The sequence below is a fragment of the Mastigoproctus giganteus genome, chromosome 5 (genome assembly GCF_048544385.1).
Source record: "Mastigoproctus giganteus isolate SK-2022 chromosome 5, ASM4854438v1, whole genome shotgun sequence".
In the NCBI taxonomy this organism is placed as follows: domain Eukaryota; kingdom Metazoa; phylum Arthropoda; class Arachnida; order Uropygi; family Thelyphonidae; genus Mastigoproctus; species Mastigoproctus giganteus.
This window is the reverse complement of record NC_143579.1, coordinates 196,582,449-196,654,537: the sequence shown is the minus strand read 5'-3', so window position 1 is coordinate 196,654,537 and position 72,089 is coordinate 196,582,449. Positions and strand designations below refer to the sequence as shown.

The window sequence follows — 72,089 nt, the reverse complement described above, 5'->3', positions numbered from 1 at the left end:
GAATGTGGCAGAAATTCGGTACTACAGGAACTGCAGGAATATAAAGCGAATTGTGCGTCAGAATACAAGGTGCAGTATGCAGCAACAGCAAATGCCTGAAAAATTCAATTTAGGCAAAGAAAACTCCATTTCCAACTGAATTAAGAAACGGAAGTTGAAGAATCTGGGATTCGGTAGTTGTGTGCCCATATAAAAGCTAATTCTTTCTGTAAAAAATCGAAAGATTTTTCTGACCTGTTCTCGCCAACGCCATGATATGATATTTTTCCAGTACAGAACAATTAGAAAAAGATCATGTGGTCTGACGAGTTTCGATTTACCCTTATTGGAACTAATGGTAAGGTGAAAGTGAGCGTGAATCTCATAAAACCATGCATCCAGACTACGTCATATCTACCACTCAAGGGATTGGAGATGACATTATGGTATGGGGTATGTTTTGTTGGTAATGGCTGGGTTTGTTCATACCGTTAGTTAGGTCGCGTTACCTGCAATGAATATTTTTCTGTCGTATCGGACCAACTTTACCTGCTGTGCTTCATTTTTAGATTGCGACGGATTCTTTCAAGATGATAGCAAAAATTGTATCTGAATGGTTTGAGAAACATCCCCAAGATTTCCAATGTCAATAGCCACCTAATTCTCCAGATCTGAATTCAATTGAGAATGTCTGGGATATGTTGGAAAGGGCAATTCGGCTTCTCAGTTCTCAACAATGCTGCAGCTGACAAATATCATGATGGAAGAATAGTCAAATCTTGAGCAAGGTTCTCTCACATGCTTTTAGAAAAATTCATGCCACGACGTGTATGGAGTTTAATTCGCGCAAGCTTGAAATAAAATTTAAAATTATGGAATAAAACTGATAAAAATTATTGTGGAATAAAATGACAAAATAAAATTGATGAAATGGTGAAAAGAATGAAATAAATTGAAATAAAACAGCACGCAAGCCCCCCTCCCCATTTTGGGAACCCCTTTGGTATAGTGCAAACGTACTGAAAATATTTTCCAGTTATATTCAAATGGGAAAGGAATTGCTAAAAGACTCCTACGGAGATTTTGAAAATGTTTAGAGGCGATGGAAAGAGAAAACAAACAAGAAATAACTTTTGATTGATCTGTGTCCACGAAAAATGTTTATTTTACAGGAAATGTGCATTTTGTTTAACGATTAAACGCTAAAATAAAAATAAAAATAAATAAAATAAAATAATACTATTTAATTCATACTATTCTAACTAAATAAAATGTTAGATAATATGAACTGTCTCAATGAAGGAAGTGAAAATCATGAAATTTAATTAATGTGCTCGCATCTGGGTTAAACACACTTGAATAGTTTAGTTTGTTGCAATTTGTAGGAAAATTTTACGTTGAATGAAATTTGTTTTAAAGAAAATTAGTGCAGTTCAATTCGTACAGGAGAGAATTATGAACAATGATAGAAAATACTCTCAAATCTTGCAATGTTTAGTGTCACAGTCAACGCACTAAAAAAAAAAAAAAAAAAGATTTCAGCAAAATAACTGTAAGTCTATAGCAGCCAAGTAACGTAAAGTTATATATTAAAATATGCCTTTAAGTTTCTTTAAATGGCAATTATAAACGACCATACCGGCAACCTTCCTTCCCACCCACCACCCCAAAATTTTGCGAAACAAAATTTCTTCCTCGCATTTTGTGCAATTCAGCAGACAAAATTTCAACATCAAGATGAAATTTTTAAAAAAATCAAAAAAAAAAAAACATGCTTCTTGAAATTTGAAAATAGGAGGTTTCGTCTGTTCGTGAAAAGATTTCGAATGATGCGTACATCATCTTAATTGATATTCGGTTCTCGGTACTCTAACCGTCTTTAACTCTAACCCACGAATTCGCGAGTAGTTATATAAAATATTTTTCCCCCCCAAATAGTGTGTATCAAGTGTCAAGGCCATGAGGTGACAGTATATTGTATTTTTCAGTAGGTTTGCTTCTTTGCTGGAAAAAAAAAAAAAAAAAAAATGTTGCGTTTCTGGGAAGTAAAACCGGGCCAATCGTTAGGTGTACGATGGAGGAGCAACATATCCCAGCCTCTGATGACCGAAATCAAAATAGCGGGCCCTTCCTCAGTCCCTGGGAACCTTTATATTTTTAAATTAATTCTTGCATCAGGATCCCCAGAACTCTAGGACTGGCCCTGGATGAAACCAAGCAACTCTTACCCAACAGTTCAAAATATTGTGAAAACGTCTCATAAAATTCTCCTGTTGAGACTGAATTCGAATGAAGGATGGCGATTTTTTGCTAAAACATTTTTTTTTTTAAATAAATTGTTTATATATTGTTTTGACAAATTTTACCCAGGGGCTCACATCTGCTATGGGCTTGGCACACCCAAGGGCCTGAGCTGGATATCGTCATTCTTCTCTTTCTTGGTGATTCCCTTCTATTTCTGACTGACTCTCTCTCTCTCTCTCTTCTCACATGCACACAGGGTAACTCAGAATTTTTTTTTTTTTTTTGGCTTGTGCAGCAAAAGCCTCGGCTTCCTTGCACCATATGGCTAATAATAATAATAATAATAATATTTGTTATTTTATGTTAACATTAAAATACTAAAACTTAAATGCTTAATTTCCAGGTATTTAACTGACTTTACCATTTGGTTTCGGCCCTAAACATGTTTGCGTAGTGCCCACGAGTCTCTTAATCCGATCCTGGGTGTGGAGAGTGTTTTAGCGGTGCACTTTGGGCAATATTGATACCAGTGAACAAGCATTTGGATGCTACAGGTAATCTGGAAATCATTTCCGACCAGACGCATCCCTTGATGGAGAAGTGTATCAGTCTGCATATGGGCTCTTCCAACAGAATAAAGCCCATTGGCATAAGGCCAGAATTCTACAGAACTGGCTACAGGGAGATGAGTGAACTCAGTCAGAAGATCTCAATCTATTTGAGCATTTATAGGTGAAGTTGGAACGAGCTCTTCGCAGTAGAGATCCGCTCTCAAATTTATAAAAACTGTGGGAAATAATTGAGTCGACGTGGATCATCATCGCCATGGCACGTTTTCGATACCTCGTTGATTCCATGCCACGACGAATCTAAGCTTGTCTGAGGGCTAAAGGAGTGGTCTATTCGCTATCAGATAGGTGTTCCTAATGAAGTGACCACTCAGATGTATCTAACTTAGCTCGTACGATAGCGTAAAAACAAACAAAAATCTCTTGTCAACAAAATAATAAAGATCAACCAGTTTAAATACGTACTGAAACCCGATAAATATGCATCATAGGAAAGCTATTTACAGTATTCGTCATGGCCGTGCAATAGAACATAATCCATAAACACAAAAAATAATGAAATAAAATAAAATAATATTGAGAATAAATGTATGACGTACATTTATTATCCAGCTCTCATGATGGTGTAAAAGCCCACTGTAAAACTTGTATTTTATGTTTCTCTTCAGCTTTTTTTTTTTTTCTTTCTTTACTTACACGAACACGAGAAGTTATTGAAATATTACGTAAGGGATTTCCTTTCTCACAAGTTATTTGTAAGTAAAGGTTCCAGAATCGCTACTGAAGCTATCGTTTTCACAAGCTGTTTTTCAGCATTAGTTTATAAATGTATGACGTACATTTATTATCCAGCTCTCATGATGATGTAAAAGCCCACTGTAAAACTTGTATTTTATGTTTCTCTTCAGCTTTTTTTTTTTTTTTTTCTTTCTTTACTTACACGAACGCGAGAAGTTATTGAAATATTACGTAAGGATTTTCCTTTCTCACAAGTTATTTGTACGTAAAGGTTCCAGAATCGCTACTGAAGCTATCGTTTTCACAAGCGGTTTTTCAGCATTAGTTTATAAATTTATGAATACTCAGGAAATAAACTTACTTTTCAAGAAACTGCAACTACTTTCAAAAACGTTTCTTTACCATTTGCCACATACAACTAGATGCAGTAATTACGATGCTTTACCTTTTCATTTATTTCCGAATTTATTCAATTAGCATCCGATCTTACGTCATCAAATGTCATACGGGCAACTCTGTTTCGTCTGACTCTTATTTGTCCTCTTTGACATAGAGTGGGAAACCTAACAAGCGTTTGGTCTTATGCAGCATTTCTACTGGCGCAAATGTGACAAGCGTTTTGGAAATATAAGTTAGGCTTCTAGAATAAAATATTACATATTAATTTAAATATTATTTAAATTAATATGGAAAATATTCCATATTAACTTAAATAATAAATGTTAAAATTAATACAAAATTAATAAATTTTATTAGTATAATAAATTTCATACTTGAAATAATCTGACTTCATTCCACCCCCACTCTGATGAAAGATGTGTTACAAGGGCAGCTGTCCTTAAATGTTACTAGAAAAAAACCAAATACCACATATTATTCACATATGGTAACAGCATGCCAATCAATCACATTTATTATTATTATTATTATTATTATTATTATTGTTGTTGTTGTTATTAGCTATATGGTGCAAGGAAGTCTGAGGCTTATGCTGCACCAGCCAGCATAAGCCCCAGAAGAAGCCGTTGTTGGGTCTACAAAGGCTTCTTCTTGGGCCGATAGATATGCAGACCACATTCTGAAAGTAGTCTTTGGATAGTTCGTGAACTTGTTTCAACACCAGAGGCCATCTCCAGTTTTAGATCAGGAGCACTAGCATGGTGATTATGAAGGCATAGATATTTCAAATATCGATCTTGGGAAGGCATACTCACTCTCTTAAAGCCTGATCCAGGTATTCTCTTCACATCACCGGTTTCACGCTTTAATTTGAGCACCCGGGGTACGGCTGGCAGCTTTTTTTATCAGTGATAGCATGCGTAGAAAGCCCTTCCAGGGACAGAGCAGCAGCTACACTTTTTTTTTCTTGGTGTCAATTGAACATGTGGAGCCACGCTTACAACTCCGCAAAACAGGATACTAATGAGCGTGTATACCCTTCAAACGCCGTATTTACAGTCATTTTGTTTGTCGCAATATCTTTGCTTTGCAACAAACAAAATAACTGTAATCAAATAATATCTTATACCTTTCGCTACAAATGTTTTTTTTTTTTTAAGGTGATGCAGTTTTTTGGTCCGCCACTGTACATGAAAATTCAAAACAACTTTGGGAGCAATTCTGCAGTCAGACAATTAAGCTCTCTGATCAGTGTAGACGGGTGTCTAGAACAGACCATGAGGTTTTTTCATTAATGATATACAGGAATTTTGCTAGCAGGGATAAGGAAGTGATTGTCCCATTGTATAAGGCACTTGTCATTTTCAGTACTGCTTAGGGAGCCTTATTTCAAGAAGGATGTCAATCTGTTCGAACAGGTACAGAGAAGAGCAACGAGATTAGCGAGGGGAATAAAAGGGTACTCTTACCAAGGAAGGCTACAGTTCTGCAAATTGAGGTGTCTGGAGACTAGGTGCTTTCAAGAAGATCTGATCGACTATACATTAATTACCAAACTACACACATGAGAGAGCATAAAGTTAAATAGAATGGTTGCAGGATATTCAGTACTGTATGTGCTAAAATTTGCCTTCAGTCAGTAGGTAATTGATTGTTGGAACAAACTTCCAGGAGTAAGTTTGTTCCAACAATTAATGCTATATAAGCTTACTTCCTTGCATCATTTGCCACTACTGATACTAATACTAAATCAAACAAGTAATTAATGAGAATATTTATGGCATTGGTGTTCTCCAGAATATTTGTTTTTATTTCTAGACATCACGATTGATGATAATATCGGTAGCTTTATCAGATTGAACTTTTTCGGGCCTCAGTGTTCTAAGGTAACTGGTTATGCAATGGTGAGGTTGTGTTAAGTGCCAAAGCAGCTAAGGCTATGAGGCATCGGTAGTTTTATCGAGCAAGAAACCCAAGTTTGCAGGAGAAAAGCCACACCAATGATCGCCTAAGAGACTTACTCAACCATGCTGAGAAAAAAAGCCATAAAAATTCTTCAGATCATGGATGGGATTCGAACTCTTATATTTTTAACTTGGTTTGAGAGGATGTTGATTATAATTATTGTGGTGCCCACAAGAATACCACAGTAGTTATAATCAAACATTGGGGAATGAATTCGGATCACCACGGAGTGATGTCTGAAATTTTTTAATAATCAGTTTGCTTTGCTGTTCTTTTAGAGACAGTCAAGTTAATGGACATTAAGCTATTTTTAATGAACGGTTCAAGCGAAATGGTGCAAACCAGCTTGGTGACACTGTTGGGTAAACGTTATACATCCCCGTTTATTATAAGTGGTGTTTTATATGTTATAATGGGATCTTGAACTGTTATGTGAATGATCACTCAGCTTTATCTGATTGCCACTTTACTGTTAACCATCACTGTGATTGATGGCTTACAGAAAATCCAGCATCACGATCAGGGTCGGACGCTAATAATTTGCAGATATTGGACAAAATATCCATATATAGGGTCCCTACAAAAGAACTACAAATAAATTTTAATATAATGATGCTCAAAATACCGATGTTAACTTTTTTTTTTAGTATTATTTGAAATATTGTTTAATGCAGGGGCAGGCAACCTTTGTTCAACTACAGATTTGATAAATATTATGAATTATTTCGGGCGGGTGCCCTAGTTATGAGAACAAGTTCAAAAGGTCTGGCCAAAGTTGGAGAATGAACTCGACTCACCAGAATGATGAAAACAGTTAATATGAACGTAAGTCCATGAATGCTTCCTCTCTGCCTTCTTGTTTTGGTGTGTATATTACACACCAAAACAAGGAGGTGTGTATATTACACACCAAAACAAGAAGGCAGAGAGACCTTCCCTGGTTTGGGTACCCACAATATGGGTTGCATCCTTAATGTTGCGGTTTTTGCAAGTCGAATGGGGTGTACCAGTTTTTGAATTGTGAATGATTTGAAACAATAATATCAAAAAATCAGCATCTCATAAATTGTTTTTATTAGTTTATTTCTAACATTATTGATAAATTATCAGGTATGTACTGCATTTTTATGTAATTTTGAATTACATGCCACTGCTACCTTTATAAGTGTACATTTACGGGACGGTTAATTTTCTAGGTTTAAAACTATTTTTAACCCTTTCGCCACCTTCCTTTTGCTCTTTCAGATTTGTGCTTTTGCCATCCTTACCAAAAACAAAGCAAAAGCATGCAAGTTTTTTGTCTCTGGATTTCTAATTCAAGAAATTAAAAACACAGCCGAACGTAGAAACTGTTGATGTTTTGTTTGCAACACTTACCAAAAAATGTTTAGAATTAATTATGTTTCATTCTTTTTTTTTAAATTTTTTATGCATTACGTATAATAAAATATTAAGAAGGGCCAAATAGCCCTGAAACGGTGCCGTCTGGGTGGTGGTATCCATCTGAGAATAAGTAACATTAGTCTTCTCCTTAGGTGAAGCGTTACTTATTCGAAGTAGTGCAATATCATGGCAATTCGTTGTGAAGATATTCACAATATGAGATATAACTTAAAACGATGCTGTTTTACTCATATTCTGATATAGCTATGTATTTCTGATGCACTTGCCCTATATTTATGCATAGTCTGACTCTCCCATAGCTTGAGGCTTATGTCCTAAACGCTTTAGAGTCTAAATACATGATAGTATAACACCATCTGTGGAGTTATACTTCATAACTGTTTTACCATCATTTCATCACTCTGGTACCTACCCACTCATCGAAGAAGGGCCAAATAGCCCTGAAACGGCACCAGGGGGAGCCAGATGATGTCCGGAGTTTCCAAGAATAGGTAACAAGTCTTCCCCACTGGGGAAGCGTTGCCTATTCAAGGAGTTTGAGTGGTGTGAGTTGAAGGAGTTACTGTCCCTTTCATTCTTCTACACCGTTTCTTTTCCTCTTCCACTCCTACTATTACTTTCCCTCTACCTTTTTGCTTTTCTAAGTCTAATAGGGACAACTGGATAGTCGAGTTGTTATTATCCCACACAAATACAAAATAGCCCTGAAACGGCACCAGGGGATCCTGATGATGTCCAGTTTCCTCAAATAGGTAACAACAGTCTTCTCCACTGGGGAAGCGTTGCCTACTCGAGGAATATATGAGCTTTGTATGTGAGTTGAAGGAGCTGAGTTTCCTCGAATAGGCAACAACAGTCTTCTCTACTGGGGAAGCATTGCCTATTCGAGGAATATATGAGCTTTGAGTGTGAGTTGAAGGAGTAACTGTCCCTTTCTTCCTTCTACCACATTTCCTTCCTCTACCTCTCCTACTATCACCTTCCTACATCTTTATCTCTTTTCTAAGTCTAATAGGGATAGTATGAGGATAACCGAGAACTTTATCCCATACCATATTTCAAAACGGCACCAGGGGAGCCTGATGATGTCCGGAGTTTCCAAGAATAGGTAACACCAGTCCTTCTCCACTGGGGAAGTGTTGCCTATTCGAGGAGTTTTTGAGTGGTGTGAGTTGAAGGAGTTACTGTCCCTTTCATTCTTCTACACTGTTTCTTTTCCTCTTCACTCCTACTATTACTTCCCCCTCTATCTTTTTGCTTTTCTAAGTCTAATAGGGGCAACTGGATAGTCGAGTTATCCCACACAATACAAAATAGCCCTGAAACGGCACCAGGGGGAGCCTGATGATGTCCAGAGTTTCCAAGAATAGGTAACAACAGCCTTCTCCACTGGGGAAGCATTACCTATTCGAGGAGTTCATGAGCTTTTGAGTGGCGTGAGTTGGGGTTACTGTCCCTTTCATTCTTCTACACCGTTTCTTTTCCTCTTCCACTCCTACTATTACTTTCCCTCTACCTTTTTTGCTTTTCTAAGTCTAATAGAGACAAGTGGATAGTCTAGTTATTATTCCACACATACAAAATAGCCCTGAAACGGCACCGGGGAGCCTGATAATGTCCGGAGTTTCCAAGAATAGATAATAACAGCCTTCTCCACTGGGGAAGCGTTGCCTATTCGAGTTTTTGAGTGGTGTGAGTTGAAGGAGTTACTGTCCTTTTCATTCTTCTACACCGTTTCTTTTCCTTTTCCACTCCTAGTATTACTTTCCCTCTACCTCTCTGCTTTTCTAAGTCTAATAGGGACAACTGGATAGTCGAGTTATTATCCCACACAAATACAAAACAGCCCTGAAATGGTGCTATCTGGGTAGTGGTATCCATCTGAGAATAAGTAACATTAGTCTTCTCCTTAGGTGAAGCGTTACTTATTTGAAGTAGTGTAATATCATGGCAACTCGTGAGGGTATTCACAATATGAGATATAACTTAAAACGATGCCATTTTACTAATATTCTGATTTATTAAGATATAGCTATGTATTTCTGATGCACTTGCACTATATTTATACATAGTCTGACTCTCCCATAGCTTGAGGCTTATGCCCTAACCGTTTTGGAATACAATAAAATATTAATATTGATTGATATTTTCATTTAAAGCCAACTATTGCATTGTAATAGAATGAAAAAAATTGAATACAAATTTTCTTTCCAGAGTTTCTGTGATATTGCACTTTCAAACAGGTGAAATTGGCAAAAGGTTAGTTGGCTATTTGTTTAAAAGATTGACCAGTCCCTCATTAGATAGCAAGTTTCTCTAGTGACAATACACAATCAAAACAGTTGTAAAGAAGTTGCTTGATGTGAGTTGCCATATGGTATACAAAATCAATTTTCAAAGTTATATTATTATTATTTTTTTTTTATTATTATTATTATTAGCTATATGGTGCAAGGAAGCCTGAGGCTTATGCTGCACCAGACAAAAAAAAAAATTCCCCAGTTACCCTAAGAGAGAGAGAGAAGTAAAAGGGAATCACCAAGAAAGAGAAGAATGATGATATCCAGCTCAGGACCCTGGGTGTGCCAAACCCATACTCACCAGATGTGAGCCCTTGGGGTTAAATATAGCAGGTTATCTCTAATTGTTGTCTTGTCATTAGAGATCACCTACTATGATGGACCAGTTAGTCCTGAAACAAGCTCTCATACGAGGGGCATTTGAAAAGCTTGTGGCTTGAAAGGGTAGTGATACAGTGTTAAAAATTTCTGCACTTAAAATGCATCAACACTTCAACTGACCAAGTTCCATGCAGTTTCATGTCTTTTTTTTAAATTACAGGTACTAAAGTTAACAAAACTATGTGAATGAAGAAAGATTGAAAAAAAAAAAAAACATTCACTGCACGGTCATTCAATATTTAGGAAAATAAGAGACTAACACCAAAAGCAATTCATGTGGATGCAGTTATAATATTGGGGAAGGATGCTCCCTTCTTATTCCATGATTAACAAATGGACAGCAGAATTTAAATTAGGGAGAACCTGGAAGATGATGCGTACTGTGGAAGACCTGCAATATCCATCAGTCTAGAAGTTGAGTGTACATGATCTCATGATGAATTATCCACAAGTGACAGTTTGGTACATTGCCAGCATTTTGGGCATCTCGCCTGAACATGTATATACCACATAACAAAGATTTCCACTATAAAAAAGGTGTCAGCATGATGGGTTCCAAAGGTGTTTTTGATATACTTTGTCAAATCAAGTGAATATTTGCATCATTTTCAAGATCCAACAAAAATCCTTGTAAGACTACAGAAATGGGTCCATCAATTCCAGCTTCTCCCCATTCAAAGAAAGCCAAGTCAGTTCCTTCTGCTGGCATTGGTTCCTTGGGATGCTGATGGAGTGTTGCTAGTGGATTACCTTCAGAAATGCCAAACAGTCATAAGGGCAGACCACGTGAGGCATTTTTTGTGAAAACATCAAAGACAAATGATAAGGAAACTTCAAAGGTCTTGTTCCACCAGGACAAGATGATGCTGGCTCACAAGTCTATCATGGCAGCACTGCATCAACAGCTTTGAAATCTTGCACCATCCCTCATATTCATCAGACCTAGCACCATTGAACTTTTGCTATTTCCTAATTTGAAAAACTACCTGGATGGCATCCATTTTCCTAATGACAGTCACGTTATTGCTGTAGTAGTTGCATTCCTGGAGGCCCAAGAGAAAGCTACTTTTTCAGCTGGAATGGAATCAATGCATTGCAGCATCAGTGGCAAAAGTGTATTGACTACAAAGGGGAAAATGAATGAGTATTTTGCATCTACATTCACATATGAGTTATTCAAGGAGGGGAATGCCAGAAGTTTATCAAACTCTAACAGGGAGCTAAGTGATTTTGTAATGACTGGGAGCAAAGTAGAGGAGAAATTGTTGAAGTTAAACATAAAAAAGGCACCAAGGTGGATGGAATCTATCCAGTTATATTGAAGGAGGCAGCGAAAGAAGTTAGCAAACTCCTAGCCATAATTATGAGAGCATCCTTAGATTCAGGGGAAGTCCCCATGGACCGGAGATGTGAAAATGTGTCCCCAATTCACAAAGGAGGTTCAAAGGGTGACACAAATAATTACAGACCTGTTAGTTTAACTTCTGTTCCGGGGAAAATAATGGAGTCACTGGTTAAAGAGGTGATACAAGATCACTTAGACAAGACTGCAGTAATAGTTCAGACACAGCATGGGTTTGTCAAGGGGAAGTCTTGTCTGACCAATTTGATTGGATACTATGATGTGGTCACAAAGGAACTGGATGCAAAAAATAATTTTGATATCATATACTTGGATTTCAGGAAAGCTTTTGATACTGTTGCACATGGAAGACTGCTGTACAAATTGGAGCGGTATGGCATTAAGGGAAAGTTGCTGCATGGATAAAGGGATGGTTGAGTGGGAGACGGTAGAGAGTGATAATAAATGGACACTGCTCAACGTGGACTAATGTTATTAGTGGAGTCCCCCAGGGTTCGGTGGTGAGTCTATTATTGTGTTGTGTATTTATCAATGATATCGATGAAGGTGTATCAGGCTAAGTGTCCAAGTTTGCAGCAGATACAAAGTTTGGCAGGGTTGTTAATGACAGTATGCTACTGCAACAGGATCTAGAAAAGTTAGGCAGATGGGCTGAGAGGTGGCAACTGAAGCTTAACATTGAAAAATGCATATGGGTAGCAGTAACTCAAAGAAACGTACCAACTGTGTGGTATTACAATCAGGGAGATGGAAAATGAAAAAGACCTGGGGGTAATTGTGCAGTCAGATATGAAGTTCTCTGAGCAGTGTAGACAGGGAGCTAGAGCAGGTCATGGAGTTTTGTCAATAATATATAGGAATTTTGCTAGCAGAGAAAAGTAGGTGATTATCCCTTTGTATAAGGCAATGGTCAGGCCACACCTTGAGTGCTGTGTACAGGTTTAGACGCCTAGTAACTCCTCATCCTTCCTAAACCTGTGTACAGGTTTAGGAAGGATGAGGAGTTACTAGAACGAGTACAGAGAAGGGCAACAAGACTGGTAAGAAGAACAAAGGGGTGCGCTTACGAAGAAAGGCTTAAGTTCTGCAAGTTGCAGCATCTGGAGACTACGCACCTGAGAGGTGTATAAGGCCTTGAATGGTTTGAGCAGGTTCAATGCTGACGGGATACTTCAGCTTGCTCAGACTAAGAACCTGAGAGAGCATAGATTCAAATTGAGGAAAGACAGTTGTAGAATAGATGGGCGAAAGTTTACCTTTAGCCAGTGGGTAGTTGATTGCTGGAACAGACTTCCATCTGTTGTCGTAGAAGTTGATAGCTTAAATAAGTTTAAGGCTGAACTAGATAAACATTTGAAGTGACCAGATGGGAAAAATGGGAAGTTTTTTTCCCCCCTTTGGCTGATGCTGTGCAAGTTTATCTTGCTTTCTTGCATCATATGCCTCAACTAATGCTAACGTTGAAAGGTAACATGTTACCAATCTCCTCAAATAAACCCTTCATACTCAGACTACAAACTTTTCATATGCCCCTCATACCAGTGTCTCATCTTTTAAGGAAATGGTCAATTAATCTTTCTGTGAGGCCATTATTTTAAAGTAGTGCAATAGCAGAGCAACTCGCTATGGACTTGATAAATATTATGACTTATTGCAGGTTGGTGCCATAGTTAGGAGAACAAGTTCTCCAGGATGAGTTGAATTCATGTTTTTGTTTTTTTTTGCTAGTTCTGCTTTGAGAATCAGGACAATTGAATTTTAATGCAATTTAAATTCTGCTTAACACTAATCTCTAAACAAATTAATGGATAAATTCAGTAAACTACACAAGTTAGCACAAACAGCTCCTACAAATTAGAGCTGTGGCTAACCATACAGTGCTTGCACGAGCTGGTGACTAACAGTTATGTCGCTTTGGACTAAACCAATTCCAAGGTTTTTTTGCCTCCAACATAATTATAACACAGAGCAAAACAATAGATAACCAAGACCATTCACTAGGCCTCTTCCATAGTATCAGTATGGAGTGGGAATACGAACAAGTGATCTTGAGCTGTGTGTTGTTTTTCTCTCTACCTTATTCATTCTGCTGATGAGCTGTATGACTAAAATAGGGAGAGAAACGACAGGTGGCTCAAGGTCACTTTCCACTCTGTATTAATGCTATGGGAGAGAGGGTCAAGTTCTAGTGTGCTATTTGCGCCACTTGCTTTTTTCACTCTACTATAGATAGAACGATGGAAAAAAAAAGACCATGAAATTTCAAAATGAAATTTGAAAATCTTTGTTACTGTGTGTGAGAGAGAGAGAGAGAGAGAGAGAGAGAGAAAGAAAAAAAAACTGACTGAATTTCTCCACAGTACAATAATAAAATCAAAACGTCATGTAATTGATAGTCTTACAAGTCTTACTCTTTACAAGGAATAGTTAATGAAGCACATTCATTGATATTCTGCCTGATACTAGTAGGCATGCATTTAACATTGACATTAAAGTACATGACAACATTTGCTGTAACTCTGTTTGCCATTTATTCAAATATAAATATTTACAGATGTAAATGAAAGTTTAATTGCTAATGCTTAATATTCATTGAAATGTGCTTTTCCAAATTTTCTCACCACTAAAGCATACCTCTCTAAATCTGGTACCTCTCAATCCCTGAAGGTGCCAGATTTTTAAAGAGTTTACTTTAGATATATATATACACACACTGGTGTTAAAAGAAAGTGCGCCACCTAGGAATTTCACATTCCTAACCCTTTTTTGAAATGGTATGTTACCTTAACGACTAGCATCACAAATAGAAATATAAAAAGATTTATTAATAGTTAAGGCAAAGCTAAGTAATATTTGACAGGTGCTTTCAAAATATTCCAAAATGAGCATTTGCAACCTTTATACAACAGTTTTGGTAAACACAACAATTATGGCTGAAATGTTATCAGAAGCTCTCAATTTGCTTCAGTTTATCATTTTAAATGATAAACAAAATGAAAAGTTAACCAGGTGCAAACTAATATTTAGTTGACCTGCCTCTGGCCCTGATGATAGCAGCACACCGTCGAGGCATTGACAAGATCAATTTCTGAAGATAATCAACTGATAGTTCGTGGTTCCAAACACAAATTTTGGCTTCCTGAAGGGCCATTGGTTTCTTTCTGGCAACTGCAGATTCCACATGATGCCAACAGTTCTCTATAGGATTCAGGTCTGGGCTGTTTCCTGGCCAGATAACAGTTGTAATGGACCGTTCTTCCAACCATTTTTCCACCTGCAACAAATGTAAACACATTACTGTTGAACTTCTAATGCATAAATGAAGCTAAAGTACCTACAGAAGTGCCTACTTACACTTTTTTCCCAACGACAAGGAGCAGGGTCATCCTGAAAGATGCAGTTACTTGGCAGGTTGAAATGGTCTCTAATGGTTGGCAGCAATTTGCCTTCCAATATAGCCAGGTATCCATTGGCATTTACAGAACCTTTTATAAACTACAGGTGACCTACTCCATGATACAAAATGCACCCCCATATCATTTGGCTGGTAGAGAATTTCATTGTAGACACCATACAGTGTGGATAGTATTCTTCACCACGCTATGGCAAATTGTTTGTCTTCCATCAGAGCCATGCAGGTTGAATTTCTTATCATCCGAGAAAATAACTGACTTCCACTGCTCAGGGATCCATTTGACATGCTCCTTACACCAAATTAAGTGGGCCTTTTTCATTTTTTGTGTGAGGAGAGGCTTCTTCTTAGGACGACGGGCTACAAGTCCATTTTTGAAGAGGTGTCTTTGACTGTTACTGCACTTGCTACTATTCCTGTATGTTCTTCCCATTGTCTTTTCAGCTCAGACGAAGAAGCTTTATGGTTTTGAAGTGTATAAGCACTTCAAAACACAGTCCTGTATTGGCGTAGAGACTCATTTGCACCCGGTTCCTTTTTCCCTAATCAGCAGAACCAGTATTCTTTAGTTTGGAAAGAAATCTACTCACTGTCGACTGATTACAGGACACTCTATAAGCAATATGATGGGAAGAACATCCTTCCTCACATAAAGCAACAATAGCACTCTTTATTCGTGGCATCAACTGCATGTAACTCGCCATCCTGACGCAAGCAAGGAATGAAACTCTTGCAGAGAGTGCTTATATAGCTGAAAGTAACAGCTAATGCAATATTACATCACCTAAGCATGTCAATCTTATCTGGTGCAGTCTGTAAGAAATATTGCCATATACTTATGTTATTCGGACGAAAATTACAATTTTAAGATGCACTTTCTTTGAACCCCAGTGTGTATTAATATAAAGGCAGATGGGGCCCCTAGAATACTGGTTTACCTAGGTGGACAGAAAAAAAAAAAATCTTAATCCGGCACTGCACATTATTGACAGGATTCAAACACAGACTTTTCCAACAATATGGGAGAACAGTGATAATAATTACTGTGTTACCCACAAAGACTGGTCAAGTTACAGCTATATTGCTACTCTTGGCTTCCAAAATTCTATTGATACGGGTGTCAATAGAAATATCCATAGAAAGTCAAGCACACTTGGAATTGTTATTTTGTTATTATTATTTTTTTTTTATTTTTTTATTTTTTTAGGAGCATTAGCAACTAAGGCCATATTGCTCCGGTTATATGCGGTGGTCATTCCCTGACCTTTCCACATCCTCCGTATTTGGTGGTGACGGGCTCGAACCCCGGTCTAATCAAGAAGCATGTGCTACGTACTGCTGCTCCTTCCCACCTGGCTACGGAGGCACCTTCACACACACTTGGAATTACTAGGAGTGTTGCAAACTATTGAAAGAGCCACAATGTGCTTGAAAAAAAATGTTCTTTATTGTTGAGTGGAATTGAATAGACTAGAGCTTTTAGGTGTTGCCAACACATAAAAGTCTGGGATTGAAATCTGATAAACATGAAAGCCATGCAGTTGACCCACCTCAATTCATCCAACAGCACAGATAACAGGTGATGTTGTTGTTGTTATTTTGGTTTTTTTGGAGCATTAGCAACTAAGGCCATATTGCTCCGGGATATGCGGTGGTCATTCCCTGACCTTTCCGCATCCTCCGTATTTGGTGGTGACAGGCTCGAACCCCGGTCTAATCAAGAAGCGTGTGCTACGCACTGCTGCTCCTTGCAGCAGTGTGTAGCACACGCTTGATGAGCAACTTGCAAAGAAGTAACCCCCCCACGCATAAACAACACATGCTCTTGTCTGTAATGGTGCACCTTTCAGTAATGCATGCACATATTTTTGGAAAACAATCTGTAAATGTCTACAAAGCAGTACACGAAGTCCATCTCACATATTGATGGCAAACTATTGCTGAGACTAAACAATTCCCAAAGAATATGTTCTGCAAAAGGCAATATTCTCACAACTAAATAAAGTTGCAACTGATGTCAAAGTTTCTGATCTGCTCTGGAATTCCATTCTCAACATTGTTATACAGGTGACCCCTGCTTAATGCTGATAATTCGTTCCGAAAAAACAGAGTGCTAAGTGGATCCGCACTAAGCAAGTGCAGCATTCCCATAAGGTAACATATGTATTTGTGGTCGGTGCCATAGGATATTTCCTAATCAATAATAAACGGTAGTGAAAAGATGCACAAATGTCGGTCAAAATATTTAATATTCAAATATTTTTACATATAAAATATTCTACATTACATACATATATAATTATGTGGTAACTACTTATGTATCAAAATTAATCTTAAAATTCCAATTAAAATCATGAATTTAATTGATCTAAATTGATTTTAATTTAATTTAATTTATGAATTTAATCACGAAAAATGTGTCGATTTTGGGTTGTACTTTGGCCCTCTTCCTGGTAAACTAAAAGGGGTTTTAATTTTAAATCCCCTGCAGTGTTACCTTCCAACAATAAAATCAACCGATCCTTCACAGCTTTGAAACCTGGTATGTTTTTTTCTTCTTTCAATTTGAAACTTCTGCTTCATCTATGTTAAAAACTTGTTGAAGTATAACCCATAATACCCCTCTTCAATAACTTTAAAAGTTCTTTTTTGAAAGTTTCAGCTCCTTGATCTGCACTTGCAGCTTCTTCCTGGATTTTAAATCTATTCAACCAGCTCTTACTAGTTTTAAATGGTTCCAATTTTTTTTTTTTTTTTTTTTTTTTGAGTTTTCTTCAGATCATCATATAGGCTAATCCCTCTCTCTGTTTTTTTTTTTTTTTTTATATATTATTTAACTTAACTGAATTCTGCATTGGATATTATCTTAAATAAAATTAGTTAAAGTCTCTCCATTTCAATCCTAATAGCCGGCCTAGCCCTAGTTGCTTGCATGGAACAGTTGTCTTTCCTGCTGCTAAAATTAATTCTTTATTTTTTATAATTGTTCTTACAGTTAAACTTGCCAGTCCTAAATTATGGCACACATCCACTTGTCGTTGATCGGAATCGATTTGTTTCCAAACGTCTAATTTAATTTTCAAATTCAGTCTTTGTCTTACATTTGTAGTCTTCGTACTGCATCCAGACGTTGCCTTTTCATTCTTATCTGCCATTATTAACTCCACGAAAATGTAACTGCGTTGGTTGCCTTAAATTATGATACAATGTTCGAGTAGACTGTCCATTATGCATGACGTCTGTCTAATACTGTACTGTGATTACTAGACTTCTGATAAATGCATATAACACAAATATTACAAGCAACATACTTGATCATTTTTTAAAATGTTGATCTTGGAACTACATAACAAGTCACTGTACTGCAATTAAATTAGCATGTGAGAAAACTTCTGAGTGTGGGAAAATTTCTGAAGTCTGCATGGGAAACGTTTTAATGCTGTTTTGCTATTCATTTTCAAACTACTGACTCCATCAAATGAAACGATTTCATTAAATATGCCAAAATGCAATCTGTAGAAGGGCATTATAGTGATTTGTGACAGATATGGGTTATAATATAAGAACGGCATTATAGCGAATCAGCGTAAAGCGAACCGTGTTATAACAAGGGCCTGCTGTATTGTATATGCAACTGAATTCTTCTGAAACATGTTGTTAATGAGGGCTTCAGTTTAGAACCTATTTCAAAATAAGGAAATGTAACAAACAAAATGTAAATTTGAACATCATCCCAGCCAACTGATAAGTATAAAAGAAATGCAAATAAACTTGGGAGAGTTGCTTTGGTTTTATTATTTTTATGATTTTATTTTAAAAATTGGGTTATCTTGGTACTGAGGTAACAGAATTGCATCTTTCCACGTACAATCTTAACTGTAACAATTTGTTGCATCTATTTTGCAGTAATAGTGTTCCCTATTCTATCATAGTCTTTGACCTCTCCAAGACTATGATAGAAGGAACATGGTTATTAATTATGGATAGAATAATTAATTAAATTTAATTAAAAGCATTTCTAACGGTAATAAAATCTGAAGCTTTTTTAATTTATAAATAAAAAATTTTTGTTAGATATACATATATCACAAATCAAAGAAATTTCACTCATTCAAACATCTGAGATTATTAAGATACTTGGTTAGCACTACAGCAATCCGAACAAACTCCAACTTTTACCCTTAATCATAAAATCTATATACTATCATTCCCAAGATGCTAGTACAGTCAAACTTTGTTAGTGCTGAGGGGATCGGTGATATTCTTGACATTATAACCATTAACTCCCCAACAGTATGTTTCTATCAGTGAGGTTTTAGTTCAGGAGTTAGTGTAATGGCATTATGTTCTTAATGAAGAAAAACTGCAATAAAGCCAATTGAAGAAAGTTGCAATGAATTTCTATGGCAAATAAAATAAATAAATTATTTTTACTGTAAGGTACCAATATATGCATAATTATGGTATATACAAGTTGATTAAAGAGCTGTAATAATATAAACAGAAAAGAATAATAAAAGAGAATGGTTTCTTTTTAGGTAAATCTATCCTGAGAAGTCAGTTCATGAAATATTTGAATTTAGAGGCATCTCGAGGGCATCAGTGTATAGCAAGGAAAGGGCTCAAGAGCAAAGCAAACCAGCAAAAGAGCTGCCCAAACAACTGGCATTATTGATTGACTAACACGATACTGCATTATGATTTTGCAAAACCAGCAAAACATACAAGTCCATGCCTACTCTTTATCCCTCATAATGAGTGTCCTATGTCCCACCATAAATGACAAGTTGTTACTGTGAGAAACAGTGCATCACTTACTGAGTGATGTCAGCTCTGTATACTATAATACTATACAATGAATGAATGTTTTCCACATTCTAAAATGTATATTGCTGGTGAGTTCACTGGAAAGTTTGACATTATAGCAGAGATTGCATTATAAAATGATGATATAATCAAGGTAAAATGGAACAATTTAGATGAAAATTTCTTATTTGATTTCATTGCGATGTTATAGAAGTGTTCTTGTTATTTCCAAAGTTTTTACCGAGTTGGACTGTATTTAAAATCTCTAGAACTGGAGTTAAACCTTTATCCAGTAATAAACACTATAATGAGTCAGCCTTTCATCATCAAGCACTACTCAATTCCAATGGAGACAGGATATACACAGTAAGTGATCAATTCTGTGTTTGCAAGCACCATTTTAAAACTAGTTGGAGAATTCTTTATAACTCCAAGGGATAACTATGGTACTTTTGCAAAAAAAGGTTCAAGAATGCCCTTGCCTAGAGTTATATGATCTGTTGATATTATCGGGAAGAGGGGTACTAAACTACAGTTGACTAATGAGCACTGTAATGAACCTTCTTATGAATCAAATGCATTTTTTGGACTCGGGGAGGTACCCATGGACTGGAGATGTGCAAATGTGACCCCAATTCACAAAGGAGGATCAAAGGCTGACACAAGTAATTATAGACCTGTGAGTTTAACTTCTGTTCCCGGAAAATTAATGGAGGCACTGGTTAAAGAAGCACTGCAGGATCATCTAGACAAGACTTCAGTTATAGCTCAGACACAGCATAGTTTTGTTAAGGGGAAGTCTTGCCTGACCAATTTGATTGGATACTATGATGCAGTCACAAAAGAACTGGATGCAGGGAATAACTTTGATATTATATACTTGGATCTTAGAAAGGCTTTTGATACTGTTGCATATGGAAGACTGCTGCACAAATTGGAGCAGTGTGGCATTGGAGGCAAATTGCTGCTATGGATAAAGGGGTGGTTGAGGGGGAGAAGACAGAGAGTGGTAATCAATGGACACTGCTCATCGTGGACTAATGTTATTAGTGGAGTCCCTCAGGGTTCAGTATTGGGTCCTTTATTGTTTTCTGTATTTATAAATGATATTGATGATGGTATATCAAGCTTAATGTCCAAGTTTGCAGACGATACAAAGGTTGGCAGGGTTGTCAAGGACAATACTGACACTATGCTGCTGCAATAGGATCTGGAAAGATTGAGCAGATGGGCTGAGAGGTGGCAAATGAAGTTTAACATTGACAAATGTAAAGTACTACACATGGGAAACAGCAACCCCAGAGCAACGTATCAACTCTGTGGTACTACACTGACAGTGGTAGAAAATGAAAGGGACCTGGGGGTGGTTGTGTAGGCAGATATGAAGTTCTCTGAGCAGTGCAGACGGGCGCAAGAGTAGCTCATGGTGTATTGTCAATGATATATAGGAATTTTTCTAGCAGGGATAAGGAGGTGATTATTCCCTTGTATAAGGCAATGGTCAGGCCACACCTAGAGTACTGTATACAGGCCTGGAGACCTCATTTCAAGAAGGATGTAGAGCTGCTGGAACGAGTACAGAGAAGGGCAACAAGATTAGTGAATGGAACAAAGGGGTACTCTTACGAAGAAAGGCTAAAGTTTTGCGAATTACAGTGTCTGGAGACTAGGCACCAGCGAGGTCATCTGATAGAGGTGTACAAAGCCTTGAATGGTTTGAGCATGCTCAATGCTGATGGGATTCTTCCTCTTGCTCAGAATAATCACCTGAGAGGGCATAAATTCAAATCGAGGAAAGACAGATGTAGGATAGATGTGTGGAAATTTGCCTTTAGCCAGCGGGTGGTTGGTAGGTGGAACAGACTTCCATCTCTTGTCGTGGAAGTTGATAGCCTAAATAAGTTTAAGGCTCGGCTGGACAGGTATTTCAAACGAACAGAGGGGTGAAGTGGAAGTAGTTATTTTTTATTTATTTATTTATTTTACTTTAATTTTTTTGGCTGATGCTGCATAAGCTTGCTTTTTTGCATCAAATGCCTCCACTAATGCTAATGCTAAAGTAAACTGTTATCAAACTAAATTTGGAAACTAAGTATTTAACCCACACAGTATGTAGTTTCTTTTCTTTATCAGCAAATTTTAATGAAAATACACTGAGTGGACAGAAATCATGGGATACCTACCTAGTAATGGGTGGATAGGCTCACCTTTTGATCAGATAAGGGTAGTCACACGGCGAGGCATTGAGTCCACTAGTTCACGAAAGCATTCCACAGGTATTTCCATCCATGATTGCTGCACTGCTGTCCATAATTCTGTTGCATTCCTGGGTGGAGGATCCAAAGCTTGAACAGACCTTCCCACAACATACCAAAGATGCTCCATAAGTGTCATGTCCATTGAACGGGGAGGCCATTCCATGGGGCAAAATCTGCAGAATGCCCTTCGAACCATGTTCTAGGGCTCTGAGCTGGATATCACATCATTCTTCTCTTTCTTGGTGATTCCCTCCTACTTCTGACTCTCTCTCTCTCTCTCTCTCTCTCTCTCTCTCTCTCTCTCTCTCTCTCTCTCTCTCTCTCAGGGTAACTTGAGAATTTTTTTTTTGGGCTAATGCAGCACATGCCTCAGGCTTCCTTGCCCCATGTAGCTAATAATAATAATAATAGTTACTACGTCTCTGTGGGGAGGCACATTGTCCTGCTGGAAGAGTCCATTGGTTTGTGGGTGCACAATGACCATGATGAGATGCACATGGTTTGCAAAGATGGACACGTAACCCGGACCATTCAGAGACGTGTTGATGTACCAGAGGTCCCAACGTGTGCCAGTTAAACACGTCCCAGACCACTACCAACTGTCCACCTGCCTGAACAGTTCCTTGTTGATATGACGGGTACATAGCTTCGTGCAGTTTCTGTCAGATATGCACCCTTCCATCTGCTCAAAATAACTGGAAATGGGACTCATTGGACCAGGAGATCCTGTCTCCAGAGCCCTGCATCGTGGTGTTAGCAATGGGACTCTGGTGGGTCAGCAGCTCCCATAACCTATTGCGGCTAATGATTACCTGATGGTTTTGGTGGAGAGACGTTTCTGGCACCTTCCTCGTTGAAGTCGGCAGTGATTTGTGCCATTGTCACTCTCTAGTTGGCTGAAACAATGTGAGACAGTCAACGGCCACGTTCATCCATCAACTTTCTCTGCCCACAGTGCTGTCCACGATGAGACATTATTTCAGAAATGGCATATTTCCGACTCTTCATACTGTTGAATGGGGGTAGTGCAATTTCTGTACCGCCTCCGCGATAATGACCCATGCGTCAGGCACCCCCAATCATCCCTCTTTCAAAGTCTGTTAACTCATGATGTTTATTCATACTGACATTGAATTATCGTCTACATGAATGCCGTGTACCTATATACCTGCCAAGCTGTGGGTTTGTCACCCCTCTCACTATGTATTAGCGAGAGGGGTGACAGTGTTGCATTGTCCAGAAACCAGGTATCCCATGAATTCTGTCCTTTCAGTGTACATGATAATGTCCATTGATAGGTATAATCTGATTTGGTATATCTAAAAGTTGGAATAGAAAGAATATTAATCAGCCGATGGTGGAAAATTATGGATCCAGCCCCCCCCCCTCTCTCTCTCTCTCTGATTTGTATAATGTTCATCTAGAATAGGAAAAATATTGAAATGTTTAGGAAAGTACCTGGATGCATGTTTTTTTTTTTTAAATTAAAATCAGAGTGCTTAATATGGCATTCATACCGATAAAACACTACTGTTAGATTCAGTGATAACAACACAATTTACCATAACTCTACGAGTAAATTGACAATTTACTCATAACCATCATGATAACAATGTGTGTGTGATCTGCTTAGGTTCTTATGTTATTACACAACTAAGTCTACAGAGACTATCGCATGATTCAGTGATAACAACACAATTTACCATAACTCTACCTGAGAAAACTAAAAAGTAAATTTGCATGTTCTTTGATTTTACAATCCCTAGTCAAAAAAGGCTAATTCTTACAAGTTTCTACCATCATGATAACAATGTGTGTGTGTGTGTGTGTGGGTGATCTGCTTAGGTTCTTATGTTATTACACAACTAAGTCTACAGAGACTATCGCAATGCCTATTTGTTAACATTTTTTTTACTGATCATTATTTACTCTAGTTTATTTATTTATCATAAATCGATCAGTAAAAGGGGGGGGTTCACAAATGTATAATGCAATTTTATAACTGTTGATCCCCCCCTATGACACCCATCATTATTTTTATCTGATCATAACTGGCCCCATAGATAAAGATATATGTGCCTAATACATTTGACTATAATAAGTAGTTGGAAGTATGTACTGCATTGAAAGGTGCTCCACAATGTAATAAAAAACTATCAAATAATTTTAACAATTTAATAACAAAATATTACTTTGCATCTTTCAGTATATCGTCTTCACATTGCTTTTCAATATTTTCTATAATATAAACATTTATCATTTAATTATAAAATCTGCATTCAGTTATTCTTCACTAGAAACATAGTACTTTCATTTATAGTTTTCCCTGAACAAATTTTTCCTTAAGTCTACCACATATTGAATGAACTTCATCATAATCCGGTTGAAGAGTATCTCTTACTCTTTCCAACCATGCTTTAATATTTGGTTTTTTATTGATATCATAACCAATCATTTGTGGTTGTTCAATTTCACATGCAGCTACAATATCTGCAACACTAATAACTTCTCCACATAAGAATGTCTGATTTTTTAAAAATCCTTTTCCAATATCATCTAAAGCTTTGTCAAATTGTTTTAAGTAGTAACTGACTTGCTTTTCATCAACTGGAGTACCTTTCAATATTGGCTCGACAAGCTGAAATAAAAAAAAATAATAAAAAAAATATAATAAAAAAGTATATTTTACATGTAAAAAAAAAGTTACAAAATTAGTATATTACTTCATTTTTAATATTCTCATTAATAACTCTTATATAATAGACAAAATGAATCCTAAATTTATGGATTCATTTAATTAAATTTATATCACTCACAGCTAGCATAATTCTTGCAACTTAAATTTTTCTAATTAAAGAAATAAAGTACCATTTGTATCATTCATATAATTCAAAAAAATAATGTGATCCTTACTTAATGACAATACATTTATGACTTAACTGTTTTATGGATAACCTTAAGTTCAGAGAATGAACTGAAAAGAATTGGAATATCTTATTTAAGGGAACTTACTTCCTTACTGCTTACATTTTGTTAGAATGAAACTGAGTTGGAAAGAATTGTGAGTGTTAAAAACTTATTAAAATGAGATCCCATAAAGAAAAGTGCACTTTCCTCTAGTTCATCATAAAGACTTGCTTGGTATTAAAAATCATACAGCAGAACCAAGAGTTCAAACAGAGAACTTTTGGGTATCAGCTTCAGTTGGTTCTAAGTGATAAGAGGAAGGAGCATTATGGATATAAGAATCATAATTCCAATAGTGCAACTAGGATATGCCCATTGGAAATTTTATATTGTTCAAATTTCATATCAGTGAAAAGGTTGTAGCTAGTTATGTATTAAGGACTGAAAGCTGTGTATTATGTCTGAACCATTCTATTGCTACAGCTTTGCAAGTGGTTAATTTATAACTAGAAGATATGACTAATGTTATAGCAGAATCAATCTGCCGGCTGATGGGAAGTTGGTTGGGTGTGTTGACTAAGTTCATTTGTTTGGTATTATGTAACTGTCTTGGTGTAATAAGGCTTATTATCACCTTAATTCCAGTGGTGCAACCCAGTTTCACCATGGGAATTAAGACTCATATCTATATGCTCCTTCCTCTTATCACTTAGAAACCAACTGAAGATGAGACTCAAAAGTTCTCTGTTTCAACTCTTGGTTCCACCATATGATTTTAATATCGAGCAAATCTTTATGATGAACCCTAGAGAAAAGTGCACTTTTCTCTATAGCAGCATTTCTCAAACTGTGTTCCGTGAGATGCGAACAAGTGTCCCGCGATAAATCGTAATTAATAATTAAAAAAATAAAATAAATAAATTTTGCATATTTGTAGTGTACACCACTTTTATATCATTATAATATTTAACATAATTTTTTTGGTTATTAATATACTGGCATAGACTAATAATCAAATAGACCACGGAACACTTTATTTTGGTCGGTTTTGCATAGAAATGCATGCGTAGAGGTAATGAGACCTACGAAAAAGTAGCAATGTGGTGATCTATTATGCCATTCATATGCCCGTAGTGCATGGGTTGAAGGAGAGGAGGAAGCAAACCGATATCATAACTAAACTCACTTCCTTGTATAAATTTATTTTGATAATTAGTATTTCAAAATATTATTACTAAAATATGTGACCATGATTTGTGGTTGAAAAAAGGAACTTTAAAACGAGAAGCAAAGTACTTCTAGCAGTGCAACTGTGATCGATGGAAACGAACACAATATTGTTACACTTCAAAGTGAGGATGAACAATCGCAGCCTTTTGTTCCCCAAAAATCCGAAGTGAAAAAACAGGAACCAAATAATAAAAGACCAAAACGAAAGTATAATGACAGTTATTTGAATTTCAGCTTTACATGTGTTGGAAATAAAGATGATCCTGATGCATAGTGCATCACATGTAATAAAATATTAGCAAACAGTTCTTTGGCTCCCGCTAAACTTGTGTTTCGTAAGTGTTCCATGAATATGTTGTGAGATGAAGAGTGTTCCGTGAATAAAAAAAGTTTGGGAAATGCTGCTCTATAGGATCTCACTTTAATAAGTTTTTAATGCTCATAATTCTTTCCAACTACCAAATGTAAGCATAAAGGAGGTAAATTCCATTAAATAAGAATTCCAATTCTTCTTGTTACTAACAATACAGTAAAAACCCTCGCTCTAATGGACAACATTTAAATAGACTTCAGAAACAACAACCGACATTCACTGAATCAGCTTAACATCCATATGGGACCCAGTGATATTAAATGCCTTACTCTGATGGTATTTACCATCAGCTAAAATATTTTCACAATAAAGCAGAGTGCCAGAGATCCATGGTTTTCCTCACCATTACTTTCTATTGGCATGCCCAGAATTGTCAGACATCAGTATAAGTCATCTGAACCTTCTGAGAGGACAATCGAGAGCTGCTGAGACTCTCAATATGCTTTAATTGGAGTTTTCACTGCCATTATATGACACAGCAAAATTTCAAGGTCTTCTCTGCTTCGCAGAACAAGTACAGTAAAATACAATATTAAAACATTTAATGTTTTTATTTCATAGTAATGCACTTTTCCATAACATTCTAGAAACTTTGGTGACATGTATTTCTTTCTAGTTTAATTAATAAGTATAAGAGCAACAAGACTTTCTAGCTTAATAGACAACTGGATTTAACAGACTGATCTTGCCTTCATGTAGTCCATTAAAGCAAGATTTTACTGTAATTTAATAAGTACCCTTGTTATTGTGATCAAATTAGAGATAAAGAAGAATGTAGCACAAATTCTAAAATGAGTGGTTCTCTTAAACTTGATCAAATTAAATAAATTTGCACTTACTTCCTGCTTTCCTTTTTTAAAAGAAAGACAACTTACTCTAGTCATGACAGCCATTGCTCCAAACAAGCGAGTATTTAGGTGCTGCCATTCTAAATATTCATCAACTTTGGCTTGATGTTTGCTTTCACGTGGGTACCAATGATCAGCTATTTGGAATTCCCTTGTCAGATATCGAATAATAGCAATACTGCAAAAAATAAACATACTGATTAGATACTTAAAAAAAATTATATGCTTGGATGAGATGCTACTGTTCTGTACTTGGAAGTAATAATGGAAATTAGAGGGGGAAAGTTTGAGGGCAAACAATTCATCCTTGTTTTTTTCAAGAAACAAGATATTAACCTGGTGATGATAGCAGGATATCTCACAAGTGCCCCTTGAAAATAACATTCCCACTTTAATCAATGATTAAAAATCTGAAAATTTTTCTACCTTCCAAAATTACATTAAAATTTTTGCTGCAATAGTTTCTGAAGTAATTTTCTTAACAGTTTTCATATAGAAACTGTGTACAAGAACCAGCCAAGGTGTCTTGCTACCATTTTTTTGCAACTATTTGGATTCTGCTTGAAGAATGGCATAGTATTGGAGAAGCACTGATGCTGTTTGTCTCAAGTTTCTGGTTACTTGCTTATCCTCTCTCTCACTAGTTCAATAAACATCTACTGTCTTATCTAGTTGTTTTTGAAAGATTTATTGTTTTTGCAGCATAATTCCAGAATTTCAGATAAGTTGGGCAAATGGGCTGAGAAGTGGCAACTAAAGTTTAACTTTAACAAATGCAAATTACTACATATGAGTAGCAATAACCCAAGAGAAACATACCAACTGTGTGATACTCAGGGAAGTGGAAAGTGAAAAAGACCTGGGGTAATTGTGCAGTCAAATATGAAGTTCACTGAACAGTGCAGACAGGCGGCCAGGGCAGGTCATGGAGTTTTGTCAATAATATATAGGAATTTTGCTAGCAGGGACAGGGAGGTGATTATCCCATTGTACAAGACAATGGTCAGGCCACACCTAGAGTACTGTGTGCAGGTCTGGAGGCCTCATTTTAGGAAGGTTGTAGAGTTGCTAGAACGAGTACAAAGAAGGGCAACAAGATTGGTGAGGGGAACAACGGGGTGCTCTTACCAAGAAAGGCTTAAGCTCTGCAAATTGCAGCGACTGGAGAGAGTAGGCACCTGCAAGATGATCTGACTGAGGTGATAAGGCCTTGAATGGGTTGAGCAGCTGAATGCAGATGGGATTCTTCCACTTGCTCAGATAAAGAACCTGAGGGGGCACAGTTTCAAATCGAGGAAAGACAGTTGTAGAATAGATGTGTGGAAATTTGCCTTTTGCCAGCAGGTAGTTGATTGGTGGAACAGACTTCCAATCTTTTGTTGGGGAAGTTGACAGCCTAAATAAATTTAAGGCTGAGCTGGACCAGAATTTGGAACGAATGGAGGGGTAAAAATGGGAGGTTTTTTTTTTTTTTTTTTTGGCTGATGCTAATGCTAATAAAGAAACCCAGTATTCTCTCAAAATGGCCACTACTGTTTGGGAAGTAAGAAGTAGTTCCAAATTTTGTACATTGTGAAGGGCTCAAAATTTGAAATAAATTTTGAAATAAACCTCAAAATGGAAGTACCTAATAGTATTAAATATGAACTTTTTTTTTTTAATAATATTTATATGCATAATAAGTAGAAATAAGTACATGCACAGTTTGAAGTTTCACACAACTCAAAAATTGAAAAATGGAAGAAACTAAGAGACTGATGTTTATTTTACGTCTAACACTTTTTTGTAACTTTTAGTAAAAGTAATATATTTTTAAATAAAAGGTGTAAAATGCACTTCACATTTTAAAAATTAATATTTTTAAAAGTTAAGTTATAATAAGCATTGAAATCCATTAAGAAAAGACTAAATATTGCCATTATCCAAGCAGAATTTAAAAAAAAAAAAAATTAACCCCAAGGTGTTCTCCAAAAATTAAAAATAAAATGGGTACCTGTCAGGACTCCCATCACTGTTTGCTACAAATAGCCACTACCATGGGGTTAATGACGCCTCCAACATAAGCCTACTTAGCAACAGGTTAGTCTTCTTTTCCCTCCTCCAGTTGGCAAGTACAACTATCACTAATTATAGCATGAATCTATTACATATTGATCCACAGATACATATTAAACTATTCAGTTATCTTTGTGGATAAATTCTGAATACTACTACACTGTTTCAAGTTAATCTAGCAGCACTGGGTAACCCAGAAACCTAACACTATGGTCTACTTTCCAAATGAAACAATTTTGTCAAATGACCAATATCTTTCACACTTTTGATTTTACTAAAATAATAAAAATAATAAAAATAATTTTAATATAAACAGCCATGAGAAAATAATAAATAAAAAAGATTTGGATGATATTCAAAGAATTTTTTGGATTCTGTTAATAAGCAACCAACTTGCATCACTACTCATCATTACCTATTGCACTCTGCAATGATATAGTGGATTTGCCATTTCATTGGAGGTCTCTTTTTCAAATCCCAGTGGAGAAATTGTTAAAGGCCTCTTCAATTGGAACTGTAGTTTGCCAATCTGAGATTGAATTACCTGCAAGCCATATAGTATATGTTGTTTTTGTGTTTGCTGATTTCCTTTGCTAAATCTGTCTCTTTCACTTTTGAAAAACTAATTATCGTATTAAAAAAAAGTTTACAAATCTTGTTAGACAGTTTCCTTTAGAAAGCCATCTGACTTCTGTATGTAAATGAAGCCTCACATACTGTTCTTCATTATGAACACAATTTTCTGAAAAGGCGATCATATTTGCTATGTGGCTTTATTTTATTCATTGTTTTAATAAATATACTGAGAGATTAGAGATTGATAAAGAACTGGACTAATATTGTTTTCAATCAAATGAGATGTCAATGCACAATTTGGTCTATTACAAGAACTTCGGGACATACTTCCTTTAGGTGGGCTATAAAACCTTTGTCTTTCAACCATGGAGGTAGCACCATCAGTGGCACAGGATACCAAATTTTCCTGTGGTACTTGTTTTTCATCAAACCATGTTTTTACAGCAGCAAAAATGGATGCTTCAGCATAGCCAGTTTCTATAAATTTTACAAACATCTCTTCTTGAAATTTATAATCATCATTGAAATAATGAACGTATGCCATTTGAAGGGCCTTATTTTCAGAAACTGTGGATTCAAATCTGAACAGAAAATTTTCTCATTTTTAGTTTGTCAATTAGCTGCTCTTCAATGTTAATTGACATCTCATTGATTAGTCTTTGAATTGAATCATTGCTCAATGACAATGCTTTTAAAATACTGGAAGGATTTTTATGCATCACTGTTGAAATTAGTCTCTAATGTGGGTCATATGACAGTCTCAACAACTGTATGAGCCTACCAGTTTTTGTAATGATTTCTGCAATTTTATAAGATGCAATCATTCCATCGTCATTTGTTTGTGTGTTCTTCTTTCTGTTTTAAATTTTTAAAATATTTGATATGTTTACCAGTTTAACAGGATGTTTCTCTTTTAAGTGATCTAAAAGTCTTGATGGTTTTATAGCCTCATTTGAAAAGAACTATTACACATAAGACATATGGGCTGTCTTGAGTTGAATGGGATTTCAATAAAACCACAAGTGAGATATTCATCCAGATACTGTTGACACTTTTTCATTTCAGCACTTGACACGATTGATCATGGGTTGAATAACTTCAAAGAATTAAATAAACTGTTTTTATTTAACTCTCATAGCCCATGTCACTTACAAAAGCACTGTGGATCAAAAATAAACAACTTCCACAAGGAAACAATAAATCAATACTGATTGTTGCTTAGAAAGTAGAAACAATAGACAGAAACATCTCCTCATCCCATCCATGCAACAATTTCTGCATAAACTCGTATAAACAAATGAAACAAGAGAATGAATAATAAATAAACCATGCCTACTATGCTGCCACCAAGGTCGGAAAGGCACAAACAGCAAGGATTGCAGAGACATCAACCCTGAAAACACTTAGGCATTTAATGCCTATGAAAAGCAGAGGTGGTTGAATTAAGTCATGCCCACTATCTTTCTTTTATCAAAATTTCTCTATCACTCCTAATGTAATATACACCAATGAAGGAGAATGGGCCTATGGCACAGGTTTGCATAGTTTAAGTGAAGAATAATACAGCAGGGCCAGTGGAGGCAGTAACTAAGATAAATTTAATAAGTTAAGATTAATACAAGAAGTAAGAGTATGTACTTTTACTTGCTGAGGAAGGGGTTCGTCACCCTGAAAGCTTCTTGTATTAATCTTAACTTATTAAATTTATCTTAATTACTGCCTCCACTGGCCCTGCTGTATTATTCTTCACATAATATACCTATATGTTAAAAATCAGTTGTCTCAGGGTAAAAGAAAACCCAATGAGAGAAATTAAATATTAAGGAATAAGATGTCATCTGGTACGGTGGAACTTTGGAGGGTCACAAACTACGGTAATACCCATGATTTTTTCACCTCCCAAAAACCAATTTTCATCCCTGTTGAGAATCCCTGATTTAGATGCCGAAATGAGAAGGAGAGAGAGAGAGAGAGAGAGTTATTGAACTGTGTTACTTAATTGAAAACAGTAACATTAACAAATAGTTGGTGCTATAAGATTTAATTCATCAGAACAACAAACAGATTTTGCCTGTTAAAAGATAGGAATACTATCTCTTAACATTACCCTGTGGAGCTCTTACAACAATCTAATTGATATAAGATTCTGTCTGAATGTTCAGCAAGGCAACCCTCTAGAAAAGTAATAATTTTGGTAAGTTAAGTTTATACTTGTACCCAGGTGAGCGTATTTGTTGTAGAGATAGAGGAGGGCTAGGATGTTTATACTTTTAAATGTGGCTTGGACATTGAATAAATTTTAGAAGTTCAAGCTTTAGGTTTAAAGGCTCAAGGATGTTTGTTGCAGTCAGTGCATTTATGGTTACTGATCAGTTCTTGATTCCATAATGAATTTGGCAAGGATTGTTTAGCATCAGATGGATTGAGGATTAGCAGTAACGTTTTCTCCTATTGAACTTAATGGGTCATTTCTATGGGTTTGTACTGTCAGGTTAAAGCAGAGGGTTCAATTTTTAGGTTTAGTTTCAAGGTATACTTTTATTATCAGAAGAATATATTGCTTCTGGTAGGACTGTGTTAAAAATGCAGAACAAAAAAAACAAACAACTTTCTATGAGAAATTAATGTGGAGATCTCATAAGAAACCTGAATTCCATCAGGATTAATACCTGCAGTTCAAGGATTTAGAGCAGTGTTCTGCAACCGGTATATCATGGCACACTGGCATGCCATGAACTTTGCTGAACCTGTATACCTATAAATAATATTATACGTATTATGATTAGAAATTGACAACCGAGAACTTTTACCTATTGTAAGAAATTAACTGTACGTTATTTACTCCCGATTATAGTTTTTATATATGTTTGTAATGCTACTCATTGTTATATTCCACAACATGCTATTTTTACTGAAACACAATGTTGTATGTGCAGGACAGTAAATTAATTTTCAGTTAGTATCCCACACTTGCTTTCTAAAGTTATTTGTGTGTTTGCCCTTCCAATATTTCTCGTTTTGTCGCTGCACTGACTGAAATAAGATGCTGCTTGTTAAAGTTAGATACGTATGTGCTGTTCCTTAAAGTGAAAGGATTAGCAAAACATCCCCTGTTTTATTATTTTATTGGCTTGTTTTCATATTTGTCCCTGTTTGTCCATGCTACTTCAACTTTATTACTTTGTTCCTGTACTGATTCAATCGCCCTTTGTTATAACATTATATTTCAAAGCGATAGATGTTCCCCTTCCTCTGTTCGAATAGTATTGATCCGCATCTATTACTTTCAGTTTCCTCACAGCTGTGCTCTGAAATAGTCAGAAAACTGTGATCGCAAGCCATAACGTTGTTGATTTTCTTTTTTTAACAATGGACCAGTTCCTCGTAAGGAGTATTCCGTCCATGAATGCAAGCACTGAAAGTGATGAGCCTGAAAAAAGAAACAAAAATTAGGGTGCAGACAGTATAGTGATAATTCTTTGGAAAAGTCTTTTGGTTTTTTCTGGTGTAGTGATAAAACATGCCCAATCCGAGAATGTCTCATGTGGAGAAAAACTCAGCAATGCTGCTATGGTTCCCAGTAAATTGAAACGTCTTTTCTCAACAAAACATTCTTCTCTGGCATGGAAAGATATCAATTATTTTTGACGGTTGTTGCAACAAAACAAAAAACAGGCAATGTTTCTGACTTCGTCGGTACGCGTTTCAGAAAAAGTACAGGAAGTTAGCTATAAAGTAGCCGAACTTATTGTAAAGGCCAAAAAGCCATACACAATAGCTGAAACTTTGCCACCTTGTAAAGAGATAGTGAAAATAGTCCCGGACCCAGAAGCTGCTAATGAAATTTCAAAAGATATTTTTTGATAAGATATTAATGACTGTAGTAAACTGCAGCTTTGAAAATTGAGCTTCCCTGAGAAAAGTACCGGAATGCCTCTGGCATAAGAACTATGGGGCAGGGAGACGTTGCCACACCAAGGCACTTGCCCAAAAAGAGCCAATACAAGGAAACAGAATAGTTACACAAAGTAAACCCATACAAAGTAACAGAATAATTATACAAAGTAAATCCATATAAAGTAACAGAATAACTAGATAAAATGGAAATCAACTTTTAAGGCAGTCCTCTATTCAGTTTTTTCATCCAGGTCCATCTCCTTATGAAAATCCATTTGATATCTTATGTCTTAGCCATTCACCCGATTTATGGAAGTTCCATGGTGTTCTGTGAGCAGAATGGCATTCCAGGTAAAATTTTGGCATTCAAATAAGATTTTATGGTCAGCATTTTTTACAAATCTAAGGTATTATATAAAATATCCTAAGGTGAAAAAGAAATGAAGAGAAATTAGTAATAGTATTAGTAGTGGCATGTAATGCAAGAAAGCAAGTTTATAAAGCATCAGTAAAAAAATAAAAAATAAAATAAAATTCCCACATCACCTGTCTATCCCCTCCAATAATTTTTCTAGTTCCTCCTTGAATTTATTCAAACTACTCACTTCTACAACACAAATGGAAGTTTGTTCTAATGATCAACCACCCATTCTGGCTGAAGGCAAGCCTCCAACACATCTATCCTGAAACAATCCTACCTCAATTTGAATTTATGCCACCCTCATGTGTGTTGTCTGAGCAAAAGGAAGAATGCCATCAGAACTGAGCTTGCTCAATCCATTCAGAGCCTTAAACACCTTGCAGGTTATCTGATTGAGATGCAAAAATTTCCAGGACTGAAGCCTTTCTTGGTAAGACTAACCATTCATTTACTACACCAATCTCGTTGCCCTTCTCTGCACACATTTCAACAGATCTATATCCTTCCTAAAATGAGACCTCCAGACTTGTATGCAGTACTCAGGTTGTGACCTAACCATTGCCTGTATAATGGGATAATCACCTCCTTATCCCTGCTACCAAAGTTCCTATATAACACTGACAAAACCCCATGAGCTGTCCTGGCAGCCTGTCTGCATTGCACAGAGAACTTCATATCTGACTGCACAATTACCACCAGGTCTTTTTCATATTTCACTATCATGAGTGTAGCACCACACAGTTATTACATTAATTTGGGATTACATCTACCCATACACAGTCCTTGCATTTGTGACTGTTGAATTTCAACTGCCATTTTCTGAGCACATCAACCTAATTTTTTATAGATCTTGTTGAAGTAGCTTACCTTGATTACTGTCATTAACCGCCCTGCCAACCTTTTATCATCTCCAAACTTAGACATTAAGCCTGATATAAATTAATAACCACTGTTTTCTCACATTCAACAATCTCTTTATCCATGGCAGTAACTTGCCCATAATGCCACACTACTCCAATTTATACAGCAGTCTTTTCTGTGCAAGATATCAAAAGATTTTCTGAAATCCAAGTATATGATACTGAAATTATTTTTTGCATCCAGTTCCTTTTTTAACTGCATCACAGTATCCGATCAGATTGGTCAGACAAGATTTCCCTTTAACAAATCCATAACTGCATTATAATTGCATTCCTGTCTAGATGGTCCTGTATTCTTTCTTTAACCGGAGAGACTCCATTATTTTTCCTGGAACAGAAGTTAAGCTAACAGGTCTGTAATTACTCATGTCACCTTTTGATCCCCTTTGTCCCTTTGTGAACTGGAGATACATTCACAAATCTCCAATCCATAGGGACCTCCCCTGAATCCAAAGATGCTCGCATAATTATAGCTAAGGGTTTGCTTACCTCCTTTATTGCCTCTCTTAATATAACTGGATAGATCTCATCCACCCCACGTGCCTTTATTATGTTAAGCTTGCACTTTCCTTTCAGTTATAGTCTGATATACTTCTGGCATCTCCTTCCCTAAAGAATTCTTCATGTATGAATGTAGTGCAAAATACCTATTCAGTTTGTGAGCGACCCGAGCAGGATCATTAACAGTTAAACTATCAACATCAAGTGGACAACATGATTCAACCCCTTCCTTCTACTGTTAATCACCTGGTCACTGAGCAAATACAATCTTATCAGTTCATTGCAGTTTGGATTTCATACAGGTAGATCAAATTGCAAATCAGTTTCCATTTGAATCTCTTCGATTCAAATGGAAACTGATTTGAAATGATTTCTTAAGGAAGGAACACCTGACTACAGTTTATTTAGACATCGAGAAAGCTTTTGACACAGTTTAGAGATATGGAATTCTTCATGATCTATACACATTAGGCTTCAGGGGCAATATGCCAAAGTTCATACAGAACTTTCTGAAGCAGCAATCTTTCCAGGTCCACATTTAATCCACCTTCTCTCGTAACTTCATCCAAGATGGTGTTCTTTTGGGCTCAGTTTTAAGTGCCGTGCTATTCGTTATAAAAATCAACTCTGTAACTAGGTTCATTCCACCCACTGTTTTCACTACCTTATATGCAGATGATTTTAGTATATCTTGTCACTTCCAAAACATGAGAATGATTGAGAGACAACTTCAACGTGCTCTTAACAGGATTACATGGCTGCAGATAATGGTTTTCGCATATCACCTGAAAAATCTCTCAGCTCATTTGTGCAGAAGATAATCTCCATCCTGACTCAGTTCTAAAGCTGGGCAACTATGACATACCTGTTATGCCTACTATCCAATTCCTTAGCTTAATCTTATATAAATGACCTTCATTGACCATATCAAACAACTTAGAACCACTTGTTTCAAGAAATTAAACATATTGAGAGTATTATCAGCTACATCATGGAGTGCTGACTGTCGTACACTTCTTAATTTATATCATGCTATTGTGAGATCAAGATTGGACTATGGATCTCCAGTTTACAACTCAGACCCACCATCTTGAGGTTTTTGGACCCTATTCACCACAGTGGCCTGCGCATTTCTCTTGGAGCTTATCACACATCTCCAGTCCAGAGCCTTTATGCTGAAGCTCATGATCCTCCTCTCTCTCTCTCTCTCTCTCTCTCTCTCTCTCTCTCTCTCTCTCTCTCTCTACGAAGACAAATCTGACTGCTAAATTAAGCAGTCAAAATCAAAAGTCAACCCCTGCATCCAGTGTGGAAACATCTATTTACTCCAGATTGGGACTTGTATGCCATTTATCCATCAAAAAAATCGACCCGCTGGCATACATCTTCGCTCATTATTTGATAATTGGCAGATAGACCTTTCTAAAATAGTTACCACTAAAGTACAAGGATATGGTTACTCACATTGTAAGATCAATCTGTTAACTGCTGTAAAAAATTGCGGTGTAATACAGAGCACAATGCCTGCTAAAACAACTAAAATGTAGTATTAAACTCAACTCCTTGTGATGGCCATATCATGTATAAATTTATTTATTACCTAAGGCTAAGATACTTTTTTTCTTTTAAAAAAATAAAAATAACAAATATTAATTCTAATAAGAGAATAAATATTGTAGTACATGTAAATTTTAAAGCCAAAAAAATGATTGAATTTATTGAAACAAGCTGAAAAGAAAATTTTACAGAAAACATTCCAATAACCCAACCATTTAGAGGCTAATTTTTGACAATGTTTTAAAATCTTTGTGGATATCATTTTCAAGTCTAAAGGAAAGAACATTAAGGTGATTGTGAGAACTGGTTATATAACACTGCACAATTTTTACAACTGAAAAAATTACATGGATTATGTAGAAAAGTTGTAGATATAATGAGACAAGTTGTGAAGATACGCTGCACTATTTTCAATGAACTACAATAATTTTTTTACCTTTAAAACTTATGTAGACTGTAGCATTGATTAATCTTTTATTAGAATTAGTTAATTCCCATGTTTTATGTCTTTCTTCCAAGAAATTAAAACAAAGAAAAATCTGTGTGTGTGTGGTACGTTTATACAGTTTTTATTTATTTATTTTTTTTGGTAGTTGTTGGCGCAGCGGTTTCTGTGGCCATAATGCGCCTCCCAAAGGTTTTTTTTTGCAGTACTTTGATCCAAGCCCGAGGCGGGATTCGAACCCACGACCTCTGGGTTGCTAGGCTGTTTATACAGTAGAACTTTGATTGTCCGTCTGAGCTTGGGACCGAGACCATGATGGATAATCAAATAGATGGATAACAGAATATATACATTAAACATAGAATAGACCGGGTCATCTAATTTGTTTATTTTATTTCATAATACATAATCTAATGAAATTTAATTAAACATTAATTATTTATTTTTTACGGGGTCATCAAAAAAATCATAGTACAGATATCTACATACATACCTATTTTTAATATTTTGACTTAATATTTTGTCTAGTAATGTCATAAAAAAATTTAAAAGAAAACAATATTACATAATTAAATTTCTTTTCAAAAAAAGTCAGCCAATTTCTTTTCTTTCATCATCCCTCGAGCCTTTTGGGGGGCAATGTTACAAAGTTTATGCAAAATTAACATCTGCTTCTTGTACCTCGAACCACTGAATGCACTTTGACAATATAGTTTCAGCTTCACAGTGGCTAATTATGTTTGTTGTTCCATCAGCAGCAGCTTTTTCTTCTTCAGTTTCAGAATCATCCGAAATTGTCATCACTCTTTGCACAATTTCATTGTCATCTAAAATTTTGCATCCAACATCCATTTTGTCCATATCCAGCCAATCATTTACTTCCCCCATCGAAATATTTTTAAAACCAGGAACATCTGAACATAACTGCAAAATTTCAGTTTCTTTTGGAATGGTTTCTGTATCAGTTGAATATATTTCTGGCCGCAACTTACTCCAGCTTCCTTGTATTGTTTGAACTGGAACATCATTCCAGGCATTAGTGACATTGAAAATTGTCTTTTATAGTGTAGCTTTTCCAAAACTCTATCACATCTAATTTATTTTCTGCCAAAACAAGTTTTTGAATGAACATTTTGTGATAGCAACGTTTCATACACTCAATCATGCCTTGGTTCGTCGGTTGAATGAGAGATGGCGTGTTTGCTGGCAGAAAGTGGCATGATATTTTGCCATCATCGCTTTTTAAATCATATACGTGTATATGATGAGTAGGTGCACTGTCCATCAGTAGTATTGCATATTGTGGTAAACCTTTTGATGCCAAATGTGATCTTACAGATGGTACAAATATTTTATGAAACCAATCATGAATATTTAACTGGCAAAGCATTTAAAAATTAATATTTTTAAATGATCTAGGCTTTTTTGGTTTTCCTATAACAACCAAAGGCAATTTATGACTACTGCTGGCATTAACACATACCATTATAGTATTGCAATCTTTTTGCATCTTATATCCCGGTACCATGTGTTCAGTCATTGAGGCTATTCTCATTGCAGTTGTATATTTGGCCTTTAACCAAACTTCGATCAGCTATTTCCTTCTGTAGTTTTTCGCGATAAACAGAAATTGCTGCACTTTCTGCACTTAGCTTCTCACCCTGGATCGACAACTGTCAAATACCATGGCGAAACTTAAATTTGTCCAACCATCTGATGCTAGCCTTGAAGGATCTCTGCCTAGATTTTTATTGATTTCAATGGCTTTTTCAATTATTGTAGGTCCCACCAATGGAATTCCTTGGCTACATTTTTGAACAAACCATTGAAACATTGCAGTATCCAATTGTTCATTTTTAGCAAGCTTCATTGTTTTTCGACTTTTAACATTACCGTCAGCGGTTTCCATTTTTATCTGCATTGCGCTTTATATCATTTACTGTTGTTCTTCCTATTCCATAAACCAATGCTATATACAGTTAGTTCCCGACTTGCATAAGCCCGAGTTACATAAATTGGACTTACGTAAATTTTTTTGGTAAAATCGTAGATATTTTCTGTAAAATTTTTAAGAGTGAAGTCGAATGAAGGAGCAATAAGTGTAAGTTTTTATTTTCATTCCCATACATACAAACTATGTTAGATAATAACCTGCGGCATAACTAGAATCTAAGTAAATAAATTATTTTCTGCTTTAAAAATTCTGAAGTAATATTCGACAGCATGTGTTTGAGACAGGTGAACTATGATGAAGCACTTCAGAGAAACCCCCACGATGTGTAAGCCACGTAGACTGTGTCCCATTGGTTATTTCTTCTGAGAATTACACTCCAGACCTTTAACATCCTTGATGGAACACGCAATACTTCAAGAGCCTGTAATGATATGATAACAACTTGTATGAGTGGAGTTTGGAAAAATCTTCTAAAATTTTCCAAGCTTAATAACGAAGGCTTCAACAAAGATGAGCTGATGTCTTCTGTTACCAAAGAAATTGTAAACTTGGTCCAGAAGTTCCAGCTGGTCCTGGAGAACGAAGATGTAGACAAGCTTATGGATGAACGAGCTGAAGATTTAAAAACAGAAGACCTAGCCCAGTTAAACGCACAAATAGTTGAGGAGCAAGGAAGAGCCAAACCCATCGAGGAACTGGAGCAACCAAAGAAGCAGTTCAAATTAAAGGAAATGGCAGAAGAATTTCTTAAAATTCAGGAAGGTCTCTATGTTTGACGGAAAGAATGAATGAAAACACTGAATGTTTCTCGAAAATAGAAAGAAAAGTTCACAATTGATTATTGCGAAATTTATGAAGAGGAGAGAAAAAAAAAAAAAAAAGCATATGAAACAGATACTACTTCCCTGAAATCTACTCTGCCTACAACACCCTGTGATTAATGTGTCTTATTAATGCTTCAGGTTCATTTTAAGTTACCTTCGATTCATCACACCTGAAGTGTATAAACTTTGATTCATTGTGTGGTATAGACCAATTTTCTTAAATATGTACACTTTGGTTATGATTCCCTTAGTAGCCCTTATAAAGCCTACACAGCGTACAAAATACATATCAGTTTTTACAGTACAATAACATGCATTTTTCTTCCTTTTATGTTTTCTTTTCTTATGTGCCACTCCAGTTAATTCACCACTGTCCCCAGATAAAGTTTTTAATTGTTATGGTATATAACTATTTTTCTTCATTCTTCTGAGGATATTATGTGGTTTTTGTAATTTTGACATATCAGGGATATAGCAGCAATATTTTATTAGTCATTCCCAAGTTACATAAAAATCAACTTACGTAAGAGGTCCTGGAACGTATCTCTTATGTATGTCGGGGACAGACTGTACTTGTAGCACTTTCACCTTTTCTTAGACGATTGATTATTTAAATTTTTTGTGATAATCCCAACACTACTCTTTTACGTTTCTCCGTCATTTCAATGGGTTTACTAAATAAAAATGATTAAAATATGAAACAATGTTAAAGTGAGTTATAAACAAAGACTGAGTGACACGTATGTGGTATGGGTGTTTAATGGCGAACAAGCTGCTGTGGCTATATTGTGCCTATTCATAGGAATGTTGAAAAAATAAAAATAAATAATGTGAAGACAGTTCAATCTCATTTCATGTCAGAAACTAATCATAATCGTTCATACATTCCTATTTGTTTCAAATAACAGAAAAGTTCATTAATATTGGTATTTTCACCAATGATATCATTTAATGTTATCCATTCTCGGAGATTAGCCAGAGAATGAAATATTGAAGTTCGATGTTGTCGATAATGTGGACAATCAATCAAAATATGTTTGACTGTTAGATGCTCAGAGCACTGTGAACAATGAGGAGGATCATCGTCTGTGAGTAGATGGAGGTGAGTCAGATGAGTATGTCCTATTCTAATCCGTGCGAGTACCACTTCTTCTCGCCCAACCCAACTGTCTGAATGCATGAGTGCCAAAAATTTGGGTCCTGTTTCAACTGGAAAAGTTTGTTATTTGTTTGTTTATGCCATAGCTCTGCCCATTGTGCATGGTATGCTGTTTGAATTATAATATTATAATCAGAAACTGGAATAAAGACAGAGGTTAAGTCGAACATTGATGGATTTTTAGCAGAAATATCAGCCAACTCGTTCCCTTTAATGCCTGAATGTGCTGGAATCCAGCAAAAGTTCACTCGTTACTGACGATCTTCAATTTTCAACAGCAAATTCTTGATTTGATTAAAACAGGGTGATCCTTATGAGAGAGATTCTGCATTGCTCTAATTGAGCTGAGAGAGTCGGTGTAAACTAAATATTTTGCAGGTGGGTGAAGAGTCAAATTTTCTAGAGCTAATTGTATTGCATATAATTCCACTGAAAAGCTGCTGCTGCTCCAACGGTTGAATGAGATTTGGAACCATCAGTATATATATTGGTAAGAAGTCAAAATAGTTTTGAATATGGCCAGCATGGAGTTGTTGCACATTTAGAGTCGGTAGACGATTCTTTTCCCATTGGAGAAAATAATTATCGCAGGCTGGTTGAGGAAAGGGTGGGTGAGAATAATTCTTTCTCTGATGCCTACTCTGGAGAGGAGCATTCCAATTTTGTGCTATTTCAAGGAGCCGTAGGCCTGCTGGTCATATTTTATTTGGTTATTTCTATAGAGATTGTGAAATGGTGGATTAAAGAGATATGGTTGAATGGGGTGCAGAGAACAGTTTCGTATTCTGACTGCATATTTAAGTAGTAACATTTTTCTACAGAGGTACAGAGCGGGCTCATGGGCTTCAATATATAGACTATAGGTTGGAGATGTTCTATAAGCACCAAGAGCAATCCTCAGTGCATTGTGTTTGTACAGGATCGAGCCAGTGCAATACATTCTTTCGGCAGAATCATAAACTGAGGCACCGTAATCCACCGAGATCTAATCAGTGCTCTATATAAGAGCAGCAAAGTTGTACAATCTGCTCCCAAGACTGAGCAGATAGAGCTCTTAACATGTTCAGCTTTTTCAGACAGGTAGTACATATTACTTTAATGTGCTCAAAGAAGTTTAACTTGCTGTCCAGTATCAATCCCAAGAATCTAATATTGTCGGCAATCGGGATGGTGGAATTTGATATCCGAAGTTCAGGGTCTATATGTATTTTACGTTGATTGCAAAAGTGGATCGAAACTGTTTTCTGATGGGAAAGCCGATATCCATTGAACTCGGCCCATTTTTGAATTTTATTGAGGGACATTTGCAATTGCTATTCAATAGATCTCATGCTCTGAGAATGGCAAGAAATGGAGGGATCGTCAGCATAAAGATAGGCTTCTACAGTATTTGGAAGTTCTTTTGAAATGGAATCAATTCTAAGGGCAAATAGGGTTGCGCTCAATACCGACCCCTGTGGTACTCCTTCTTCCTGCAAGAATGTAGAAGAAAGGGAGTTTTGGTATCGAACCTGGAAAGAGCGGCTCTGGAGGAAGTTCCTAATAAATATAGGCAGGTTGCCTCGTAGACCAAGATTATGTAGGCCACCGAGAATGCCATACCGCCAGGTAGTATCAAATGCCTTTTCTATATCAATGGAGACCATGACAAAGTGTTCGTTTTTCACAAAGGCATTGCGAATTTCAGATTTGCCCTTGATCATCAGATCTAGAGAGGACTTATTTTTGCGAAAGCCATGTTGACAATTACTCAGTAGTTGTTGAGTTTCAATGATCCAGGTGAGTTGACTGTGGATCATTTTTTCGAGAATTTTATCAAAGCAACTTGACAGAGAGATTGGCCTGTAACTATTAGGACTGGAAGGATCTTTTCCAGGTTTCAAAAAGGCCAAAACTGTAGCATGGTGCCAAGAGGTTGGATAAATATTTTCCAGGAAGATCTGGTTAAAGTAGACTAGCAGCATTTGTAAGTTTTGCTCATTGAGATGCTGCAGCATGATACAATATATGCCATCTGGCCCAGCTGCACTGTTTCGTGTTGTTCTGATGGCTTGTAAAAGTTCACAATATTCAAGAGGATGATTATACGGAAGTGACGGTGAGGTTCTAAAGTTGATGGGCCTCTGTTCGGTGGTGGTCTTAATTTTTTTGAATTTCGGAGTGTAGTTTGATGCAGCTGAGACTTTGGCAAAGGCTTTACCCAAGGCAATCGCTATATCTAGAGGACCAGAGAGTTCTTGCCCATTGTATGAAAGAATTGGGGAAGGGATGATTGGAAACTTCCCAGAAAGCTGTCTACTTTTCTTCCATATTAATCTGGAGTCGGTATTCCTGTTGATAGTACATGCAATTCGAGTCCAAGAATCTTTCTTGGCTCATCTGTGAATGAACTGCGCTTTTGCCCTTAGCTTCTTATAGCTAATTAAATTAGCTGTCGTTGGAAATCGACGGAATAAATTGAATGGTTTATTTTTTTCCTTCTTTGCTTTCGTGCACTCTTCGTTCCACCAGTAGTTGAAGTGCTGTCGGGTTGGGGGGTTTGTTAATGGAATTGAGTATTTTGCTGCAACTAAAAGACAGGATGTGATATAATCAGTTACTTTATATATAGGCTGTAGTTAATAGTTTCTTTGTCCAGAGTGATTGCTGATTGAAATTTGGCCCATTTGGCTTTAGAAAATTTCCATTTCCTGCAGGGTTGGTCTAATGGTGCTTGTGTAGTGAGCAAGTTACAGACAATTGGAAAGTGGTCACTGCCCACTGGATCATCCATCGCGGACCACTGAATGACTGGAAACAGTATCGGAGAACAAATTGAGAGGTCAATTGCAGAAGTCTGTCCTGTAGGTAACTGTATGTGGGTGTGTGTACCACTATTAAGAATGTTAAGGTTTTGTTTATCTAGTAGAGTTTCAATCAGTCGGTCCTGTCTATCTAATTTAGAGGATCCCCATAAAGGGTGGTGGCCATTGAAATCCCCTAGCAAGCAGATTGGGGAGGGTAGCTGTATTAAAAGTTCTTCGATATCTTTATAAGAGTAGGTATTGTTTGGTGGGAGATAGACTGAGACTAGCGTAAACACAATCTGAGTAATCAGACACACAGCAACGGCTTCAATTTGAGTTTGGAGAATGATTTGGCTAGCAAGGATCTTTGAGTTAATCAAAATAGCTACACCACCACGAGCAGAGTTGGATGTATTCCGATCTCTTCAATAGATTGAGTAGTTTTTTACAGAAACAGAAATTTGAGCAGTTAAATAGGTTTCCTGCAGACAGAAACCCACTGGAGAGTAGCGTCTAATAAAGTACTGAATGTCATCGATGTTGCCTCGAAAGCCTCTACAATTCCACTGTAAAATATAAGGCATTATTTGAGTTTAAAAGAAGCTGTATCTGACGTGGCTGTCTTGTGGTGTTCTGACTTTGGTTTATCTCTTTTTGGAAAAGTGGGGCGACCTGTGTCCACATCTTCTTCTTCTACAAATATTTCAAGAATCGGATCTTCCTGTTTGGATGAGTACTCTGGATCCATCGATGTGTCCTGAATAATCTGTTTTGAAGTTGAACTAGGATTATTTGGAGTAGTAGCAATCACTGGCAAATGAGATTTTGCTGGAATCGTAAGAGGCGTATTACTTGCTTGGTCTGAGTGCTTCAGGATATTGGACTGCTGCTGAGAAAGGACAGCTCGAGCCCAGTTGGAGATTGATCTGTTGGATGAAACAGTAACATCAGTTTGCATGGCTATTGTTTAACATTTTTTTGCAATACTGGCATAGGTACGGTTAGGTATACTGGGTGCAATTAATTTTCTTGCTTCCTGATAACTAACTTTGTTTTTGACTTTATATTTTACAATTTTTTTCTCCATTTTCCACTTCTCACATATTTTAGAGTAAGCAGGATGGTTACCCTTGCAATTAGGACAAGTCATTTCTTTTGCCGAACAGTCATTTTGACAGTGACCAGAAGATCCACAGTTGGGACAAGCTGGGTTCCCTCTGCATGCCGCCTGAGAGTGGCCATACTTTTGGCATTTATAGCATCTCAACGGATTAGGAATATAAGGACGAATGCGACAATGTAGATAACCTGCTTTTAGTGATGAGGGTAGATTTGGACTGTTAAAGGTGAGAATGATATTTCTGGTGGGTATGAGTATATTGTCCCTTTTAGTCATAATTCTTTTGACAGCAATTACATTTTGTTCCTTTAGCTCTTCTTTAATTTCTTCTTCTGTCACATTCAAAAGGTCCCAATTAGATATAATACCCTTAGATGTATTTAGGGTTGCTTGGGGAGTTACCTTTACTAGAATTTTAGCAAAGTTTGTCACCTAAGAGTTTTTCAGAATGCCTGTGGTTGACAGTTTCTACTAGTAAGTCCCCTGATTGTAATCTCTTAACCGTCTTGGGAGACCCTGCAATACTTTTCAAGTGTTTTTGGATTAGAAAGGGGGATAGCTTACTAAGAGGCTGTTCTGATAATGAATGCATTATTAAAAATGCAGGAATCTCGGTCGCAGAGGAAATGGTTTTTAACCTCTTTGCTTGTGAAGAGTCATGCTCACGTTCTGTGTCTAGCTGACTGCTTGTCGGTTCTAAAGAAGGAAACATTTTGTTCCATCTTGGCTCCTTTTAGCCCCTGGCAGATGAACTTTTCTGCCAAGGTTACCGGCCCCACCACGGGGAGGCAGGAGCAGTGCCTGGGGTGACCAAGCAAAATTAGTAGGAGTTAGTCTATTAGATATGAAAAATAAAGAAAGGTTACTTTCCTTCCTTGCTCTCTACCAGAACTTTTGATACAAGAGCTACTAAATAAAAGGATTTCTCAATGAGAGGAACGTAAAAGAGAATGTAGAATTCACCTATCAAAAAGTCGCAGTGAAAGCACAAAGAGAAATCGCTCAGTGACAATCGCTTGGCACCCGGGGCCTGAGTGACACGTGGCCAATATCACAATGCATTACGGTGTAGTGGGGTTAAGTGACGGTTAACAGAGACTGATGGTAAATAGGGTGACGGATAATCAAAGTTGTACTGTATTTATAAAACACTAAAAATTCACACTGTAAAATTTAAATTACACATTACTGGCTTTCATCACAAAACAGTTTTATAAATAAAAAAAAAAAAAAAAAAAAAACTAACTTATCTTACCTTTCAATTAAAACAAATCCATTGTGATCAATCACTGGTACTTTTTTAAATGGATTTAATTTGGAAAATTCGGGACTCATGTGTTCACCTGTTGAAAAATAAAATGTTAACATATGAATCAAACACACGTATTATCTTAATGACAAAACACACAGCTGTAATTTTCAAGAGCAGTTTGCATTTAAAGGGAGAAAGTCCAAGTTATAATATAGCTGAAGGTATATGGTCTGAGAGAAATAAATTTTCAGGACTACCTTGTCCTTGTCATCTAAACTGCACACATAATATAATAGTCTTAATTCTCACAGCACAACAAACTTGCTTTTGTAATGAGTTGTCCTGGCATTGCTACTTTCAAAAAGATGGCCTCACTAAAAGGTTAACTAACCATTTGTTTAAAAGAAGGTTTATGACAACCTGTTACAGGACTAACTAGTCCCCAATTAGATAGTAGGTGGTTTCTAGTAACAACACTCAGATGAAACACAGCTGTAGCTATATTACAACTTTGGAAACTCTGTGTGTACTGCACTGCAGCTCACATCAGATTTTTCTACAACTATTTAATCTGTGTATTGTTACTAGAGAATCTGTATCTGATGAGGGACCAAGACCAGTTAATCCTGAAACAGCTGTCACAGCAGTCTCATCTCTTAACGCATGATCAATTAGCCTTTTACCAAGGCCATCTGTTTGAAATAGCATAACGCCATGTCAAATTGTTGTGGCTTTTGCAACAAGTTGCCATATTGCAAAAGTCAATTTGTTCTGCTGTAGGGATTAAGACCACTGCATTACCTACACAGTTTAAATTCTACTGGCTGCAAAAACCAGATGGAAGGACAGATAGTCTGGAAACATCTTATAAATGAAATGCTACCCCTTTTTTTTGTATGGACTCTTATAAGACAAATGTGATTGTCGATATGAGTGCCAAATTACTTTCTTAATATTTCTAGATTGTGAAATGTTGATTTTTTGGCAAAATGAACCAGATTTTAATGAATATCAGAGATTTTGCAGTTTAATGTATAATGCACTGAATGCCACTTCTTGTATGAGGCAAAAATGTGTGTTAAGTTAAAGCTAATGGTATAAAACCTGGTTGCAGGTATAAATGAGATTATTTGGTCGAAAACCAAATATGTTAATATAACGATAAGGAATTTTGCTTTGCTGGCCTACTCTACAGTGGCGGATTATGCATGTGAGGGACCCGAGGCACAAATGAAGTGTTTGGGGGCTCACCTAAAATTTTAAAATATTTAAATTTAAATTAATAAATACAAGGCACAAATTTTTATTTAAACTTTTTATTTCTATAATAATAAAAACAGAACAAAAATTAAGTACACATAAGTATCTAATCTGTGCCTGTGCCGATCTGCCCATGTTATTGCCTGTACACAAACTCTGTGTGCAATTCACCACTCACCGATATACTGTGTGTGTGTGTGTGTGTGTGTGTGTGTGTGTGTGTGTGTGTGTGTGTGTGTGTGTGCACAGCTCTAACACTGTGATCACCATGTCGTTTTCGATAAATAAAACCTTCGTGTGAGTTAAAGCTTTAAAATGAAATAATTTTTTTGTGGGTTTGGGGGCCCCTGAGGTCCCGAGGCTTATGCCTCATAAGCCTGTGCAATAATCTGCCACTGCTACTCTACATGTTTGTATATTGTTCATCACAATCATATGGGTTATAACGTACTCCTATTCTGATATTTGTTTTCCCAATGTTTATATTGTACAGGCTGAGTTATATTACACTGGCAACCTGTGTTTACTGTTTAAGAATCTGTGCTCCTTAACCAAAAAACATACCCTTCCCCCCATCATGTCTGTTCTTTCTGTACACATTATAATTAACATATTCAAATTTTGAATCCCTGGTATTAGAGTGACATCATCATGTTTTTTGTTATATCTATGTCATCATTTGATGGCTTAACCAATTCTTCAAACTCAAATTTATTTACTATACACCTGGCTTACTATACTATACTTAGTAAACTTACTATACACATGTATAATTTGTGTTTTTAGTAACTGCAATACAGCACATGTAATTGATTACAGTAGACCTTGTAATCCTCCCCTTCTGCTTTCCAGGGTACTGCATGTCACAACAAAAGCAATGCAAGAATCAGTTACACTTCTGCTTATGGCTACCATTAAACTATTAGTCTGCATATTACTCTCCCCCCAAACCAGCAGTTTTCTAACCCACTTAACACTGCCTCCATAGAATCAGCAAGTATTCTTACTTCCCCTTCTATTCATGTATATCCATCCCATCTCTATAAAGCAGTCCCTTCTGTTAATAAACATTGGCCATGCTGAGAAAAATTCTAAGCCATTAGCCTCATACAATCTCTCTCTCTCTCTCTCTCTCTCTCTCTCTCTCTCCTCTCTCTCTCTCTCTCTCTCTCTCTCTCTCTCTCTCACTCTCCCCCCCAAATTGGCCGATAAGGCTCTAATCAAACTTCTTCCAACAATGTCTTTATGTATATATAAATATTTTGTGTGTTTATAAGTACTATACTACAATGGACATTAAGTAAATGAATAACATTACACTGGTGTGCAAAACTTAAGGACCAACACTATTTCTAAAGGTTACAACCACAAAATCAAATGAAACATCCTGTGGTGATTTGCATAACTGTGGCCATTCAGTAGAAAGCTGGTGCACATGCAAAAATTTGAATCGTGATGAGAGGGCTCACATAAACAGATAAAAGCAGCAGTTATGTGCAAATTACTGAATGGTGTGCACGATTGTTACAGATGTTTGATTGGTTTAATACAGTGCTACACACAACGATATGGCCAGTAGACAACATCTGGATGACTTACTCGGGGTCAAATAATTGGGAAGCTCGAGGAAGGTCAAAGTGTGAGGAGTGTGGGCTGAGTTTGGTATCGCTCATAGCATCGTCTCACATGCATGGTCAGCCTTCAGGACAGGTACAGCCGTTCAAAGGACCAGTGGTGCTCATCCATGAAAAACAATGCCCAATGATGACCGCTATATACTCCTACAGGCCAAGAGGGATCGACACCAGACAGCGGGATCCATTGTAAACCAGCTGCACAGGACGCAGGATATTGTAGTTTACTGTGGCCAGGGAACTCCACAAAGGTGGACTGTTTTCCCGACGGCCAGTATGCTGTGTTCCTTTAACACCTGCCCACCAGAGACGCAGTTTACAGTGGTGAATCGAACACAAGGACTGGATAACAGAGCAATGGGGTAAAGTACTCTTTACCAATGAGAGTAGATTCAGTCTCAGCAGCGATTCTGGACGTCAGTTAATCTGGCGAGAGGTTGGCACACAGTATCACCCCGCAAACATCACTGAAAGGGATCGATATGGCGATCAAGGTGTTCTCGTCTAGGGAGGTGTTATCTTGGATGGACATACACAACTCCAGATACTGGAAGGCGGTATTATAGCCGGTGCATGCCACTGAGATAATCCTGCCCCATGAGCATTTGTTCCGAGGTGCCACTGGCCCCAAGTTCGTGTTTATGGATGATAATGCCAAACCCCATCGCGCTGCAGCTGTTGATATGCTTTTGGAAAGTAAGGACATTGTTCGTATGAATTGGCCTGCACGTTACACCGATCTAAATGCCATCGAACACATATAGGATGCTCTGGGGAGACACCTAGCAGCACATCCACATCCACCAGAAAATGTTCACCAGCTGAAGATGGCGCTGACAGAGGAACGGACGATGTTACCACAAGAACTTATCAACAACATTATTCTAAGTACAGACAAGCAGTGCAAAGCCTGCACCGACATTAGGTGTGGCCATATCTCCTACCAAGGACCATCTCTTCCCTTTGTTCCATCTTTGATAGTGATGCATCTGTATCATGGCAGCCAGTGCTATGTTGCCATTTTTGAATAAAGTTCCTCTGTATCATTTTGTTTCTGTTGTTGTGTCAGTGTTGTTTCCTTCATCATTTCTGTACCTCAAGAGGTTCCTTTGGCATGCTTTTCCCATATCCAGGCCACTCCTATGAGAAGCTACTGGTGAAAACCTGACTGGTCCTTAAGTTTTGCACACCAGTGTACCAAGCTATTTAGATGAATTTCTGTGGGGGGAAGATAAAGTAAAACATTTTATGATGCATTCTGGCATCCATTCTGAGCCCTGTATTGAACTATATTATTTTTATTATTATTATAATTAGCTGTATGGTGCAAGGAAGCCTGAGGCTTTTGCTGCACCAGCCAAAAAAAAAACATTCTGAGTTACCCTGTGTGTGTGTGTGTGTGTGTGTGTGTGTGTGTGTGTGTGTGTGTGTGTGTGTGTGTGTGTGTGTGTGTGTGTGTGTGTGTGTGTGAGAGAGAGAGAGAGAGAGAGAGAGAGAGAGAGAGAGAAAAACAAGAATTAGAAGTAAAAGGGATTCACCAAGAAAGAGAAGAATGATGATATCCAGCTAAGGACCCTGGGTGTGCCAAGCCCATACTCACCAGATGTGAGCCCTCAGGGTATGATAGTGGTTTGCTTGCCAAGCATAGTAATTACCAAAATATTGACAGCCCATGATGGTAGAAGAAGAGTTAAGTTCAATACAGAGCTCAGAAATGGATGCCAAAATGCAGAGCTGGTCTCAGTGTTCAAAGGCCCATGTGAAAAAAATTAAATTTGAGAAAGGATAGCAACGAGAAGTTTCCCATGCCAGGAATGAGGGGAACAGCTTTGTTGAGATTTGGGGGACCTTTTTAGTCTGGTGCCTGGATGCATTGCACTGGCCCTATTGAAATTCCTGTTGGTCATATGCATTGGTTATGTTGTGTAAACATATATTATCCTAATGAGCATTCTGTTTCATAAAATTTATGAAATTTTTTAATTGTCATGATTTTCATAAATTTATGAAAATCATGTCCACAGCTGTAGCTTAATACCTATAGTGGCATTTATCTTTCCCTCTACTTCACACACTGGAAATCACAGAAATATTGTTCTCCTGTATGGCGGGTTCACCGTGCATTTGGAGAGGTGTGGATATGAATCACATTGGCAATGTGAGAAATCTTTAAAGACCTCTTCAATCAGGACTGCAGCTGACTGATCTCAGATAGAAATATTAGTGTTAGAATTGGCAAATAATTCAAGAAATAAAGCATCAGCAAAAAAAAAAAAAATCTTCCCACATCGCCTGTCCCCCTTCAAATAATTTGTTTAATTCTTCCTTGAATTTATTTAAACTACCCACTTTTAAAACAACAGAGAAGTGTGTTCCAACAATCAACTACCCACTGGCTGAAGGCAAACTTCCACACATCTATCTTGCAACCATCCTTTTTCAATTTGAATTTATGCCCTCTCATTGTGTGTTGTCTGAGCAAGAGAGAGAATTCCATCACATTGAGCTTGCTCAATCCATTCAAAGCCTTAAACACCTCAACCATATCACCTTATCATTGCTTACTCTCCAGATGCTGTAATTCGCAGAACTGAAGCCTTTCTTGGTAAGATCACCCCTTTCTTCCTTGTCCTGCTCTACACCTGTTCTGGCAGATCTACATCCTTCCTAAAAAGAGCTCTCCAGACCTGTATGCAGTATTCAAGGTGCAGTCTATCCATTGCCTTGTACAAAGGGATAATCACGTTCTTATCTTTGCTAGCAAAGTTCCTGTATATCATTGACAAAACCAGGACAGCATGCTGCCAGGACAGGCATGCTGTCCTGGCAGCATGCCTGTCTGCACTGCTCAGAGAACTTCAAATCTGATGGCATAATTAGTCCAAAGTCTTTTTTATCTTTTACTACACTGAGAGAAGTAGCACACATTTGGTACATTATTCTGGGATTACTGCTACCCATATTCAGTACCCTGCATTTGTAAATGTTAAACTTAGCTGCCATTTCTCAGCCCATAAGACTAAGTTTTCTGGACCTTGTTGCAGTAACTTACCTTGATTACTGTCATTAATCAGTGTGCCAACCTTTGTATCATCTGCAAACTTGGGCATTAATCCTGATATACCTTCATCAGTATCATAAATAAATATAGAAAACAACAATGGGCCAGCACTGAATCCTGGGGATTCCTCTAATAACATTAGTCCATGAAGGGCAGTGTCCATTAATAACCATTCCTTTATCCATATCAGTAACTTGTCTTTAATGCCACATTGCTCCAATTTATGCAGCAGTCCTTTATGTGCAACAGTATGTTTTCATTATTATTCCATGTAAACTTAATTCTGTTTAAAATATTGTAAAATAATAAAACTAAAAATTAAGGAAGTTAAATTGAACTATCAATAAAATTAAACATTTATTAAATTTGAATTTCAACAATTTTGTTAAATCCAAATTTTGTTCAATTTTGTTTGAATATTTCAAATGAAGGTCCTTAACCAGCCATTACTACATATACTTGTACATTACATATAAAATATGTGTATATATAATTAAAATTTTTTTTTTTAATGTTGCCTAGAAATTGCTTTTCTGAACTGGTATTGAAACATACCAGTTCAAAATGTAAGAATGCTGTGGAATGGTCAACAACAGATATTATATGTCAAGGGTATGTGGTAGTACTGTCACAATCTTTATTTTTTTTTTTTTTTACTTCTGTAAACCCATCTCATTAACATTTATATCTTTATTATAAATGATAATGAGAAGCTGTGAGTACTAAAATTTATATGCCTCCAGAGATGGAAAAGGTTGTTAGTGCCATTTAATAATGTTAGAAAAATTTTATTTTTAACCTTCACTCACTGATACTGTCAGTTGTAAGAATGATACTTGTGTAGCATCTATCTAACCCCTCACTTTGTTTTATTTAAAAAAAATCAACTTTTAGCTCTTTTACTGAATTGAAAACTGATCTATTAATTATGATTTACTAAACCCAGTTTAAAATATCAAATGAAAATAAATGAGAGCAACCAATAATAATAATAATATAGAAAGTTTTTATCATTTTTTTTTTTTTTTTTTTAGAATTTAAGATCACTGATCCCCCAAACTGGAACCCATATGCTCGTGTGGCAGATGCAATGTGGATGTGCATATTTTTGTTAGCTGTTCACATTATAGTTGGCAAGGTTAGACATTTTAGGAAGGATGTAGATTTGCTCGAGCATGTACAGAGAAGGGCAACAAGATTGGTGAGGGGAATGAAGGGATCCTCTTACCAAGAGAGGCTTTAAGTTCTGCAAATTGCAGCGGCTGGAGACTAGGCATCTGCGAGGTGATCTGATTGAGGTGTATAAGGCCTTGAATGGGTTGAGCATGCTGAATTCTGATGGGATTCTTCCACTTGTTCAGATTACGAACCTAAGGGAGCATAAATTCAAACTGAGGAAAGACAGATGTAGAATAGATGTGCGAAAATTTGTCTTTAGCCAGCGGGTGGTTAATTGCTGGAACAACCCTTCCATCTGTCGTTGTGGAAGTTGATAGGTTAAATAAATTTAAGGAGGAACTGGACAAACATTTAGAGGGAATTGTGTGATTTTTTTTGCTTTCTTACACATGCCACTACTACTACTACCACCTGTTGCAGAACCACATGGAAACAGGAGTTACCTAGAAGAAAGGTAGCTGCTTTTGCTTACCTGGTGTCTGTTAAATGCCAAACAAAAATTTAATGTCTGATAATTCACAGTACATTGAAATTAAAAAAAAAAAAAAAGAGAAAAAAACAGAGAATATTGATGGGAAAGGTACATGTAAGGATCGATTTTATATTCAGATTTAAAGAAATAACAGAAAAGTTAAAAAAAGTGGCATCAGTCCCAAGTATGGTGGCCATATTTTGAAAATTGGTAAGTGGGACAACTTGAAACAAAATACGTAGTATAGCATTTTTTCCTTCAAAAAGTAAAAGAAAAATATAAAATTACAATACACTTTTTTTTTTATCATTCAATCATAGTATTTATTTGTTATACGATTGTTGTTAATATGTATTTGTCCTATACAGGGTGTTTCAAAAATGATGGTCAATAATTTAAAGGTGAAAAGTACAAACTAAAATAAGCAAAAAAAGTCCCAGTGAACATCAGGCCGCAAACGAACCATTTGAGATAATGCACATTTTCTGTTAAGATCTGCCACTGACTATGGGAGCACTAGTTTAACAAAAAGCTGAATCCTTTGCTAAGGGTGGTTTTATTAAATATAAGATAATACATTTTTAATTTTTGGTTTCAACACCACAGAATTTTACAGATGTTACAAAAGGTGTTCTCTGTATTGAGTTGTGAATCCTCTCTCGAGTGCACTGCCTGGGTCATTTCTGATTTGTTGTAATGCTCCTTCAACCCGGCGCTGCAATTCCTCAACTGTGTCAGAAGTGTACACCAAGCTTTTTACATGACCCCAGATACAAAAATTGATAGGATTTAAGTCTGGTGATCTGGGAGGCCTATTACAGGCACACCTCTACTTATCCACCGTTGACCATACCTTCTAGTTAGATACCAAGTCACAACTTGAGCAAAATGTGCCAGTGCACACATCATGCATAAACCACATATTCTGGCATTGGTGAATTGGTACATTATCATCGTCAAGGAGGTCAGGAAGAACATTCTGCAAGAACTGAAGGTATCCTGTGCTCTCCTGGTAGCCTGTTTGGCAGAAAGTGTGGTCCAATTAGATTGTCTCCTAGTAGCCCTGCCCAGACATTCAACGAGAAATGTTGCTGATGTCATGACTCTTGAATTACATTAGGATTTTCGTCGGACCAAACATGACAGTTATGAAAATTAAAAATACCATCACAAGTAAACCCAGCTTCATCAGTGAACAAAATGTTGTTTAAAAATTGGGGGTTCAGGACACACTGTTGTTGCATCCACTGGCAGAAGTTCACTCTGGGAGGGTAGTCTTATTGCTGAGCCCTTCTACATACCGGATATGGTAGGGATACAGTAACTGGTGATGTAAAATTCGCCACACACCGCTATGACTCAGTACATGTTCTTGCAGAGCAACCCTCTTTGTCGAAATTCCTGGATTTGTTCCATTCTTTCTAACACCCTTTCTTCAACATCAAGTGTTATGCTTCTGGGCCTACCTGCTCGTACTCCATGTGAGAAGCGCCCATGTTGTCTAAGGCATTCATATATCCTGATGAATGTGCACCTGTTTGGCTGCCTTTGGCAGGGAAATGCTTCTTTGTACAAACATGCAGCCTCGAGTGCACTGCCGTTGGCTTTACCATACATGAAGTGCATGTCTGCATACTCTTCGTTGCTGTAACCTCTTTCCATGTTGACTATCCTTTGACAAGTACTAGTATGCCTGCTTCGTCTCAGAACATTGAGAGAGGGGAAAGGGAGAGTGAGCATAACCTAACCTAAATCTAAACAAACAAGTCAGTGGTGGACTGGATCCCAACTCTGTAATTCACCTTGTCAGTGGTGGATCCCAAAGAAAATGTACAATATCTCTAAAACGATTCACTTAAGGACCCATGTTTTACTAGGTTTTTTTGCATATTGTAGTCTGTACAGTTCACCTTTAAATTATTGATCATCACTTTCGAAACACCCTGTATAAACCATAATATTATTTATAACAGTTATTTTAAAAATAGCAAAGAAGACTTTTACTTTTTATATTTTTATTTAGATTTCGCTAGTTTTAAAATTTATTCTTCTGAAGATTTTAAAAAGTTTTTAAATTCTGAACAGGGCATATTATTGTGCAGGCAGATATGAAGTTCTCTGAGCAGTGCAGACGAGCTGCAAGAGTAGCTCATGGTGTCTTGTCAATGATATACAGGAATTTTTTCTAGCAGGGATAAGGAGGTGATTATTCCCTTGTATAAGGCAATGGTTAGGCCACATCTTGAGTACTGTATACAGGTCTGGAGGCCTCATTTCAAGAAGGATGTAGAGCTGCTAGAACGGGTACAGAGAAGGGCAACAAGATTAGTGAATGGAACAAAGGGTTGCTCTTACGAAGAAAGGCTTAAGTTTTGCAAATTACAGAGTCTGGAGACTAGGTACCGGCGAGGTGATCTGATAGAGGTGTATAAGGCTTTGAATGGTTTGAGTATGCTCAATGCCAATGGGATTCTTCATCTTGCTCAGAATAATCACCTCAGAGGGCATAAATTGAAATTGGGGAAGGACGGATATCGGATAGATGTGCGGAAATTTGCCTTTGGCCAGCGGGTGGTTGGTTGGTGGAACCGACTTCCATCACTTGTTGTTGAAGTTGATAGCCTAAACAAATTTAAGGCTCAACTGGACAGGTATTTCGAACGAATGGAGGGGTGAAATGGGAGTGGTGTTTTTTTTTTTTTTTTTTTTTTTTGGCTGATGCTGAATAAGCTTGCTTTCTTGCATCGTATGCCTCTACTAATGCTATTATAGTTTTCTTTCACTATAAGTTCAGCTTTAAATTTTCTAATAAAAGACTTTCTCTCTTTCCACCGAGCAATTTTCATTAAGCTGATAACTCTTTCTGATGAAGCATTTGAATGTAGAATGCCAAATATGGAGCTTACAATTATTTGAATTAATTTTTAACACATCTGTTAGATTCCAAGAAGAATTAATTAAAAATACGTAAAATCAATAAATTAACAATTTTTTTCCTCTCTTATCAAGGCAAATGATGGTATTATAGGGAAGAGAGTTCTAAATCGGGACAATCCCAGCCATATTGGGACGAGTGGTCACACTGGTCCCCAAGCCATGCTAGCAGAGTAAAAGCAGTTACAAAAAGTGTTTTAAATTCTCCACTGTCATCTAGCATCCCCAAAACTTTGGTGGGAATACTAACTGCTGACACAATACTTCTTCCCTGTCACTACACATATACTGCATTGGTTGGAAAAGAAAAATGTTGAATGCTGTCTCCTTCTAGTGCTAACAAGGATTTTCGTGCCGACAACCGTATTTTTAAAACAAAAAATTTGACCCTGCATTTTTTTTTTTTTACTCTCCTAGCAAAAACTGAATTCACCTCTCTCTCTCAAGAACGGGTCATCCCAAATTCGAAATCATTTCATCTAAACTACAGTATATGGTTGTTGGAGGGTTTTAAGGTGCATAAGCTATTTGGACCATATTGCATGCTTTCTGTTGTCGATTTGCCTCTTTGCTGGATGAAAAAAGCCAGTTTCCAGGAGAAAAAGAAAACTTCGCACTACAGTGAGTTGATTGGTCTCGCCCGGGACTAACTCAGCCTCTTTGTGAAAAAACGTCCATAAACATTCCTCGTCATTGATGAGATTCAAACTGAAATATTGGCTATATTCCACTTAGTGGAAACACCCTTCAAAATGGTAACGCGGAAAGCAGTGATTGACAGGTTGTGACTCCACCCACTCACTGCATCCTCCTGTTCAATTCAGATAGATGTCATGCAACACGACGTCATTGCAGTTGTAAATGCGAAATCCGTATCATTTCGTAGGTCAACATTTGCTTGCTGGTTATGTTCACTTGTTACGTGGTACCTCATGTCATCCTAAATTAAAGAAAAGTGAAAACTTGGTAATATTCATAAATTGTTCATATTTGTCCTTTAACATCTTTTTAATTACCATAAGTGTCCAAAAAATTAATATTGGGTTAGCTTGCCACATGGTTTCCTCATGTCATCTCAAGTTTGTGTCATATATCCTGTTCCATCCTGCAGGTAAAAAAAAAAAACTGTTTCGTTGTTTTTTTGCTGCCACAAGCCCACATGCCAGGGACCGATGAGGTGAGTTTTTCTTTTCCCATCTCATTAACCTAGTACTGTATTGTCTTTTTTTTTTTTTTTTTTTTTTTTTTTTAAAGAATGAAAACTAAATCTATTGGCATATTGTGCATATACAAAGAGGAATTTTATTGTTAATTGCACGTGTTAGTTGACATTCGTTGGTGTTTAGTGAAAAAAAGGTTAAGTTTTTAGATTATGTTTTTTACGCGACTTCGGTAGGGATTCAAACAAAAAACCAATAGTTTTGGGAAAAAAAAAAAAAAAAAAATCAATTAGAGGGAGTTGTGCTTAATCAACTTTCATTTGTGTTTAGTGAAAAAGGTTTAGGTTTTTTACACAACTTGGGGAGGGATTCAAGCAAAAAACCAGTCATTGGTTGCATGTGGTATTACTTTTTTGTTGCTTGTTTTGAAAAAAAAAATTGCTGTTTTCATGTTAATTTTTCTTCATTTTAATTCTGAGTTGTTGTTATGTTATGTGACATTTTGTCTTCCCCCAATAAAACTGCATTTCTGTTACTTGCTGCTCCGAAACAATTGCCGTTAATTTTGTTTTTCAGCTACGACACAGTGTTATGTCACGTGACATCCGCCACGTGCAGTCATCGAGAAGAGGGTTACGAACCGTACGTCACTGCTTTCCCCCCTCTTCTTCTCGACGCCATTTTGTAAGGAGTACCGTTCTCTCGAGTTTCTCGAGTTTTACCGAAATATTTTCCACCTGTTTGGCGAGTACGATGATGTCCACTGTGCTAACAATGATTGGCCAGTATGCGGAAATAATAATAATTATTATTATTATCATTATTAGCTATATGGTGCAAGGAAGTTTGTTGTTTGGTTTTTTTTTTTTTTAGGAGCATTAGCAACTAAAGCCATATTGCTCCTGGAATATGCGGTGGTCATTCCTGACTTTTCCGCATCCTCCGTATTTGTGGTGACGGGCTCGAACCCCGGTCTAATCAAGAAGCATGTGCTATGCACTGTTGCTCCTTCCCACCCTGGCTACGGAGGCGCCGGTGCAAGGAAGATTGAAGCTTATGTTACACAGCACCAAAAAAAAAAAAAAAAAAAAAAATTCTGAACTACCCAGAGAGAGAGAGAGAGAGAGAAGAGAGAGAGAGAGAGAGAGAGAGAGAGAGTAGAGAGAAGTAGAAAAGGAATCACCAGAAAGAGAAGAAATGATATCCAAATGAAATTACGAAATATAAGGTAAATCACAATTATATAATTAAAAAATAAAAGAAATAAATAAGAGACTACCTTTTCTTAATGCAATTACGCATGGTTCATATGGTATCTTATTCGCCTTTAACAGCAACAATATAGCCCTGCAAGGCTGTGACATCAGATCATAATACACCTTTAGCGACAATTTTCCTTTAATCTATACACACTACTCTGCGGTCATACAGAATACAAAACTAATAACAATGCAAGACTAATATTGCACTTTGAACATCCGATAGGTGGCGTTTATCAAATACAGTGTGTATGATATTTATCAAACTTCATATGAGTTTTCGCTGTCATAACAAACGCCTTTCTTACAAAAATTACAAAAGCATATATACATATCAGTTTTCACCCCAAAGAAGTTACATTCTGTATACAACATACAAACTATTGAAAACTGAAATAGTGATGAGCAGAATCGAATAAAAGGATTGTGGCTCTCTGTACCAACTTTGGTTTCCCTAGCGCACCAGATTCATAAGCTGAAAAAAAGGCATTTCGAAAATAAAATATAAATTTTTCGACATAATTTTGTTTATTTCATTCATTTCATTTTATTTAAATCTTTACAAAAAATGTAATTTATTAATTTAAATTTAATAAAAAAGTAGTATTAATTTTTTTTAATTTTTTTTTATGTAAACCCCAAACAGGAGAGTTATTAGAACCTATAGTACTTAGTACCGTGCTTGGTTTGGAGATTGAAAAGACGAAAGAAGATATTTGTTGACATTGGACTTGAACTTCTGTAGACTGTAATTTTCAGGAAATACGTATGAAGGAAGGTTGTTTCAGAAAACAGCAGTTGAATGAATAAATGAGGAAGATGAAAAGTTGGTTCTCTGAGTTTGAAGTTGGGCAGTAAATGAATGTTGGCTGGTGGCGGCACGTGTTCGGACTGTTTTGAAAGAGAGAGCGGGAATTATAGAAGCCAATTCAGAAGAACAGTGCCCATGGAAGTATCTATAGAAGAGGCATGCAGCAGAAACAGAATTTCTATGAGACAGCGAGTGGAGACTCTGTTAGAGATGAATCATAAATTAACCTAACTGCCCTCTTCTGAATGGAATCAAGAAGCCTGAGAGAAGTTTTGGGGGCACCACCCCAGATGTGGGAACAATATTCCATGGCAGGGCGGATTTGCGATTTATACAGAGTGAGCAGCTGTTTGGAAGAAAAGTAATGCTGAGAGCGAAAGAGAAAACCAAGTTTTTTAGATGCAGAGGAGGCAATATTTGTAATGTGCTTGTGCCAAGAGAGATTAGAAGTTAGGGTAATCCCCAAAAGAGATATGTCATTTTGCCTAGAAATCGGAGTATCACTAAAGATAAGCATAGGAGCAGAAGAATCCTTTTTGCGAGATATAAGACAAGACAGAGTTTTAGAAGGGTTGAAATCAACTAAGTTGTCTTTGCCCCACTGGAGAATTACCCGAAGATCGGCATTTAAGGAATTGGTAGCAGATTTTCGAGAAGTTGAAGCTGATTGAGCAGGGCAAGGTTTCTCAAAATGGAAAGTAGAATGCAATGTGCTATCATCGCCAAAACTATGCATAGGATTTCCAGTCAATGGAAGAAGGTCATTAATATACAAGAGGAAAAGTGGGGGAAAGAACTGAACCTTGGGGGCACCGGCATTAGTGGAGAAGTTAGAAGACAGAGAGCCATCTACCATCACCCTCAGTGAGCGATCAGAGAAAACTGGATAACCAATTACAGTACTAAAAACAGTTGGCAAACCATAAGATGGAAGCTTGTTTAGAAGACCTTTATGCCAAACACTATCGAAAGCCTTTGAGATGTCAAGAGCAACTTATATTTCACCGAACCTTTCCATTGAATTAGTCCATAAATGGGTAACATAAGCCAGAATATCACCAGTGGATCAATACTGGCGGAATCCATACTGGCGATCGTTGATCATTACGTGTTCTCGTGCCTTAACAGCTGCAAATCTTTGGATACTTTCATCTAGGTCCAAATTTGGTGCAGTACGTTCAATCGAAAATGCCAATTCATACAATCGACTGTGGAAAAGAGGTAGGTTTCATTAACTTCATCTTATAAAAGTTTCCTTCAGCACTAGCTACGGATACTGGCAAAGTTACAAGAATTCTCAGCACCACAAAAATATTTGATAATGATGCCATCAAATTGTAAATAAGTGAGCTGTGAGAGTTTCAATGAGAATAACTGCCTTAGAAATGTTTTTTTCGAAAATATTTGAATCCTGCGTATAAATCGATGATGGATATCAGTTTATGATCACAACCTGTATCAAAAATTTCTAAATACATATTGGAATTGATCGATATGCTTTACGATAAACTCAAACTTGTCTTTCAATAAGGGACTGTGCTGTTTAAAAATGTTGAAAAAGTATCCTAAAATTTTCCTTCTGTATCATTCCAGCTTCGTCTTGTGTTCGTTGTCAGACATTCTCTTATTGGGCGAAGAACAATCATCTAGAACAATTTTTCTCAAACCTTTTTCAGACACAGATCGCTCTTATATTTGAAGTAGAAGCCATAAACCACAAAAAAGATTAAATTGACATGCAAGTATATTAAAAACTTTATTAAAATATAAATACAACGAAATAGTTAAAATGCAGTATACAGTATACATTAGTTTGTTGTAGCTGTATCTGTATTTCCCATCAATGTTAGTAGGATTGCTGCCTACTGCAAAAATGTCCTGTTTTACTATTAAGTCCCACGGACCACTTTCATAAGTTGTGCTGACCACAGATTGGGAAACACTGGTCTAGAAGGAATTCAATTTTATCGCCTGTTCCTTATTTTTAAGGTTTTCGACTAATTTTGAAACCAGGGAGACGGCTTGTGACATATTCAAATTGACCTCTTAGAAGGCTTTACTTGTAATGTTGGTTTGGGTCAATATCTCATAAAAATTGCTTTAATATTTTTTCAAGGGTCAAAATTTTGGACATTAATTTTCTACATAGAATTCCTTTTTTTAAACTGGTCATTTGTTTCTTGTTAATTAAGAGTGATATTTTTCCTGTCACTCTTTCGAATTTTGCTTCCCCCACCTAAGCTTTGTGCTCTGAGACAATGCAACATTGACGTCCCCCTTTAGCTTTCTCTGGTGATGAAGCAGTAGGTGTGTCATGATTAAACAGTTAAACAGATGGCCTCCAAAGGCATTGGCCTCCAGTAGCACCACACAATTGTTACAATAACTAACAATTCTGTTGGGCGGGATTGCTTAGGATATCCACGGGAAGGGAAATACTGCCACGAGACGTCATATCGTGTATGTAAACTTTATATCCTTTTAGTCTTTTAACATTGACAAATGTAAAGTACTACACATGGGAAACAGCAACCCCAGAGCAACGTATCAACTCTGTGGTACTACACTGACAGTGGTAGAGAATGAAAGGGACTTGGGGGTAGTTGTGCAGGCAGATATGAAGTTCTCTGAGCAGTGCAGACGGGCTGCAAGAGTAGCTCATGGAGTATTGTCAATGATATACAGGAATTTTTCCAGCAGGGATAAGGAGGTGATTATTCCCTTGTATAAGGCAATGGTCAGGCCTCACCTAGAGTACTGTATACAGGTCTGGAGGCCTCATTTCAAGAAGGATGTAGAGCTGCTGTAACGAGTACAGAGAATGGCAACAAGATTAGTGAATGGAACAAAGGGGTGCTCTTACGAAGAAAGGCTTAAGTTTTGCAAATTACAGTGTCTGGAGACTAGGCACCAGCGAGGTGATCTGATAGAGCTGTATAAAGCCTTGAATGGTTTGAGCATGCTCAGTGCTGATGGGATTCTTCCTCTAGTTCAGAATAATCACCTGAGAGGGCATAAATTCAAATTGAGGAAAGACAGATGTAGGATAGACGTGCGGAAATTTGCCTTTAGCCAGCGGGTGGTTGGTTGGTGGAACAGACTTCCATCCCTTGTAGTGGAGGTTTATAGCCTAAATAAGTTTAAGGCTCAGCTGGACAGGTATTTTGAACGAACAGAGGGGTGAAGTGGAAGTGGTTTTTTTTTTTTGGTTGATGCTGCATAAGCTTGCTTTCTTGCATCAAATGCCTCTATTAATACTAATACTAGTCTGTTTTGTCTGCGCGAGTAGCACAGTGGTATCGTAACCATCCTCCCACGCCAGGTGAAAAAGGCCTGGGTTCGAATCCCGTCGTTGACGCGAGGAAATTTAATAGGCTTTTTTTCACTCCACGGCTGAGTTAGTCGGTTTCAGACGTAGATAGCAGGGTTCCCTCCCCCAGAAACTGGGGGTTTTTCGTCCAGCAAAACAGGCAAATCGACCAGAGAACACGCAATTTACAGACACAAATATGGGTTTATGTAATCAATTACGGGCAACCCTAACATAATAATAATTTGAATTCTTGTCATACTTCCTGTACTACTTCTGTGACGTGCTTCGTATTCAAAATGTGTACACAAATTGATACAAAAATGTATCTTTCATGTGAAAAGAATATCGCTGAAGAAGCGACATTCTTCCCACACCAATTGTAAGCGAAATAGTAATCACTTGCTTGCTAAGTGAGGAAATATGCAAGGAATTTATCGTGGAAGCTACAAAAGCGTATTCACCCCAATTGTCAAGTTCCTTATATGACAGGTAAGGTTAAAAGTTTAATTGAGCAAAAGAAACAAGCATGGAACAGTTACACATGGGCATTCCCAGGATTTTCTAAGGGCGGCGAGCAAGCAGCTTATAAAAAAAGTGATATATTGTAATGATCTCAGAGAAGTGTTGCAGATGTTATTGAGAGTGTCAATAGACTTCGTGAAGATTCCCGTGGGTTACAGAAGGGCTAAGGTCTACCAAATGCACTAAGGTGGTGATAAAGAGGACTTGAGTAACTAACTATACGCCAGTGAGTTTGACTTCTCAGGAGTGTTCAAAGATGGGACACCAGATTAACGATGACTGCAAGTCAATACACATATGAAGAATCCTTAGATGGTATAAACTGCAAAGTTTGACAATTAGACATCTAAGGCAAATCTGATTGAGATGTGTAAAGCGCTGAAGGGGTTGGATAAAACGAATGAGGAAGGTCAGTTCTTCCTCGGTGAGAAGGACAAGAAGCAAGGAGCACAAATATAGATTCTCAGAGAATAAGAGAAGATTGGATTTCATGAAGTTAACCTATCGACACTGGTTTGTCAAACACTGTAATAAGTTCCCTCCAAACTTGACAGAGGCAGTGAGTCTTGCTATGTTCAAAGCAGAATTACAGTGGCAGACAAAAAAACGGCATCACCTAAAAAAAGTAACATTTTTAGTGAAACGAATACGATATTGTTTCATTAAAGTCATTTTATTTGTCGCAAAGCAAAGGTATTGAATCAGATAACGCTTCTATTGCATCAGATAATGCTTCTATTTCATCAGCCAATAATTGTAAGGTATTGCATCAACCATTTCTATAATTGCGGCATTGGAATGGCATACATGATCATTAGTATCCTGTTTTGCAGAAGTGTCAGCATGGCTCCATATGTTCAATTGACTCAAAGAAAAAACAAGTGTAGCTGTTGCTCTGTCTCAGGAAGGGCTTTCTACGCGTTCTATCGTTGATACAATAGGCTACTACCAGTCAACAGTATCCCGGGTGCTAAAATTAAAGCGTGAAACCGTTGATGTGAAGAGAAGACCTGGTCCAGGCCGTAAGAGAGTGACTACGCCTTCCCAGGTTCGATATTTGAAATGGCTATGCCTTCGTAATCGATGTGCTAGTGCTCCTGATCTAAAACTGGACTTTTTGAGATGGCCTCTTGCGTTGAAACAAGTGCACGAATTTTCCAAAGACGGCTTTCGGAATGTGGTCTGCATGCCAATCGGCCCAAGAAGAAGCAACTTGCTTGGGCTAAAACGCATGTTTCATGGACAAAAGAGCAATGGACACCGTCATCTTTTCTGACGAATCGAAATTCAACCTGCATGGTTCGGATGGGAAGCGATATGCCAGAAGACGAAAATCGGCGGCATACCATCCTGACTGCATACACCAACTATAAAGTTCCCGCCAGTCAGATGGTCTGGGGGATGCATAATAAGCAAAGGGGCGGGGCGAAGTAGGTTTATTAACAGAATGGTGAATGCAGCAAACTACACTGCTATCTTGGAGGAGTGCCTATAACCCGTTATTAGGGATCACCACACAAAAGTCCAAAACTGCATTTTTCAATAGGACTCAGCACCGTGCCCCACAGCAAAATTGGTAAGTTTTATGCTATTTAGATTTAATGATGAGTTTGTCTTCTAGTCTCACAAGGCTTAAAACATACTTACACCAATGTTTTCCCTCGTTTTTCTTCCTTAAGGTGCAGTCACACCTCAGAAATGCTAGCATTACGGTGTTAGACTGGCCCGTCAACAGTACAGATTTGAACCCTATTGAAAATTGCTGGTGCATAATGTCGTCTAAAATTGCTCAAAAGAAGCCAACGAGTAAGATTCAGCTGCAGGAGAGGATTGTAAGGGTATGGCACCAGGAAATTGGGCAACCGTATATCCAGAAGTTGATTAACTCTATGCCAGATCGTTGCAAGGCTGTAATTGCAGCTCAAGGAGGAACAACAAAATATTGAGGACTTATTTTACTGATTTACAGTACATAACACTATTACATTAATTTGTCATATCAGTTTATACACATAAATGCAATAAAATGTATGTTTGGTTGTCATGATTTCTTATATTTATATTAATTACGCATATTACCCTTTGGGAAGATATTCATGGCAATTAGGTATATCAGGTGGAGTCTTTTAATTGGATTTCATTCACAGCGATATACACTGAGTGATCACTGAATTATGACCACCTACTTAATACTTCGTAGGTCCTCCTTTTGCCTTCAGTACAGCAAATATCCTTCGTGGTATTGATTCAACAAGATGTCGAAAGCGTTCGGGAGGTATGGCCATCCAATCTATGTGCAATGTGGACAGCAATGCAGGTATGGAGGTGATTGGTGTACCCAGACGCCTGATATGCCTTTCCATAGTGTCCTACAAGTGCTCTATGGGATTGATATCGAGGGAAGTTCAGAAGCCAATCGATATGCTGGAAGTCAGAACTGTGTTCCTCAGACCATTCCTGCCCATGAAGGGCACGATGGCCCTGTGTATTTTCATCTTGGAAGACATCATCGCCATTCGGGAAAAAGTGTAACATAGCGGGGTGTACACAGTCAGCAAGCAGTTGACGATAGCGGAGACCACTGAGATGTTGTTCCACATGCACCAGGGGTCCAAGTTCCTGCTAGTGAAACATGCTTCACGTTGTTGACGCAAAACCAGTACACGACCATCCACAGTGTGGAGTAAATAACGTGACTCATCCGACCAGCACACCTTCTTCCAGTCTTCTAACGTCAAACTTGTATGCTCTTTGCACAAGGCGAGTATTTTACGCCGATGAACCTTGGTTAGGAGAGGATGCCATAGGGATCGTCTGCTGGTATCGCCCATACATGCGAGCGTGGGACGCATGGTGATGCCAGATATTGTTCCAGGTTTGCTCATGTTGTATTGGGTAGTCAACTCTTCAACAGTGCTGTGCCTGTTTGCCTGCACGAGTTGTCGGACCCGGCGTTCACCTGTAACTTCAACCTTTCGCTGACCTTTTCAGTTTTGCCGTCAGGTTGTTGTCTAGCCATTTTTACGCCAGTCCTGGTACACTTTAACTATGGCGGCTCTCGAACACCCCACCAGTTAAGCCGTTTGGGAAATCGAGGCACCAACTCGTCGAGCTCCCACAATCTGTCCTTTATCAAAGTCCGTTAAATCCCTCCTTTTACCCATCACGCTCGGAATTTTACTACCTACTTAACCACTGACACTTTATCTATGCTAGTGCTACGTAGGTAGACCAACAGCGCACTCTCGTACCTCACGTGGTCAACTGGTTGCATTCCCTTTTCATAAGGGTGGTCATAATTCAGTGATCACTCGGTTTTTATCTCATCTAACAAATGCATTTCGAACATTTCTGCAACTAACGCTGCAGCGAAAAACACATTATTTGCAAAATTCACAAGTGATGCAGTTTTTTTGTCCGCCACTGTAGATCGTTGCCTTGTGGGAATTGGAACAGTATGAATATTCTTTTTTCTATTATTATCATTTTGGCCGATTCAGAAGAAGTCCACTTCCTTGCATCATTTGGGTTACTAATGCTGATGCAATAATATAATTCCTCCTCACGATATTCAGAAACGTTTATCTAAATGGCAGTTTTGCTATTGGGTTCATATTTGTAATCTGAATATCAGCTTATGTCAGCTTGATTAGCACTTCAGACTTCCAGATGATTGTAGATTTACTAACGGTGACAAATTTTGTTCTGCATAAAAAAATATCTGCCACCTTTTCCTAAAATACTGATTTCTAGATGAGGGAAGATGGTCTGAGGAAAGTTGAGCACTGTATTTTTAACTTCACTCTTTCTTATATAGTAGCAAAGCTTATATGTCGAAACTTACTTCCTAAAATGTAACTTCTTGTTTCCTGGTGGAAAAGGCCTGGTTTCGATTGTCTTAGAGGTAAAAGTAGAAATGATGATCTTTTATTGGCTTTTTTGTAGCGAGTTAATTGGGTAAGTATTGCACAGTTTTCTTTTTTTAAACTAAGGTTTTTCATTTTATAACAAACAAACTGCCCATAATATACACTCGGTCAGATTGAAATTGCAGTACCCAGAAGGAATGATCGGAAGTGCATGCAAAACATCTGGCAGATGAGTTGCACTGAAATAAAAAAAAAATGATTAAAATACGGGACCAGTCTGACGGAAGCTTCGGCTGATATAAAAATAAACTCCATGTAGAGATCGTGGAGTTCAAAGCAACGCTTGTGTGACGTAGTTAGCAGGCTTCTGTTTGTAAGGAATAGACTTCAGATAGCAAGGAGATTGTAGAGAATGTCGAGACGTCAAGTTCGATACCAATATCAGAAATTCGGCGACTTCGACAAAGGACAGATTATCGGTCTTCAATAGGCGGGTTGGTCTCTTCGTTGTGTAGCGGAACGTGTGGACTGTAACAATACCACAGTGCACGCGCAGACGTTGGCAACAGTGGCTGTGGGGAGGTTGGACTGCTCGTTGAATGGATAGCAAAGCGCGATGGAGGAATATAGAACGGGAGGACTGTCTTATCTGTCGACAGGTTTACACCGCACCTACAGCCATACATCAGCTGTCACCCTTTGAACCATTGCACGCCGATTGGCAGAAGGGAGGGTCACCGTGTATACTGACCATTGTGTGAATTACCCCTGACTTTGCCCATCGCAACAGAACCTGGAATGGTATTGTACACGGGTCACTTGGAATACAGATTGGCGTCATGTGGTCTTCAGATATAAATCCCGATTCTGCTTGAGGTTCAATGATCGCTGAATGCCAACTGCAATCTGCCTCTACCCTTTCTTACTGGGGTGCTGTTGCCATTTTTCAGCAGGACAACGCCTGAACACATATGGCAGGAGTTTCTTTTGAGTAGCTTCCTGGTGTGAACATACAGAGACGCCGGAAGCCAGCACAGATCACAGATGTTCTGCAGACTATATTGATCTATCCATTGCATCATTTAATATCATTAAATATGTTCACACACACACAAAGAAATGCACACACACACACACACACACACACACACACACACACACACACACACACACACACACACACACACACACACACACACACACACACACACACACACACACACACACACACACACACACACACACACACACAGTACCCTCTACAACTCTAAACTCTAATCATATTTTCGTTAACTCCATGATTATCAATCATTAGCCAAAGTATTCTCTCTGCATTCTGTTCCTTTGCTGGGGGTGCTCCAGTTTCCATGTCACAGAGAGAGTATATGATCGTGGACTGATGGATCCAGTTCTTTAGAACAAAACGACTGTTATTTCCGGATAAACAATTTGCTGCTGCCATATATGTTGAACGCATTTCTTTGTTGGAATTAACAACAGTTAGATGTATCTGGGGGAAACCATACATTGGAATGTTTGAGATGTTAGTATGACAGAGGATAGAAAAGGTAAGGTGGGCTCAAAAAAGAGAGAAATGAGGTTTTGAAAAAGGTGGACGAGAAGGGATGTTTGACTGAAATAATCAGAAGGCAGAGGAGAAATTGGAATTGGGAATGGGTTGCGAGGTGAGGTATTGATGAAAGATGTGATAGAGGGGAAGAGCCCCAGAAGGAAATTGAGGAAAACAAAACTGTGATAGATGAATTGAGAGGAGACAGTGGATATGGGGAGATGAAGAAGAGAGCTGAACATATGGAGATTTGGAGTAGTTGTTGAATGTATGTGTTAACTTTGATTTTTGGTTTTGTAGACGCCATTATGAATTATGCTATCGATATATGGAAAAATGCCAAGGTGAATTAAATTCTCATGTTTTGGGAGGGTAGCAACATAGCAAAACAAGAGCGAGATCCAATGTTGTGGAGTGATGGTAACATCACATGAAAATTGTTCTGTTTCCAGAATTCAGAAATATACATGCAAGAACACGCAGTTGGAAGAGTCCTAGTGTTGGGTAATTACTCCAGTTATACACTTCCTGGGATACGCTATTGATAAGCACTAATGTACCGAGCTGAAATGTTTTGAGAAACTTTTACACAAGTTAATGAAGTCACTGTTTGGTAGGGAGCTTTGGAACATAAGAGACAGACAGAACATGAGCATAAGAGACAGAGCTTTTAAAACATAAGGTGCAATATCCTACTCAGAAACTTAAACCTTATTTTGAAAAATAAAGTTAGCATCATTTACTTAATGAAATTTGCTAAACTTCTGATATTATGTCCTCCATTATTACAGAATTCCTCTTCTAGAACATCCTATAGGCTTAAATAAGTAGGCAGTAGTTTAAGGCATACATTGTGAATCGTTAATAATACTTGTAATAATCGCTTGATTTCAAGCAGGCCTGCGCCTGCTTGATTTCAAGTTCCAGTTATCTAGACAATATAGAGTTAGAATAATCTCAATGTCGTCAAATGGTATCGTCACTATCCTCCCACACAGGGTGGAAAAGGCCCGGGTTCGAATCCCATCGACGAGGCGAGGAATTTTAATGGAACAATCCCTTTCCCAAATTTGTCTATCTACTCTATATGAAGAGGTAGAGGCACACCCTAGGAGGGGCTATTGTACTTCACTCCCCCAAAGACACCCAAACAAAACAAAACAAAAAAAAAAGGGGTAATTTTCTTTGGATCAAAGCAGCAGTTCCAGTTCAAAGTCACCCTGTTCTCCAAATTTTAATAACTGAGGTGCAATATAACCAAAGTAGCTCTTGCACCAGAAATAACCATACCAATACCAATAACAGATAAGATATCTTATTTTAAATCAATTTTAATGGTAATTTATTGTACTGTATTTTATTCCATCTCCGCGTGTAGCACAGTAGTATCGTCCGGTCCTAACGGGTGGAAAATGCCCGTGTTCGAATCCCGTTGATGACGCCAGGAACTTTAATGAGTTTTTTTCACTCCGTGGCTGAGTTAATCGGTCTCAGGAGTAGATAGCAAGATTTTCTCCCCAGAAACTGGGGTTTCTCGTCCAGCAAAACAGAAAAATCGACCATAGAACACACGCAATTAACAGACATAAGACGCAGAGCACGGCATATGAATTTAAATATTCTAGTGGCTTAATATAATAGTTTTGTATTTTTATTCCGCCTGCACGGTAGCACAGTGATAACATCACCGTCCTCCCACACTGGGTGGAAAAGGCCCTGGTTCGAATCCCATCGATGACGCGAGGAACTTTAATAGGTTGTTTTCATTCCGTAGCTGAGTTATTCGGTCTCAGGCATAGATAGCAAGGTTTTTTCCCCCAGAACCTGGGTTTTTTCGTCCAGCAAAATAGGCATATCGACCAGAGAATACAGGCAATTTTCAGACACAATACAGGTATATGCAGGGCCGATGGAAGCGAGCCTACAGGGCCTGCATTGCAGGCGGGCGGCACTACATGGTGGGCGTCGTTTCGAAGCGTTAGTATTAACACTGTGGAATGCGCCTGAGTAATGACTCCCGATACTACTAAGAAGAAATAGCCTGTTAAAAAATTAGATTAAAGTTTTCTACGTGTATTATGCAGTTTTAGTTACTCAACGCATTTTCGAGGAATTCAGGGAGGTATTAAAGCAGATGGTTTTTCCACGCGGAAATGATACGATTTTCACATCTTCATATGAATAACTTTTCATGTGATAAGTGAAAATAAATATGTCATGTTATACGGAGTGATTCTAAATTATTATCGAGGTTTCCGTGGCCTATAATTTTCTAACTGGAAACAACAAAATAAAACTTCTTACTGAATATGAAAAGTGTAACTCAAAAAGTTTTATTACCTATATACAATCAATACTGCAGAATGCTGATGTGCGCCTTTCGTGGCACGTAAGATGTCCAA

General features: G+C 37.4%; 1 protein-coding gene across 2 annotated transcripts; it reads right to left on the bottom strand.

Annotated features, from left to right (window-relative positions):
• Window positions 1–24,097: 24,097 nt before the first annotated feature.
• Window positions 24,098–59,736, bottom strand: LOC150085974 (glutathione S-transferase theta-1-like). Of its 2 annotated transcripts, none has more exons than XM_090373625.1 (4): window positions 59,623–59,736; window positions 46,647–46,734; window positions 27,168–27,354; window positions 24,098–24,456 (listed from the first exon to the last, which is right to left on the bottom strand). In XM_090373625.1, the coding sequence occupies exons 1-4, from the start codon at window positions 59,705–59,707 to the stop codon at window positions 24,133–24,135; spliced, it is 684 nt and encodes a 227-aa protein (XP_090229751.1). In that variant the 5' UTR covers window positions 59,708–59,736; the 3' UTR covers window positions 24,098–24,132. The 2 variants fall into 2 exon arrangements, with proteins under 2 accessions (XP_090229751.1, XP_090229752.1); XM_090373626.1 differs by having other exon boundaries at window positions 27,204–27,354.
• Window positions 59,737–72,089: the final 12,353 nt, after the last annotated feature.

Bases quoted from the DNA above. Each gene is read 5' to 3' on its own strand.
- LOC150085974 (XM_090373625.1), bottom strand. From the start codon at position 59,707: ATGTCACAGCCTTGCAGGGCTATATTGTTGCTGTTAAAGGCGAATAAG. The intron at 46,735-59,622 runs GTAGTCTCTTAT...ATTTTTCAACAG, and splicing joins CGTAATTGCATTAAGAAAAG to GTGAACACATGAGTCCCGAA. The intron at 24,457-27,167 runs GTAAGTGCAAAT...TTTTTATTTCAG, and splicing joins TTAAAAAAGGAAAGCAGGAA to CTTGTCGAGCCAATATTGAA.